At 34.4% G+C, this 71,074-nt stretch overlaps 8 protein-coding genes and 1 long non-coding RNA gene across 10 annotated transcripts in view; 4 read left to right on the top strand and 5 right to left on the bottom strand.

Moving 5' to 3' along the window:
• LOC113736425 (pentatricopeptide repeat-containing protein At4g14190, chloroplastic) overlaps positions 1-1,524 on the bottom strand; it is a 3,115-nt gene extending 1,591 nt beyond the window's left edge. The window contains exons 1-2 of the mRNA XM_072084695.1: positions 923-1,524; positions 1-558 (exon numbers count right to left, since the gene is read on the bottom strand). The exon at positions 1-558 is cut by the window's left edge and continues 1,591 nt beyond it. Of these exons, the coding sequence (XP_071940796.1) occupies positions 1-558; positions 923-1,300 (936 nt within the window). The 5' untranslated portion in view covers positions 1,301-1,524. The remainder of the gene's footprint in view (positions 559-922) is intronic.
• Positions 1,525-2,982: 1,458 nt separating this feature from the next.
• LOC113736410 (uncharacterized) lies at positions 2,983-9,844 on the bottom strand. 2 transcript variants are annotated; one of them, XM_027263354.2, is made up of 5 exons: positions 9,564-9,844; positions 8,924-9,124; positions 8,544-8,783; positions 4,316-6,484; positions 2,983-3,931 (listed from the first exon to the last, which is right to left on the bottom strand). In XM_027263354.2, exons 1-5 carry the CDS (start codon positions 9,598-9,600, stop codon positions 3,252-3,254), a joined length of 3,327 nt encoding a protein of 1,108 aa, XP_027119155.1. In that variant the 5' UTR covers positions 9,601-9,844; the 3' UTR covers positions 2,983-3,251. The 2 variants fall into 2 exon arrangements, with proteins under 2 accessions (XP_027119155.1, XP_027119156.1); XM_027263355.2 differs by having other exon boundaries at positions 8,924-9,121.
• A 7,140-nt stretch (positions 9,845-16,984) lies between these two features.
• LOC113736497 (protein TIC 22-like, chloroplastic) lies at positions 16,985-21,233 on the top strand. The gene is made up of 7 exons (XM_027263517.2): positions 16,985-17,746; positions 18,289-18,363; positions 19,486-19,542; positions 20,378-20,437; positions 20,532-20,609; positions 20,803-20,838; positions 20,997-21,233. The coding sequence occupies exons 1-7, from the start codon at positions 17,102-17,104 to the stop codon at positions 21,075-21,077; spliced, it is 1,032 nt and encodes a 343-aa protein (XP_027119318.2). The 5' UTR covers positions 16,985-17,101; the 3' UTR covers positions 21,078-21,233.
• Positions 21,234-29,152: 7,919 nt separating this feature from the next.
• On the top strand, positions 29,153-30,796 carry LOC113736409 (xyloglucan endotransglucosylase protein 1-like). The gene is made up of 3 exons (XM_027263353.2): positions 29,153-29,472; positions 30,003-30,196; positions 30,284-30,796. Exons 1-3 carry the CDS (start codon positions 29,212-29,214, stop codon positions 30,642-30,644), a joined length of 816 nt encoding a protein of 271 aa, XP_027119154.1. The 5' UTR covers positions 29,153-29,211; the 3' UTR covers positions 30,645-30,796.
• Positions 30,797-33,230: 2,434 nt separating this feature from the next.
• Positions 33,231-33,611, bottom strand: LOC140038964 (uncharacterized). The gene is made up of 2 exons (XR_011842477.1): positions 33,429-33,611; positions 33,231-33,319 (listed from the first exon to the last, which is right to left on the bottom strand). It is a non-coding gene; the product is annotated as an uncharacterized lncRNA (long non-coding RNA).
• A 198-nt stretch (positions 33,612-33,809) lies between these two features.
• On the bottom strand, positions 33,810-37,709 carry LOC113737320 (putative late blight resistance protein homolog R1A-3). The gene has a single exon (XM_027264568.2). It carries the CDS (start codon positions 37,707-37,709, stop codon positions 33,810-33,812), a length of 3,900 nt encoding a protein of 1,299 aa, XP_027120369.2.
• A 749-nt stretch (positions 37,710-38,458) lies between these two features.
• Positions 38,459-43,743, bottom strand: LOC113736407 (uncharacterized). The gene is made up of 7 exons (XM_027263352.2): positions 42,983-43,743; positions 42,554-42,656; positions 41,852-42,378; positions 41,609-41,702; positions 40,632-41,497; positions 39,042-39,146; positions 38,459-38,945 (listed from the first exon to the last, which is right to left on the bottom strand). The coding sequence occupies exons 1-7, from the start codon at positions 43,628-43,630 to the stop codon at positions 38,862-38,864; spliced, it is 2,427 nt and encodes an 808-aa protein (XP_027119153.2). The 5' UTR covers positions 43,631-43,743; the 3' UTR covers positions 38,459-38,861.
• An 8,089-nt stretch (positions 43,744-51,832) lies between these two features.
• On the top strand, positions 51,833-53,245 carry LOC113737319 (UDP-glycosyltransferase 75C1-like). Its single transcript, XM_027264567.2, has one exon. The coding sequence runs from the start codon at positions 51,833-51,835 to the stop codon at positions 53,243-53,245; it is 1,413 nt and encodes a 470-aa protein (XP_027120368.2).
• A 12,877-nt stretch (positions 53,246-66,122) lies between these two features.
• Positions 66,123-67,711, top strand: LOC113738145 (UDP-glycosyltransferase 75C1-like). The gene has a single exon (XM_027265341.2). It carries the CDS (start codon positions 66,231-66,233, stop codon positions 67,629-67,631), a length of 1,401 nt encoding a protein of 466 aa, XP_027121142.1. The 5' UTR covers positions 66,123-66,230; the 3' UTR covers positions 67,632-67,711.
• The last annotated feature ends 3,363 nt before the right edge of the window (positions 67,712-71,074 follow it).

The following is a 71,074-nucleotide window of genomic DNA, read 5'->3' as shown; positions in this document are numbered from 1 at the left end:
AGCTTTTGAGTTTAAAACTCTTCTGAAAACCTTTTCCATCTTGTCCAAAATTCCAAAGTTGGCATATGCTTCCAGCATTGCAACTAAAGTAGAGTTCTGCAGATCCATTCTTTTTGCAAGAAGAGCACTATAAGTGCTTTCCATCTTGTTGAGCAATCCAGCTTTTGCAAACTCTCGAATCAGCAAGTTGTAAGTTACATAATCAGGTAAACACCCACCGGATTCCATCTCTCTCAGGCATCTACCCATCTCATCATACATTCCATACTTCCCATAGGATTGAATAAGCCCATCATAGGTTTCTGTATCAGGCTTTAAGCCAGCGTTCATCATCTCCTCGAGATAAAACACAGCATCCTCAAACCGTCCTGCTCTTGCAAACCCATGAATCACTACATTGTACATTTCCAGAGAAGGCCTAATTCCATGGCTCTCCATTTGTTTGAGCGCCAATATCGCTGCATCTGTCAGTCCATCCTCAAACAATAAGCTTATAATCTTCACATAGTTCTCCTCATTAATTCTGGATTTTTCCACGTCCTTCCACAGGTCAAACGCCTACAACATATTTATAATATACAAAGACATAAATGACAACTATACGTCCTTCATATCAACTCTGTCTTCTATTTTCTAACTTCAGAAACCACTTATGCATGATGGACAATGAAAATAAAGACAGCAACAGCACCCCCCCAACCGCCCCAAACCACCCCAAAAAAGGCAAAAAAATCAACCATATTTTTTCACTGGGGAAAAAATAAACCACAATCAAACTGAGCTTTTCACACAACAACCAAAGAACTTATCCCAGCAAATTCCCAAGAGCCAATACCCACAAAGTATCAGCAAACCCAAAGACCATTTAACCAAAGTTTAATAAAGAGATTTGGATGACTCCAACAGATAGGAGAGGTAGTACCTGAAGAATCTCACTGGTCCTTGAACTTTCTCTAAGGAATCTGATGAAATCCCAGAATTGTTCTTTGCTCCAATCTCCATCTTGCTGAAGAATATCAGTTGGGTCAGACTGCTTTTTCTTTTTAACCCATTCAACAAAAGAATCTCCTCTATGCCTCTGGTGTAACCGTTTTGGCTGTAAAGAATGATTCTTTTTGATTTTCTGGAATGACTGTTGTGAACGGGATGGAGAGTGAAAATGGCCCTTATTATCCCGGTTACAAGATTCAGTAGAGGAACAAGAAATTAGGAGGTGCAAGGCTGGGGTTTTGCAGGGGCTCAAGAAAGCTGTGAAGGGCTTATGGAGTTGATGGTAAGTAGTAGGTGGCGCCCAAGTCATTTGGCTGGGAATAATACTCTCAATAGGACTCTGCCATTGTAAGCGGGAAGTGGAGATGGTATGTAAATATGGCAATGAATTTTTTTTTTCTGGGTAGAAATAGGAGAAAGTAATGGTATATTTACAAGTGATTTGTTAACCAAACTTCTAATAAATTTCTAAAAACAAAAGAAAGTGGTCCTGACCCTGCTAAACGTTGATTACAAAAGGGTTAAGGACGAATTAGAACAGTATCACACAAATATTTTTTTGAGCCTTTTCAGTTGAGATTCCGTTCAATTGTATAAATTGATATAATTTCGATATAAACTAAGATATTTTTTGTATAATCGTGAATTTACACCAATTCAATTATAACTCATGTTTATTGTGTCAATTTATATCGAAATTCTATCAATTTATACGATTAGAGAGTAATGGAACTAAAGAGGCCTTATTTCCTTCTATGTATGTCAGGATAAGACCTCAACCTTTTAAATGAAAGTCTTGCAATGATACCTGCAATTATACGCCCATATGAGAAGGTACTTCAAACTGTCTATTCAGTAGATATACTCAGATTCTGCAACCAAACTTGTAGCAGTTCCTATGTTCCCATAAAAATTAGAAAGCCATTATGGCAATGCTCTATATCAAGTGTAGGTAAAGATATGATGATCAAACCAATTAATTTGAAGGCATTATGCGACATCTCCAGAATATATCAGAATTTGGGCACAAGAATTTACAATTGAGAGATTAAATGAAAGGGATCATCTACCATGTGGCATACCATATTTATAGTATCTCAGGATTTTTTTTCTTTTTTTTTTTTTACACTCTTGTTTCTACCGGCATCACAAACGTGGTATACTTTTTTTTCTTTTTTTTTCGGACATGAAAAATTATATTCTACACATACTCCTACTCTACACTAAAGGGAAGAGGTGGACCCAAGGGGATCAATGGAAAAATCGGAGAGAACTGAACCACCATCAAACCAGACAGGTGCAAGTGAAATTTTCAAAAAATCTTGGACGTGAATGCAGGTCAATTCCTTGATCTGCATCAAGAAGAGCTTTAAAACTTTCTCTGGTGACCAACTACTCGAGTAGTTGGTTCCACAAACATGGTATACCACATTGCAGAATTTCCCTTAAATGTAATATTGGGACAGCAGATAACTTGTATATGCCAAATTGGAGAATTATCTGATGTCTCATTAGACACGCAAATGTACTTATGTGGTAGCTTATTCATGCCTTAATCCAATCATTTATGTCACGATTGAGACATTTTCTTGTAGTGATTGCATTTTTGTTTTGTTTCTATAGTGTATAGTAATATAGTAGATTTAAAAACACTAGGATTAATGTGCACTATAAACGGAGGAGGATGCTAAGAAACTGCATCTCTTGCTTGCTTATTTAAGATTTAGGCTTGATTAAGTTCTGTCAAATCATCCCCAATCATCTGCCAGGAGGCTAAGTCACCCCAAGTAACGTCTGCTTATTTATCAGTTAGCACTTTCTTGTACAGCATATGGAGGCAAAGGGGAGGTAAGAATGATTTAATTTGCATCTCAATCTCTCAGCATTCCTAAGATGCTGGCAAAATCCAGATCAGACTAATTAAACTCCACCATAACATTGACAAAATAAGCATCGAATTTAGGGGAATTGAACTTAAAGGAGTCAAAGAGCTTTCAGGAAATTATCGTGTAACTCACCTATGCTTTCAAACACAGGAATGCTATAGCTATATACACACACACAAAAGCAGCTGATAGCAATATATGTTCGTAACAAGAGACACCTTATCTAGATTCTACAAGAGCCAGTTTTATGCTAAAGCAGTAATCCCGTAGTTTAGTCAATAGGTACAAAGGATTTCATGTTCAAAGTGATCGAAAAAAGAAAATGATCGAAGTGCCTCCAAGATGATGTCTTGGGGTCAACGCGAGACCAAAGGTTTACACGTCTTGGTGTATGGAAGTGCAGCACACAAATGGTACCCAATATGGTTTTCCCTTCTTTTTTTCTTTCTTGATCTCAACTGGGTATCTTGCTGGGGAATTCCATTCCTTCTCCATGTCCCTCTTGGCAGCATTGTCAACTGGCGTTTCTGATCCCATAATTGAGCCAACAGTAGTCACTGCAGCACCATTGTTCTTCGAGACAGTCTCGTTGCCCTGATTCACAGAAGGAACTTGTTTCTGGTCAGCTGATTTTACCTTTGTTTCAGCTTGAGCTTCGTTCAGAAGATTTTTCAACGGACTGTGCTGCTTCCCTGCATTCCAGTTTGTTACCTTGGCAATAATCTCTTCATTTTTCTTTCTGCCTTCTGATTCATTAACGACATTGGTTAGAGATGGAAACCAGCCAGCCTGTAAAGCTTCAGAATTTGGCTGTTCAGTCTTCTGGATATTATGTGTTTCTGTGGCCACAACTTTCTTGTCATCCTCGACCCGAGATTCAACCAATGTCATGAAAGATGGAGGCTCAAAAGCATCTGACTTGTCAGGATGGCTATCCTGAGACGGAGTTTGCAGCTTTAATGACGTGACCCCAGATTTCTCTGGTCCCTGATTACCAGCTGAAGATAGTGTTTCAGCATCCGCAAGAGCTGCCCCATCTGACTGGGTAGAAAGTACTGTTTCATCCACCAAGAAGTAAGCTTTTGTTTAATCAGCAAAAACAAAACATGAAAAACGTATGCAATCTTGCTAAGCATCATAATGAGGGTCAACATTCCAAACAGCATGAGAGGAAGAGCCAGGCACATATACCATGAACTACACACTTCCGACTTCAGGAATTGACTACCAAGCCTCTGCATGCTCGACACATATACATGGATGCCATTCTGATACTTGCACTCATGTTAACATATTTACTCAATATCGATGCACTTTGCAAGTGAAATAAACGGAAACTTAACAATTAAGCTAAAAATCAAAAACAAAAAGCCATGTGGCACCAACTAGAACAGAGATTGCAATTAAATGATTATTTTGTTATCGCAAGGGAATTGCACCTGATACTGATCCCCAGTTCCCATCCAAACTCTCAGTTCGGCTGCTTGAAACAACGGAGTCATCAACCGCAGAAACGTGTACACTTTCTTTTGTGAGCTTGCCATTGTCTCCATCTAGCAAGGGCTGAGAAATGACTGCATCATTGGTAATTTTGTCTTCAACAGTAGCAGAACTTTGGCTTGATATTGTGGAAGCTACAGGTAAAGCCGCCGCCTCCTTATAATCTTCTAATTTTTTGTCATATGCTCCACCATGATCTTCAGGTTTTAATTGAGAAACTGAACTGGAACTTTGTGTTTCCATCTCCTCAGGATTTTCTGATTGTTCACCTGATGCTACACTGTGGCCGTCAGGACTTAAATCAGGATCCACGACAAATACATCTTCAGACCTTTGTACTTCAGTGCTCTTACCTATTTCAGAAGTGACTGCATCATTGGTAATTTTGTCTTCAACAGTAGCAGAACTTTGGCTTGAGACCGTAGAAGCTACAGGCAAACCTGCTGCCTCCTTATAATCTTCTGATTTTTTGTCAGATGCTCCACCATGATCTTCAGGTTTTAATTGAGAATCTGAACTGGAAATTTGTGTTTCCATCTCCTTAGGATTTTCTGATTGTTCACCTGATGCTACACTATGGCCTTCAGGAATTAAATCAGGATCCACAACAAATACACCTTCAGACCTTTGTACTTCAGTGCTCCTACCTGTTTCAGTTCCTTGTGAGGTTTCCACATCAACTTCAATTGTGCATTTTTTAGAACTCGAAATATTATCTTCGTCCAACAGGTGATCTGTTCCATTTTCTGACCTCACATGATCACTTTTCAAGTTTACATTATCATCAGCAGTTTCAAAGTTACTTAATTTGGTTGTTTGACTGCTGAATTCTTCATCAATGGACGACACAGCACGCATCACATCAGAATGTTCAATTGAGCTTGGTGCTGGAACTCCATCTTGCGATGATTCTTTATCAGTCGGTTTAGGTTGACATCCTTCAATAACCTGTTTTTCAAAACCAGAATTCACTGAAGAACCTTCCAGGCCATTACTTCCAGAGCCTTCTTCACTGATCCCCCTTAACCCAGAAGTATCAACTTCCCCTTGAACAGGTGTTAAAAGGCCTTCTTTCTCAAGACTAGCTTCTGAACAACTAGAATTTAAATTAGAGGTGTGCAACCTTCCAACAGGGACGCTTGAACTGGGACTCGGGACAGACTCAGGCAGGTTGACTTTGTTATCATCTTCCCCAGACCTAGTAACTTCAGCATCCCCTAGATCCACAGGAAAACTGGATCTTAAAACTTTGTAGTCTTTAAAATCTCCAATCATGATCTCAGGATTTTCTACCGCAGGTAAAGTTTCAGCAACTGATACTACATGCACCTCTTTATCCCCTCCTTCCTTCAAATCACAAACCTTAGCCAACTCATCATGACCAACTCGTATTGTATCAGAATCAGCTTCAGCTTGAGTAGTAACTGAAGTATCAGCGCATTTATGAGGCTCAGTTTGAGAGGGGAGATCAACTTTGGTCATCTCAGCCTGTAACACATTAGACAACCCTTTCTCCTGTTCAATAATTTCATTTACGGTGGAAACACTTGTCATCCTAGCTTCCGACTTGTTACTCGGCTCTTTCTCCTGTTCAACAATTTCTTTGACTGCTGCAGCATGTGATATACTTCCATTGGCCTCATGCAACTTAGGTTCCATGGTCACAGTATCTGAAACTTTTCTGTCTGCTTCGTGTTCCTTTGATTCCACTACCACACAACCAGAACTTCCTTCTGCAACATCTAACTTAGATTTACTTAGAGATGCTTCATCTGGAGACTTACTAAGAAGGACTACAGATTCTGTGGAGGATTCAACCTCATTAACACTTTCTTTCACTTGTATATTGGTTTCCGATTTAGAAGAACCGATCTCTTTCTGTTTGCCACTCTCAGCATTTGCAACTAAGTCCTCTGAAATAGTCTCAAATACACTAGGAGAAGAATTGATCTGAAGACCATCTGTTTGTTCAACTCCAAAAGAAACTTCTTCAGCTCTGTTATCACTTGCAGGCTTAGTATTCTCTGACTGGTTAATTACACTTTCAACAACCTCAGCATTGGAGATTTCCCTACCTGTTGTCAAATCATCCAGTTGTTTGGTTGTATCTACAGTGCAAAAACATATTAATGTAGAAAGTTCTGCAGCCAGAGAATATGCCACATAGTAATTTTAAATTGATAAGGGGATCTAGGAGGCAATGAAGTCAAGAGCACAAGATAATACCCACAAAATTGACCTCATCTGTACCAAGAATTAAAAGTTAGCTTAAGGCTGTATTTGATAGCAACAGGAGATGACATGTATTCAAACTAACATACAAATACAACAGGAGAACAACAGGAGAGAACATGTATTTCCAGAAGAATTCAAGCAAGAGAACAACAGAACATACGAATGCAAACATCTCTGGTTTCCAAGAGTTTCAGAGAGGTCAATAAAGAAATAAGATGTTACATGTTTACAACTACACATTCTATATGTACTGACAAATATAAGACGCAGATTTCTGTTTAAAAATCTCGAACCTTACAATAAAGGTGAAATTTCAGTCAGGGACATGATAACTGAAGACGACCAAGAATAACACTAGTTGGATCAGGTTCAGACCAGATATGTGAAACCCAGTAAGGCACAACCATAACATGCTACATCAACAAATGGGTTCGCACATGGATTGACCTTTGTGACATGATTACTTAGATACCTGGATTAAAAGAAACACTGAATAATCGTTGTGTTTAAGAACGTTCCAACTTTTTCAGTCTTATGTTGAAGAGAAATTCTGTATTGGACTACTTAGACATGTTTGATATCTTGCATTCCATTGTTTTAAAATATATGTCAAAACACAAAAAGATGACTAGACATTTGAAATGTTAAAATGTCAAAGCTATGGAACCTATTTACGAGAAATATGGAACCTATTTAGAAAAGCAGAGTAAGTAATAGATAAAAGATGAAATTTGCTTGTCCGGGAACTCAATCACTGCAATATTCTGTTTTCTGTTTTCCTCATAGGTACCATATAGATATTATATTGATTTGAGAAAACAAATTCTATTTCTATACTTGAATAGAGCCTTGCACAGACAAGTCAAAATGGCATTCTTTTATGCACCCTATGCAGATTGCTCCATCATGCCAACATTTAATGCTAAATTTCCAGTGATAAGTCTGAACACTCAAAAAAAATTAATAAAATGCTCTGGCATGCTTTCTTATTATTTATGTTCATACAAAAACCACAATTCGGGGAAAAAAGGGAAAAAAAAAAAAAAGACCAATTTTGCTCATTAATTTCAGTTTATTAATTCTCTGAATCAACAGAAGCATATAAAGCGAGAAATTAACCATGTCCACCAAATATATGGAACAGAGTAACGGGAGCACTATGATACAACTTCCAAAACCAAATTCAAGGAATTTTTAATTGGCTTTTCATGTCTAATGGACCATCTCCTTTTCCACTTATGGTTCCCAGAAATATAACTAAGGCAGGCAAACGTCAAAAGGAAAGGCATATATCAATTTTACCACTAATTCTAGACCTACATCTCCATGAAAAAACAGATTTCAGTTTCAATCAGTAAAAAATCTCAAGTGCCTGATCTGCAACTGCATTAACTCCTCTGTAGCACAAGATACATTTTACATTGGACTCTTTGTTAGCATTACAATGACAAGTACATGATGTGTTCAGAAAGTGACTTTAAAGCCTGTAACATCCTTCCTGACGCCATGCAACACCCCTTCAGCAGCTGGGGGAAAAGAGGGTTCTTCATTTAAAAGAAAGCACACCATTAAGGAGTCGGAGAAAGGCCTTCATTTTCACTCCTATAGTAAACTTTATTAACTTGCAACAATATGAAATTGGAATGCAATAAAACAGAACAATGAAATTACCATAGATGTATTTACATGTTTAATGCTTGAACAATCATAAGAGCGATGTTTGAGACATTACCAAATTAATCAGTGAACTGTAGCAGCTATCCAACTATTTTCTAGTAGATTTGAAGCACAAGTTTAATTACTAACTGTTTATATCGAAACAGTCATTAAATGCATCAGGTACTCATGCAAGAAAGCAGATACAGTTCAAACAAGAGAAACAAAAAAAGAGAAAAAAAGGAAAACAAGGTACCAGTCTAATTAACTGCTTACCATCAGCTCGACAATCCTCAGATTTTTGGCTATCATTTAGCTCATGCACCAGTTCTGCTCCCACAGTGTTATCAACTTCTCTAACACTCTCCAGGCGCTCTTCTATGCTTGGACTAATCCCACTATCCGAAAATTCCGTGACTGCATCTGAAAACACATCATCTTCTGATTTACTTGACTTCAGACCAATACCTGCACCACTCCCAACCTCCTTCACACTTCGTTTCTCCATCTTGGGACCTTAAAAAGTATTATTCTCAAAACACTAAAATAGCGCTAAGCCAAAAATAACAATAATACCAAAAAAAAAAAAGAAATAATACATTTACTAGAATATCAAACTAAATTCTGTGTAAAGAATATATCAATATAATTCTTACTTGGGGTTTTCACAATATCGTCATCAGAAAGATGGTCATCATCAGATACATGGTCAATTTCTGAGTCAACTAGTTTATAACCTTCAACCTTTCCACAAACCCTTTTGTGGGCTCTTCTATGTTTGGCACTGGGATGTGGATTTGGGAAAGGCCAACCACACTTGTGGCACAAATGAACCCCATGCCCCTCGTGCCCTCCTGCTGCAATAATTAATCATCAAGAAATGTAGAAAACTTTAATATTATCATATGATAAAACCCTTTTTTCACACTAACCAGAACATAATTATACTACTAGTGAAAACAAGCAAGGAAAAACATGTTTCAGCATTTCAAGAAAAGAACAAAATCATCACTCAGACAGCAAGAAAAGTAAAATACACAAGTAAAGGCAGCAAAATTACACAAATTTGTGTGTGTTGTGCGTGTAAATAAATATATTATACTTCACCAAGTAAACTAAAAGAGCAGGATCAAGAAAACCCAACTGAAGAAAGTAAAACCAAAAAGAAGAAAGAAAGAAATTCTTGAAATACACGGCAAGACTTTAGCAAGAAACAGAGCAACCGATGTATCAAAAAAAGCAAGGACTTTTAGACAAGTATGACAAAAACCCATGTCGGAAAAGAGAGTAACAAACCTGATGAAGGGGTTTTTTTGTGATCTTGAACATCCATAATGGTAGAAAAATTCAGAGGAGAGAGAGACACACACAGAAAGACTGAGACTTTGTGTCCTGTGTGAAAGGCAGTTGATAGAATGAAGAATGGGAAATGTATTGAGAGAGAGAGAGAGAGAGACTGTGTGTGTGCGTGTGAGTGTGTGTGTGTGTTCTGTGGAAGACTGGTGGAATGTATCAGGACCTTGAGAGAGAGAGACGGGGAGAGAGTGAGAGTGTAAGAAAGACAGGTGATGAAAGAAAGAAGGGATAGCATGTGAGTATTATCAATCAGTTACCACTCACTATTTCCATTTCTTTATTTATCTTTTTTTTTTGTTTTATATTAGGTAATAAAATTCTTTTGAGAAAATATCCAGAAGGAAAATAGAGGGAAAAAAAGATAAAAAGAAGAAGGAAAAAATAAAATAGAAACAAATTCAACAAAGGTGGACTGCGGAATAGTCCATGATAAAATGCCAATAGGAAATTTGCACGTGGCAACTGTATGTTTCTAGACACTCTTGCCCCTATCCTGTACCTTGAGTTGTTCATACCATAGAAATTAACGGATTTAAGATGGAAAGATATGAATTTAGCTCTAATTTAGGATAGAACGATGTATATTTATTCTGTTTTATCTTCTAGTATTTTGTTTTTCTCGCAAACGATTCATTTGTTGTTATATATTTTTTTTTAATAATGAAGAGAAGCAAACGTGTTTTGATGTTTTCTATGAAAATTGTGGGTTTGTTTGGATAGAGTATTATTTGAAATATTTTTGAAATAATTACTGTAACACTTTTTTGTAATTTGATGTATGTGAGATAAAAAAGTGACTGGGAATGTAAAAAGATGGGTTGAAAAATGTGTTTATAATGCAAGTGAAATATTTTTTGGAATAATTTGCTATCCAAAAAACCTGTAGTTATTTTTACGAACCAAAGTTAATCTCATTATTGTGGTTATTTTTAGGGGTCAAACCTAATCAAATAATTATTACGTTCCAAAAATACTTCTAGTACTAATTCTGATAGATATATTGCTATAATTAAGTTGAATAAGCGATAGTCACTTTATACAATTTTTTCATGAAGAATTTTATTAAGCTTTTAAATATTCATAATAAGACAATGGAACAAAAAAATCTTTGAATGTTTAACAACTTTAAGACAAAACAAATGGATCCATTTGATATTATCACACTCTTTATATAGCTGTCTTTTTGACATGGCATATGCATGTGCAAATTACTAGTATAATTTTTTGCTTAACTAATTCTAATAATTTAATTTAAACAAAATCAAGAATTTAGATCAGCTACTTAACAGAATTTGGGACTAACACATGATTAATTAACTTATAATTTTGCTTATTTCCTCTTAACAAAGTGTATAACCAAAACCAATTCCCTTGTTATCTTTTTCTTTTTTCCTTTGGCCCTCTTTCTTATTTCTTTTCTTCAATAAAAGAACAAATTTAAATACCATAGGGCCACAAGATTTTTTTTTTTGTCAAAAAGGGCCACAAGATATTGAGAATTTTTTATTTTTGGATCTTTTGGTCAAGAATACAAGAAGTCATTAACATACCTGTCAATTATCAAATACTCCCTCCATCCCACTTTGATTGTCCTGTTTTCCTTTTTCGTCTGTCCTAATTTGTAGTTCACTTTCCAATTGAAGAATGTAGTTGTATTTTAATTTTTCTAAAATACCCTTATTCAATGTAAGTTGTTGTTACTATAAACCTACCCCATTTAATGAGAGTTGATTCTTTTTTTACCATCAATTCAAGTTCCCATAAAGTTATACTCCAATTAATGTGAGGGTATTTTAGGAAAATAGCTATCTAAATTGATTGTTCCAATAAAGTTAACTATTTTTTCTTAAATTGTGTGAAAAAAAAATCAAGACTATCAAAGTGGGACAAGGGAGCAACATTTACCACATCTGTTGCTGGTGCATTAATTCTTAAATTCCAGGGAATGATAACCTTACCTGACCGTGACAATCGTTAGGCCTTGTTTGGATAGTATTTTTCTCCAAAAAACTTCTACATTTTTCTTAAATATATTTCTTAATCATCTTTTTATCTGATATAAATCAAATCATTATCGTATATTTTTTTTATAAAAATTCCAAAAATAGCAATTCAAACAAGGTTAGACTACCAATTCCAATACAGACACACACAGATATTAAACTAATTCACACTAAGGACAAAAAAAGTTTCTTGAAGTGTCCTCTTTCACAAATTTTGTGCACTGTGACAAAATTACGTCACTGCTGAAGCCATTTAGCAACCCTTTAATGCCCTATATTTTGAGGTCTTGGTCAACCAGGTCCATCACAGGCTTAGCATCTAAGGGACAGAGATATGATGCAGAATAAAAAAGACTACTAATTTTATAAAAAAGACAAAAAGTACTTGCATTACACTAACATAAAGTTATGAAGAATTGTATATAAAAGTAGGTATAAACTAATCCATTTCTTTAACACAAGAAGACATGTAGTGAATGTGACACTAGGAATTGTTTTAACTTCTTGTTGGTGGCACTTTTTTGCATGTTTATGGATAATGACAATACTTTACCATCAAAAATAAAATGCTGATTTAAATGAAGATTCATGAACAAAAGAAAAATTCTTGTATACCATTATGCTTACATGTGTAAAGTTAATGAATCATTAAATGAATAAATTAGTTGTACTAGACAATGTTTAAGGGTTGGTAAATGTGAAGCTATGATTTTTTTCAAGCTTCTTGATGATGACATTCTTGTTGTTTTCAGAACAGCTAGCATGAAATAGTAAAGAATAATCTTTATGGTGATGATAATTATGAACTGATAATCCTTGTATTTTCCACACCATTTGGTAATGATGGAAGCAGACATTTTTGAAGGAAAACTTAACATAAGAGATACATTAAATATATTGCCAATAATTCTGGGAATATAAGTGTGTGAGTAGAGAAATGCACTTTTTATTTTTATTTTCTATAAGTGAGAGCTTTGAACACAAGCTTTCGTATTTTACAATTTTTCCTATCTTGTCATCCCATCTAACCCTTCCTCGATAGAGAAATGCACCTGCACTAAATATAAACTATCTTTAATATAAAAAAATATATACTCAATGAATTTTAGATTTATTGAAGATTTGCATTTATACTGCTATAATATGGAAACACCTATATATAGACTAAATATTTATACTGCACTAAATATAGACTATCTTTAATATAAAAATATATATACTCAATGAATTTTAGATTAATTGAAGATTTACATTTATACTGCTATAATATGGAAACATCTATTCTAAATGCTATTGTTTAGACAATTTTTATCTTCTACATCACTTCAAATTTTGCTAAGTACAACATTATGAAGGGAACATAAGGTGATCAAGCAATTACTTGAATAAAATCTAGTTGATAGCTAGATGGAAAGTAATTAAACTTTACAAGCATAATGAAAAAGATTAAAAAAAAACGGTAATCTAAGTTGATCTAACCATTTTTAGCAGCATGCAAGTAATCATTTTCATCACCTTGAAAATTTCACATTAAATTTCACAATTCAATATTCAAATGTATAGCCCCTGGCTCCTCCGCGCTTCTTAAATCTCATCATTCCTCTACTGGAAAATTTATTTTGAAAAGACTTTTTAAAAAGTCTTTTCAAAATCTTATGAAATAGAAAAACAAATTAATTTTCTATACACTGATAAGGTATATACTTTCACCGTTAAATATATGATATATAATCTTAATTTAAATTTCAATTTCAATTTTTCATATGCATCATACATTTAATCATAATAATATATATATACTCTCAGTATATATAATATTAACTCAAAGAATGGACAAACAATTAGTGGGAATTTCTTTTTCCTTTTTCACCATTTGGCTATTGCAAAAGCGTAGGGCCAAAATCGAAAGAAACAAAAGCTTAAGGATGGCCCAAGGAATGACTTTACACAGGCCCACTCAACGACTTTTGTCCGACCGTATATAGCTATCACGTGTTTGAAAAGCTTCATTTTATTGCTTCCTTTTGGTGTCACCAACCGCTAAGGCCCTCACAAATGTATAATTTGGAATTCGGATGTCTGATCGTGCACCGGACAAATTAATAATGCTACTAGAATTGCAAGTCCGAGATAGTTTAACTTGCTATTAGAATGATGATGTGTTGGACGATTTTTAACCATCCCGTAATGAAATTTGTTTTTTATATATATGAAAAAAATTGATAGGACTACATGATTTGATATGATTATCACCTCAAGAAAAATAAATAGGTTCTCGAGAATTGTAATGAATAATTGTAGGAGATAATTCGAGGCTAAGATCTCCCTATCTAAATTTGGTAAGGTGAAGATTGAAATTTGGAGAAATTCTAAAGATTTGATAAGATTGTTGGGTGAACAATATCCATTATAGGATTTCCAATTTTAGTAGTTGTGACTACCATTTTAATGTTGTTTACATTATTATTATGCATGTATAATTGGTACTAATAATTATTGAAATCTCCAAACCAAAGTTGCTCTCTGGTCAGCCATTTGTCGTTTTCAACTGCCTGAAGTATTATGGTACTAACATGCGGTAACAAAAATGTACCAACAAACCAAATGCAAAGCCCCTTGTGCATTCTAGTTTCGTGTTTGGCAACTCTTGTTGAGGGCCTATTTGGGGTTGCTGTAATTTATTGAAAAGTATTTCGCCAATAAAATATCTAATAAATTTATTTATTAACTACTTAAGTGCTTTTATGTATATTATTTGGATATATAGTTTAATAAGTACTTGTTATATTGGATAATCTGTAATTTAAATTTTTTAAATTTAATGTTTTATTTTCTAAAATACAAAATATATTCTAAAAGCATTAAATTTGAGTTTTTGTTATAAGTATTTTTAACACAAAAAACTCTACTCCTGATTTCATGGGATGATATTTATCAAACGTTTCAAAAGTACTTTTAGCACTTAATAGTGTTTTTTTTACTAAAAGTACAAAAGTACCGTAACCCTAAACGGGATCTAAAATATGTTCATAAGCTTTTCAGAGTAAACTTTTTTCAGCCATGATTGCTAAAGGTTAATATTGCAGCATTCTCTTTGACAAATGTATTGCAGACTAACTTATTTCATACTTGCAACGAAGTGGGATTTCTGCTTTAGCTATAAGAACATATAGGAGTAATAAATTTGTTATATATATATATATATATATATATATATAAAAGAAGTAATAAATTTATCTTAGGAAATGTTAAAGGCATTCCCCTTATGACTTGTACTCTTTTTGACCTGCTGAGTGTGTAAATTGGCTAAAAATATTGCAACTCATTAAATATTTCTTTTATTCCACACATAGTGGAAAAAGGTATAAGAGAAGTGTCATTAACAAATAAGAGATTCTATTAACATTTTTCATTATCTTCTAAAAGCTCTTTGATTTTGTTCTATTATTCTATCATGTACTTCACAGCAATAACTTACCAAATTTTTGTTCTCTCAATTATATTTTGGATAAACTAACTAGAATATTTTTTTAGAAATCATATTGCAAACATAATAAACATTACCGTTGGTTATCTAAGATATTGATTTCCTATTTGAGGGTTTGTGTTTTTCCACTTAGCATTCTGGACGACATTGTTATGTTAAACACAAAGCTTGTACAAAATAAAAAAGACTAAATTTGGCCAGTAATGCTATTTTATTCTAAAGATATAGAGCCGTTTAGATTACTATTTTCTGAAGTTTTTGTAGAAAAATGTACTATAGCAATTTAATGTATGTATGGTGAAAAGCTGATTGAGAAATGGATTCACAGAAAACGTATAAATATTTTGGGGAAAAATGCAATTTACAATCGGATTTTAAGACCGATGCTCAACATTGTTTGTTGCCATCATGCATTCTCTCAGTACTGATTTATGAAACTAGAGATCAAGAATGAAATGGAAAAGTCCCACTAGAGAAAGCAATAATTGGATCCATAGTTTGTGATCATATGACCATGACCAAAATCTGTATCTTAATATTCAGAATGAGCCCAAATGAGAAAAATAGACCGAGTAGAAGATTACAGATCTTGTTGTGGTCCAGCTTACATGGGTAAAACAGTCCAACTTCTTGATAGGCTGCAAAACTGTAATTGCCAGTATGGAGCTAGAGCAAATTTGCTTAACTGACAGCATTACCCTCCAGAGTTCACCTCAATTACTCAAAGTCAAATACAGAATTCAGATGGACTTCACAGTTGCTAGTTGTTCCTAGAAAATTTTATGGTTTTTTTTTTGTTCCATTCCCTCAACTTGTATTTCTCACTAAAGATAATAATTTAAAATTTAAATATTTAACCATGTTTAATCTAAGGATTAATAATGTTTCATTCAACATCCGACGGTGAATTTCGTTTATGAGTATGATATTCAAAATGAACTGTAAAACCTTCTGTTATTCTTAATTTAAATAAAATAAACTCTCTAAAAACTTCAACTGGTTTGTCCTAACTTTAACAAGGATAATCTAGGTATTAGGTGAAAATCGCTCCAATGGGAAACCTTTTACTTTGATAATATCGTTAGCCATCGTTAATGCATTCTTCAACATCCTTGGTACTAAATACTAAAATTTCAAAATTCATGTTAATTATATTATTGTAGATTTGGATCCTAACTTCCAATCTTATGCTGATAGCACTTATCATGTAAATGCGCACATTACAACTAGGCACTTCCTCAAAATTACCATCACTTTTGCAAAAAGTTAAACTACAAGGTCCTTCTTAACAAGTTGCCCCATTAGCCAAAGTATATACTTTTCAAAGAAACACAAGTATCTTAAAAAAAAAAAGAAAAAAAAGAAACACCAATATTTTGTTTTTAAAGGAAAAGATGCAGATACGAGTATTTTTTTTCCAAAGGAACATGAGCTCGATATGGACAGAATTATATAGAAGCAGTAGAATTTGATTTTAGGAAAAAAGAAAGTTGAAAACATAAATTTCATACAAACAAATTTGATCAAATAATATCCCTAAAATATGTAGGTTTGTCTTGATTGCCAATTTTTTGGAAAAATTTTGTCTTATTACATGATAAATGTGTTCTTGAATTACTTTTTTATTTTAAATTTTTATTACTTATTTTTTTATTTCACATATATTACACATTACCGTACATACTATTTTCATTATTATTAAAAAAAATTCTAACGAATCTTCCAATTTCTATCCAAATATATTTCTTATCATTAATAAACACATGCTAACACTTTCCTTCCAATATTTTCTGAACAATCCATGTGTAAATTTTGGGGAAAAAAACAAAAGGAAAAAATAAACTTCTCTCAGTTTGCAAAAGCTTAAAATTCTTCTCTTCCAACAGACTCCTCAGCACTCTACACCAAAACCCTTCCAAACCCCTCAAAATTCATCAAACCCCTCAAAATTCCATATCCCCAGTTCCGATATACCCAGGAAAAAACCAATGAATTTCTTCAAAACCAAAGCCCCACCACCAGCACCACCTCCAGCACCGCCGCTGCCACCATCACCATCACCACCATCTCTCCACCTCCTCAACCAAGCCTTCACCTCTCTGCAAACCCATGTCTCCAACTTCGTCCACCATTCTCCCCTCCCCTTCCCTCTCCCCACCGTCACCAATTCCCCAGCACCACCAGCGCCTCTTCACCACCTCAACCAAGTGTTCAATTCCTTCCAATCCCATTTCTCCAACTTCCTGCACCACTCTCCCTTCCCTTTCCCCCTCCCCACCACCGCAGGCTCTTCTCCTAAGAATCCCTCTTGGGCCAGAGTTTCTGATAGTACAACCCCATCTCCTTCTCCTCCTTCTTCTTCCTCTGATACTGGAATTACTAATTCTGATGCTAAAAGTAGGAATCTTGCTATAAGTACAGAGGTTATTGAGGAGCGTTTAACCGGGGTCCCTGTCTATGCTCTCAGCAATTCTTCTGAGGAATTTGTGTTGGTTTCTGGTGAAAATACGGGGAGAAATCTTGGCTTGTTCTGCTTCAATGAAGCTGATGCTAAAGCCCTTCTTCACCAGATGCAGTCCATGGATCCCTCTATGCGTGATGGCTCCAAAGTTGTTGCTGTAGCTCTCAATAAGGTCCGAAGAAAATCCGTAAATTAAGTAAAAATAGGTCTTTTTGGATACTTACTTGGTTAATTTGATGAATGCTTATTCTCAGTTGTGTGTATTATATGCCTGCTTTAGTCATTATGAGGAAATTGCTAATGATACATGTATATCTGGATAAGAACTAGCTTCATGATGTTTGATGTTTGTGGTAAACAGGGTGATCATCAACGTTTTGGTGTTGGATGTTGTTTATCATGTGCCTACTTAGTGAATAATGGAGGACAAGTGTAATTGGTTACATGTAATTAAGGCGATAGCATACGAACTAGCTTTTCTGCTTCGTAGGATTCTTGATAGAATATGCAATGATCAAAGTCTTGGTGTTTGACACTGTTGAAATGGTATGTTATGTGGTCTTGGAGAAAGTTTGATGGATGTTTGATTTAAAGATGACTAGGCGGGTTTCTTTATATGGATATTTATTGAAGCACGAAAGTGCATTTCTTTTATTCGTAACCAAGTGGTGAAATGCTAGAGACTGGAGCCTGATGGAGTGAATTGCGTTGCAGGTATTTCAGCTTAAAGTTGATGGGGTAGCTTTTAGGTTGATACCAGAGGCGTCTCAAGTGCAGAATGCAATAAAGGTAAAGAATTTTGCAGTATGAACGAATTTAATAAAAATAAAGTTATTCTTCTGTTTTTTATTTTATTTTATTTTATTTTGCAGTAAATTCACTGTATATATGAGTCAAACTTGATTGTTGAGTTATGATTTGTATTCTGAGTTCTTTTTTTCAGAATGGCAATGTTGTCTAATTTCCAAGTGGTTTGTGTTGTATGTTATCATTGGAAAATGAAGGGTTCAGAAACATCACATTTTGGTTGAAAGCTGAAACTCCAAATCGTGCATTTTTTTTTTTTTTATTAAATGTACATATGAAATGGTTGGGGGGAGGGGGAGGGTTGGGTTGGGTTGGGTTGGGTGATAAGGTGGGGGGAATTGTAAGTAGGAGGTCCTGGGTTCAAGACCTCCCATGAAAAAAAATATGAAATGGTTTTCTTTTTCTTTTTACAAGCAATGGTGGCATATCTGGAGATAAGCTCTTCTGGTCAATTTGGCTTTCTCACAATAAATGGGTGCCTTGCATCTTTTTTGATCTTCTATGATGTTAATTAACAATCAGCAATAGAATTTTGTGGGAGACAACAGTAAAATTCTATGCATGCGTGGTTTGCCAAGAGTGGCTCTATGCTGATCTTGTCTCTCTTCTAGTTTATGTTGTTGTCCTGTAGCAATGGTGAAATATTTCGAGTTTGTTTATGCGTAATACATCCAGGAGACTTGAAAAAATTTAATAAACTGAAAATAAAATTGAGAAACATGAGTGATATCTATGTTAATTTTGAATATGAGAAAGCAAGTTGGAAAATTGTTGTCCTTCTTCCTTTAGTGCTATATAAATATTAACTCTGAATATAAGAAGTATTGTCAGTAAATTGTTGGCCTTCTTCCTTTGCTGCTGTATAAGATATTGAGGAACGGCTTATGTCTAGAGTTTAAAAAGTCCATGAACAAAAGTGCACCCTAATTTTATGCACCTCCAAGTAAAATTGAACCACACACTTGGATGTAGGCCATTAGTTTTGGCCTAAATTAAGTTTAGTGCAAATACTACGTCCAGCACATCAATTAATTACGTACGAATTCTGTTGCTAACTGGAGGTATGGAATGTTTAATCTAATTTCACTTATGCTTTATCTGTAGGAAAGGAAGAAGTCTGGTGCATATGATGAGAGCTTTTTCGGGGTTCCAGTTTTCCAGGTTTAACCCTTTGTAGTAATAGATAATTTTCTTTCCCACTTTTCTGGCTCTTACTTGCACCCAAACTCACTGACACTTTTTTTCTTTTTCTCCCCACAACAGCAGTACCTCTCTCTCTTAATTCATTTATTTTTATTTTTATTTATTTAAAAGCCGGAAAGTTTGGGTGGCAGCATCTATTGGTTCGAGTTAATTTTTGTCTCAACTGATTTTCCTTCTTAGTGCTACAATCATAGTGTTAGCATGTGAATTGGAGTTTTTGATGTGTTCTCAAGGAGAAAATATTAATTGGTTGATAAGTTGTTAAATTAGAAGAATTTGTCCATTTAGCAAGAAACCTGAAAACAAAGGGTTCTGGATTGGGCAGTAATGATGATTCATGATGGAAATTCAATTTAAGATGGTTTTGCGTATTGTCAAGTTTAATGATTGTTCATATTTCTTGGTTGATATGTTTTTTTCTTCTGGAATGCTGTTGGCATTGTCTTTTTTTTTGGTTAAACTCTCCAATTAGGAAATTCTCAAACCTTGAAAACAAGGATGAACGATGAGATATTGTTTCTGGACTCACCGTTAAGCACTTTGCTTTGGTTAGGATCTGTTGAACTCGTGCATATATGTTCTTTACTAATGTATGATGACAGCAATATAGATGACAGACGTGTGCTTGAAAGATTTGCTCCGGTGGTATTAACAAGACTTGTTCGACTGATCCCATGCTGCTCGTAAACTACTAATGGTTAAAATATGGTCTATAATTGTAGGCAATTCTCAGTCTGCTCATCAATATGTGGTGTGAATGATTTTAACTTCTCTAAAATGTGGTGGTTTACAGTCAAAAAGCTTGATTCTGAGGACCCAAGACAAGAGATATCGCCCTGTCTTTTTTAGGAAGGTTAGCTGTTAGTTAAATTTATCATTTGGATGCCCAGTGTCATTCTTCCATTCTGTATGACTGTGGCTTTTTCCCCTTCTTTGCTATTGTGTAGGAGGACTTGATAAAATCCCTGAATTGTGCAACTCGTTATGAGAGATTGAATCCTGCTTTTAGAGAGGGAGAAATTCAGGTAAAGTTTTTGGATGCATCAACTATTATCAGCAAGTATAAGAGTACTTGAGCGTCTCTAAGTTTGGTGTCTGTATATGTAAACAATCACCTAAAATATTACCAATTTTGCATTAGATAGTAGTGTCCATTCTATGTCAAAACTTTAGACATGTCCATGCTTCAAGATACCAACTTTTGACTTGATCTTGTAGGTTGCTGTTTTTGAAGATATAATACGAGGGATGAAGGTAAGAAAATCTTGTCGGTATACTCCGAAGTTGAATGTTTCACCCTCAAGGGTTTGCTAATATATTCTGACTTCTGCTTATTGTTACCTGTATTTCAGCATTTTTTCTTTGGATTTCATGAACAGAAATTTGAGTTAACACATAAATCAATAATGCAGGATGACTCATCTTCGAAGTGGGATGATGTTGTTTTCATACCTCCTGGTTTTGATGTTGCTACTGGTCAATCCCGTCGATAGGCAAGCTGCAAATGGTACCTGTGGAGGTCATCAGTACCTGTTTCAACTCTCAATGGATCACCCAAGTGGCAACAGGGTTGGTATGCCATAGTTTCAGTTAGTTATGCTTTATCAGCCTCTGTGGTGTTCCCGTAGTTATGTTCCAGTGCAACTCCCTTGTCCTTGCCTTGGTATCTCTTTTGACATCCTTGAGGCCTTGATGATCTGTATTTGGGTGGTAATTTGATTCTTAGAGATGTGATTGTCAGAAGAGAAGATGATGTTGTAATTTGACACTGTTAACAGTTCAACGTGGGTAGATGTAAATTAGCTCATGGTATAATATCACATATGAAGTTTAATGGAATAATAGTGATTTTCCCTTTCCTGGTTACTAATTTTGAACTCATGGAGCTATACATAAATTTGCTTCCTCTTAGAGGGTTGGGAGGTGAGACTGCAATAGAAAAAACACTGTGACATATGAAGGGGCAGAAGAAAAATGTACTAATGGCCAGAGGGATCACTTAACAGATACCCTAATCGGAAGGACCAATTGGAAAGTTGAATTACATGCATGGCCGTTGTGTCTTGTGATGATGATGATACCTTGTTCTCAGTTTTTTTGATTACAAGTAAGGGTGCAAACGAGTCGAGTTGAGATTCGGCCTAATTAAGCCGAGCCTTAACATAATTTTACGAAACTCAAACTCGAGCTCGATTTCAACGAGCTCAAAATGTCAAGCTCAAGCTTGAGCTTAAAAAAATAAAAAATTAAAATTTTATTTTTAAAAAATGAATAAAATAATAATTTTTTAATAAAAAATAAAATATTAGGAATATATATGTAATTTTATTATTAAAATAAAAAATAAAAAATATATATTTGAGTTCGAGTTGGTTCGCGAGTTAACGAATTTAGTATTTTTAAATTCGAGTTCGATTCGTTTGTAGCCTTAGTTACAAGAAAATCAAAGCATTTGTCATAGGAATCAAAATAAGAGTGAAACAAACTAAAACTAAAACACATAGCAATAAGAATCTCAATAGATTTTTTGTTTGGAAAATGAAATGGAAGAATTCATAACATCATGGGCAGTATATGGAAAAACTTGTTTGGATTGCGGCTTTTCGTCGAAAAATTACATTGTTTTCCGTGATCACATTTCCCTGTTACATTTTTTCCTCACATACATCAAATCGCTACAGTAATTTTTCCATGAAAAATCATGGAAAATGCAATCCAAACACGAATGGACAAAAGAACTTGTACTTGGAACCTCTCAGGAGGGACAATAAAATTGTGCTTCATAGGGTCAAAGATTGCAAGTTTACTAAGTCATCGAACACTCAATCAACAAAGATAAAGTACCAATGGAACCTAAGAGGTACTAAGCGATATTATGAAAAACGTTCAGAGAGATTTCTGAAATTATCCCTTAAAGAAAACAAAAAAAAAAATTTTCTCGTCAAATTTTATAAACGTCAAGGCAAGCAAGAACACGCCCGTTTAGAGATGAAAATCGACAAAATGAAGACTAGAAAAATATCCTTATTCTTCTGCCTTCTTGCTTTTTATTTTCCCTCCCACAAAAAATAAAAAAAGAAAATAGTCAGTATACATGCGGGTACAAATGATTCGAAGTTCTTTTGTTAAAATTCTTCAGGAATATTCTTATTACATGATTTAAGATTTGACTTTTTCCTAGATTCTTGTTAAAAAAAACACTGAACCTGACTCAACTTTCTAAAAGAAGAACTACCCACATCCTAATTTTTCAATTTTCATTTGCTCCCTTAGGTACCCACAAGAAAATTTATTTACTAGAAAATGGTTTGAAGCTTTTCTCATTGGGTGAAGGCCGGTTTGTCATTAACCTACACCTAATTGTATGGCTTTGAGATTCACTAATTTTATGCTAGTTAGTATATTTTACAATTATGAGATTCTTGGGATAAGCAATGATTGTGAACATATATAATCACCAAATTATTTAGCTAAGAAAATCACTTAAAAAACTCATCTACCAAAAGGGCTCATAATTTAGAACTCGAATTAGATGGAAATAGAACCCAAAAGTTATTCTTTTCTTGTGCAGTGACAAATTTTGAAGAAAATAGGTATTATTTTATCTTCTTCTTTTAATTTTTTTTTTTAATAATAGGGAATGGATGTGATTTAAGAAGTAGGGAGAAAGACATCCAAGACCTTTGATTCCTAGGGCTATTATTTTATCTCAAGTTCGACAGGTAAAAAATAATTTAGGACCCAAAATTTGTTTCAATTTCATTTTCAACGTGGAGAAATTTTAAGAAGATATTTCTGTAGCACTTTTTAAAGTAGATATCATAAATGTGAGATAAAAGATTGTTAGTAAATACGGTTGTAAAATTTTTCAAAAATAATTTATTGAAAACTGCAGATGTCAACCAATTTTTGGATTCAAGTGAAGAGCACTTTTGCCAACTGAAATCATCTTCATTTTTATAGTCTCTTTCTGTTGTAAATTGCCCATTTTGGGAAAAATATAATAGTCTTGGGTCGAATCAAATATTTTCTTGAAGATATTATTCTCTCATCAATATGATTGGGACCCTCTAAAATTTTTCAAGCTAAGGTTGCTATCAACTTTGATCAATCTCTCGTGAGGAAAAATTCTTTTCACCAAACTCTGGCCATACTAATTAGATATAAATTAATGCTCCTGTGACCATGCCGATGTACTACACAGATTCTCTTTAGCCATAGGCACATAGCTCTTCTCATACAACCATTATCGTTTTAGGTAATAATGCACGCACTATATTAATGAATTATCTTATACATGTAGTAACGATGAACTTGGAATACTTGTCCGTCTTTTTCTTTCCTTGTTTTATTTTTAGGAGAAGAATGGTGAAATTTAATAAGTACCGAGGAGATAAGATAAGAGGAATTTAAATCCAAAACTTCTAAATTCTGAACTTTCAACCATAACCATTAAATCATATTAGGCCAAGGGTCTAACAATCGTCTAGCATTTCTTGGAACATAAATGGCATCCAGGCATTTTCTTTCTTTCCTAGAGGAAACAATTTACTAAGTTTTAATTTTGAATGAATTTTTAGTTTTATTACCATCTTGTTTTTCGACATGTTTATCCATTCTATGTAGTCTATGTAATGAAGTTCTCAATTACTTGCAAACATCAGAAGCAAAACAGATAGTTGGAGCCTATGTACAATATCCCTACCTCATTACTTGTTTGTAGGATTGATGACCAGAGGACTTGTGGCTTCCCAAGTTAGGAAACTAATTTTGATGTATATCAGCATTCCAAAAAGAGATTAAGTCCCTTTTTGAGTTATAGATCGGGTATTCGAACCTCACCTACAATGAAAAAAAAATTCAAAAGATATGTCCGAGCACCCGTTTGATCTAGTCAGATCTGTATACTTGCTAATTTCTTTCACATCCTCTTTAGATTCCCCTAGGATATATTAGATTATACAAATATTATCGTTGTTGGAAAAAAAAAAAAAAAAAAAAGCGTTCTAAAGTGCGCAAAAGTCCGGTGTCCATTTCTTGCACAAAGTATATCTACTTGTGATGTGCACCAAATTGTTTCACAATAAAATTTTCTCGTCAACATCTAATAATGTAGTACCACTACTTATGTCTATATCTACCTTCAACTTCGTTAGTTTGTAGGTCTATTCTCATGATTGAATGTAGACCCCGTGAATAGGTTAGAAATAATTCAAAATTGAAGGTTCACAAAAAAAAAAAAAAAATAAAGAACTTGAAAATTAAAGTTCATTATTTCTGCTCATCTTATCGTTAACGAATACCTCCGGCCCTCCCCCGCCTCCTCCCTTATTTTTCTTTTTTGTTATTAAGATCAGATAACAAGTAACATATAATGGTGGGATCAATATCAGTGTACTGCAACTCAACAACATTACAATCAATCGTGTAATTCTTTCTTTTTCTATTTAAAATCAGAGAACAAGTTACGTTTGATGGTGAATCAAAATCAACAATCAATATACTACAACTCGACATAATTACAACCAACCAAGAAATGATAAATAAATATCAACATAAAATTAAAATAGATTCAAATTTGTAAGATTAGAATTCAAGAACTCTCACTTCTTTATCATTTCTATCACGGGTTGCTCATGCATTAACTATGTAGATGATCATAATTCAAACAAATGAATCAAAGTGGACCCTTTCACGCTGACGGCGGTGGGTTTTGAGCCTCACACTAGTTAGGTCTTCGGTGATGAACATACTACTATCTTGGTCCACTTTCCTACTATTGGTCTAATTTTTTTTTTTTTTTGGGGGGTCTAGGTTCACTTTTCTTACTTCAGATGCCCCTAGCCTCGAATTGAAAATTGAAATATTTTTAATTATTTCAATTGGGGAGCCCTTAAGTCAATGAATTGTTTGTTGGATTTTACTTCTAACGTTTGTATATAGCTAGAAACCTATGCAGATGAGATGAATTATTGGAGGGGTTAGCTTTTGCAACAACTAATATACAAAGATATTAATTGGTTGGTCAAGATGATAATTGATACCAAAATTGATAAAACATTCTCCTTCTTGTACTAAATGAAGAAAACAAAGGAAGCCATATAGCTAGAAACCTATGCAGATGAGATGAATTATTGGAGGGATTAGCTTTTGTAACCACTAATAGACAAAGGTATTGGTTGGTTAAGTTGATAAATGATGACATAAATGATTAAACATTCCCCTTCTTGTACAAAAGAAAGAAAATGAAAAATTGAGAACTCAAAAGCATAACACTCACATATTAACCTCAAATTTGATGGCTTTTGTATATATATATAGTCAAATTAAACTACAATTATGTATTTCTTTTTTCATGATAAGTGAATAACCTGATGCTCCAAAAGCTATAAGAAGTTGAATACACATGAATTTTGAGTTAGATGATTCTAAACAATAGCCTTGGTATAGCTTATTTGTGTGCATGTGTTAATTTGGATAACTTCTTGTCACGAGGTGTACAAATGAAAAGCATATATTCTTGGGACAAGGTGTTTCAAAAGAAGAAGGAAAAGAACTCAAGAAAAGATTATTGAACTTGGTAAAATTTGTTCTCAACATATTTAATTTCATGCAAAAAAAAATTAAACTACTAAAAAAAATTAAACCTACAAATTAGTATATCATGAGATGAACTATTGAGTTGGTAATATGCTTCTTTCACCATATTTTTATCACAAATCCCTCTGCATATAATCAAATTTGAAATTTTTATTTGGAAAACTCCATTTAATTGTTTGTGGATGATAAGTGAATGTACTAATTCTGGAAAAGTAAAAGTACTTGATTAAGCTTTAGTTTATTATCAGTTAGATACTGTATCCAACTATGGGATCATTTAACTACACATTTTTTTTTTTGTGTGTTAGTGGATGGAACACTTTCGTTTGTAAAACAAAAATGTCATGAAAGTTGTCAGCCTGTAAAGTATGCTATATTGAATGACAGGTAGAATCTGCAGAATTTATTACGTTTTTTTTTCTTTGAGGGTGAAAATTAGTTAAACTTGATTGAAACTTTTGTGAAATGTCTTCTTTCAATAGATCCATTAGCAAATTATGTTTTTATTCTAATTGTTAGTTAGATCCCTCTTCTTTTTCTAAAATAATGATATCACCGACAATTGATTACTAACTTATTAAGGAAATCGTGATTGTATACTAACTAAGAAAATTTTTATTAATTTTTCAAATATGTAAAACCTGTATATGTCTGGGGTATTCTGGCCATTAGTGAAGATTTCATTAATGAAATTCTAATGTGTTCTACAAAAAGAAATTAAGGAAATCATAATTGAATCCTTTATAAGATTGGTGTGTTTGTAGTGTCACATATAAGTTGATACAATCTTTTCTATATGGTCAGGGTAAAGATTTTTTTGGGGTATACTAGTAGGTCTAGATGATGATACATAATTTTAAGTTCAACATTTGATAAAATTGAAGTTTAAAAACTGAAAACTGAAATCTAAATCGATTGAGTTATTGAATTGTTAATTACTAAGTCAGATACGTTTGAGTGCATATCAAATTAAGGAACAAGTGAATAGCCCACCACTTATTTTTGGGAGCAAGTTTTATTCAGAAAATTCAGTGACACATAATTAATTCAGATTATTAAACGTGTCTGAACATATTAAGATCTGAATTCATTAAATGTTGAATTAGGTTATCAAACACGACCTTATGGTACATGATACTTATAGGCTTTAAAAAGTACACCAAGAACTCAACATCATTCCGTTAAAAACTATTGAAAATTCACACAATTTTGCTTTTGAAACATCTAAAGTTCTAAACCACTTGCCAACTTGATTAAAAATGTAATCTCTACGCAACCAATGCAATCACAGGGAGAATAAATTACAAGTGGGGAATATCAGGATCCATGAACTCAAGATGCAAGAATTCTCATGACTGAAGAGTGACCCGTGATGATGACCGGCCGGGCAGCTGTAAATTTCAAAGCAACATCCTTTTCTTGAGCATTTTATTCCTGTAGATTCAACTTGTGAAATTATTTATGTGGTTCCGCGGCTTATCACCAGCTGGATATTCACTTTCTTTGGGAGAAAATGTCCTGGGTTTCCCAGCTTTACCACTTTTGAACCATGAAATTCTAGCACCGCTAAGAGAGCATCTTTATAGTACTTAATTCAAATATCCCCATAAGCAAAATCATTTCATTGGGAGGGCGTCTCTATTTTAGGTAGAAAGACCATCAAGCTAAAAGGAGGAAGAAACACAATACTATTAGATAGATAGAATATTTAACTGTTTAGGTAAGGATGCCTATTTTTCTGCTTGTCGCACAAGAAGGTTTGCCTAATATGTCTTACCATTTCGTGTAACTGGTGGATTATTATATGGAATGAGATTTATTCAGTGCACACTCTCAGATAATAATTACAGTTCCCTTCAATATAAAAAAGGATGCTTCATTTCCCTATTTTGCATGATGCGTTCTATAATTGTTCATTGAACAACAAATTTTGCAAGCATGAAATTGCTAGAAATAGTACAAACTGTTACAAACAAAACAACAAGACTTCCCATCCCATAGTTTTAGGGTTTTGAGATTTGAATGGATTATGGCCTCATACCCAAGCCTCCTTTTCAGGAAAGTGAACTTTATTGAAAAGAGTCAAATTGAGTGTTAGCTCTTAGCTGGCTGGCCTTGTTGAAGTGACCTTGGCCATAAAAGCTTGTACATCACGTAAAAATTTTGAACTAAACAATGACAGAAGACCAATAATGTAACACATCCTAAGGATAAGTTTGAGACTTGAGAGGGATTGGTACTTCATTCATGGACATGCACAGTTCACAAATAGTTCTTTTTGACAGATTTCATTGACATTGAACCTACTATAGTTGCAAGTTAGGCATTATCTAAGTGTTAATCAACTTTCAGCGTGCAAGTAATTTACTGGTGGAGGATACCAATTTCATCCTATTTTGAGCACTTTCATTTCTTGATGGTACTATTGAATTCAATTTTTCGTCAAACTTTTCTTGATGGTATTTACAGTTACTTTGAAACATCTCCAGCGTTCCATTGATTCAAAATTTCTCAGTTGAAAATGGTTCAATCTTGGCAAATAGAAAAAAAGAAAAAATTGAAGTGGATAAAGAACACATTTTGTTCATTGCACCAATCTCTTTTGGCTCATTATACTTGTCAGCAAGTACACAATCTGGTTGGCATCCACTGAATGGTCCAATAATCAATACCTAAAGGAGGGCCATACCCATGCATTGCATCTCTCATAGGACAGAATCATTCTTGGAAGCTCCATCTCAAGCCTTCTTAACTAAACACCAAAACTCCTGAACCCACCACCAATCCCCCAAACAAAACAAAACCTTCCAGCTTTCATGCTGCTCAGCTGGCACCAGCCTTTAGCTAGGCCACCCCTCCTTCAGTGCCCCCATCTCTAGCTCCCTCATTGATCACAAGCATTTTGCTACCCTATTTAATAATAGCTATATAGAACCCTCCTAAACCCCTATATATACACCCCAAGTTCAAAGGTTTTAGTCACAAAAAGTAGTAGTCTCATATTTGTGACAAAGTCCCATTAACAAAATGGCTTTTTCTCATATTGGAGTCCTAGTGTTTTTAAGCTCATGCATGGTTGCATATGGTGGCAATTTCTACCAAGATTTTGATCTTACATGGGGTGGTAATAAAGCAAAGATTTTCAATAGAGGGCAGCTGCTTTCCTTGTCTTTGGACAGGGAATCTGGCTCTGGTTTCCAATCCAAGAGAGAGTATCTGTTTGGAAGAATTGATATGCAGCTTAAACTTGTTGCTGGCAACTCTGCTGGCACTGTTACTGCATACTACGTACGTATTAACTTAACTGTTATTAAGTTAGTACTGCATCATTTTCTTCAACCACTCTGCTAAACAGTGTTTTTCTTGAAATGATATTCTTATTTTACTCAAAAAAAGGAAAAAAAAAATGCTACCACATATTACTAAAAAGCCTTTTCTATCACCCTTTTTTCGTTCTCCATTCTCCAATAAGGGTTACTAGGCCAGTCCCTCAGCAGAATGGCCAAGATAGTTAAATTTTGAATCCTTCTCCAGTTCTTTGGTATTATTTCATCACAGAAGTAACAGACTTAAAGACTGGGATTTTCAACTAACATCTTTCTTTAATCATAGTTCCATTAGATAGTTACACAGAGTATACAGTACTCTGCTATAAATCATGTTTTCTCAGTAAGTCAGTAACAAATTGGCATTAAGTTGCCTCTGAAGCCACGCTCATATTTCTTCACAGTTATCCATGAAGTTCATTATGCAATAATATGCGATTAATCCTTATTTCTTTTCCACTTATGCACAACAATCATTTGGTTCTTGTGCAGTTATCTTCTCAAGGACCAACACATGACGAAATTGACTTTGAATTCCTGGGGAATGTCACTGGTCAGCCTTACATCCTCCATACTAACGTCTACGCTCAAGGAAAGGGAGGCAGGGAACAACAATTTTATCTCTGGTTTGATCCGACAAAGAACTTCCACACTTACTCAATGGCCTGGACTCGTGACCACATTATGTAAGCAAAAGGCTCAATTTATGTTTCCCAATCCATGATTCGATAAGAAAAATTTTAGTTAATAATATTCTAAACTTTCTCCTGCAGATTCTTGGTAGATAACACTCCTATCAGACAGTTCAAGAATGCTGAATCACTTGGCGTTCCATACCCAAAAAACCAACCTATGAGGATTTACTCTAGCCTCTGGAATGCTGATGATTGGGCTACAAGAGGTGGACTAGTGAAAACTGACTGGACACAGGCACCTTTTACTGCATACTACAGGAATTTCAATGCTCAGACCGCTACTGTTGGTAAGCTGTCCAATGGGGCATGGCAGAAACAGGAACTTGATGCCTACAGCAGAAGAAGATTGAGATGGGTTCAGAAGAATTTTATGATATACAATTATTGCACTGATTATAAGCGGTTCCCTCAAGGATTTCCTCCTGAATGCAGACTATGAAGATTTCACTAGTTGATCATGTCTTGAAACTGAAACTTTGGAGATGGTTTTGAACAATTGTTACTGATATGAATTTCATTTGTTTATTCCTGTTTTCCTTCATTTTGTTGTACCATGTTGAATAAATAAAATTTTCTATGCTTCTTTGAAAATTTATAGCTTCTTTAATCATACAAATACAATGAAATTTGAAGCCACTTTATTGGTATTGTTTATCCAACTAGTCATGCGTACTTTGAACTCCAATATCACTTCAATCCAGAACATGACATGTATCAGTTCTGGAGAACTGGCCATGCATGACTCAGCACTGTATTGAGAAAATTCCAGATTGTGCTCAACTATCTATCAGACTTGAATTGGGGTGGAATTGGAATTGTGACTTAATTTGAACAGGATACAATTCGAATTCGAATTTTGCTGTAGATCCAAACACAATTCTCATGACGTTTGATATCCAAGATTTTTCCTCGCACCGACAGCCCATAGACAATTTCTTGCATGCTTGGACCATTTTGATGGATAGAAAGTACCATTTCACACTTCCTGTCGCTAGTCCTTTACCTTGTTTATACAGAAATGTTTGTGGTCTGTGCAATTGTCTGTCTCAATTGAGATGTATGCATGAAAACAAAAGATTGTACACACGAAGACAACAAATATAGACACTAAAGTAAAGATGTAGGCACGAATACAACAAATATAGACACTAAAGTAACAAAATGTACAAAAACTACTTTTTCCATTCATTGAAACTTGTGCATAACAATGAACCTCATCCATCAATTCCCAGATCAACCCCATCTGGATCACTAATTGTATGGTGCAATTGCTCTAGCAATTCAAATAGTCGAGTCCCCACTGAATAGTGTGAGCTGGATTAGCCAGGAGCACTGGTTTGCAGGGTGTTGTGCTCCTGGATGTATAGTACCCAATCAATTCATGCCTTACACCAAAATATATATACATATATATACTGGGGCGTGTGCATTTGTACAGGAGGATCTGTATTAGTAGTAGTAGTTTGTCCATTTGGCAACAGTGATGCGTCTTCAATTATGCTTCAGTGTGGTCAATTTCAGTTACATGCATTGCCTGCTGTATCCTAGATCATCTGACAGTGACTTGAACCCCTCAGTGATCCTGACTGAATCTCAATAACATGCCATCCAAAAGTACAATTTATTAGTGTCTTCTGAAGAATAAATATGATCAACAACAGATACAGGGCATGTGTGTAAAACAAATACACTATATTAAGGAACTTCTGCTAATTTTATTTGGGACAATTTCAGAAACCTCCCTTGAGGTTTTTTACTAACGTTTTAAAAATTACATTTACCTCCCTTAATTTGATACTTTGGTAACCAAACTTTAAAATAGAGTAAAAAATTTAATGAATACCCTAAAATGCTCTTATCTTACAAAGTTCAATTTGTTCTTCTGAACAAGAAGTGTGTCAATTTTGCCAATATTTGTTGTTTGATAATCAATTATAACAATAAATCTTTTTCTATAATAGGGTATTTTTCATAGTGCTTTATTGGAAATATAAATTCATTTTAAAATAGAGAAAAAAGTGCTAATTTGTTTCTTTTAAAGTTTATGGACTTCTTTTTAATAAAAGTTTATGGACTAGTTTGTTGATGGAACTATCATAATTTAATGGTGATTTTGGGCTATTTGTTTTTAATTATTGTTGACTTATCCTTGATTTTGATACAAAAAAAAAGAGTTACAAAAAAATTGGCTGATATTAAAAGTTATCAAAATATATTACTAGTTTAATGTTTAATTTGGATAGATATTCGGAACAACATTGATAGCTCTTCTATACTTCTAATGAAATATAAGAGAAATGAATAAGAATGAAAAATGTAAAAAAATTATAAAATCCATCCTTTGCATAGACATAGTAACAAGAGAGTTTTATTAAAAATACTAAGGTTAGTATTGTCATTTTAAATGGGCAAGGGATGTAGGTGTAATTTTTAAAATCTTAGGGGAGCCAAGTGCAATTATTAGAAACCTCAGGAGAGGTTTCTGCAATTATCCCATTTTATTTCTGAAGCAGAGGAGAAAATTCTCACTTGCAAGTTGCAACCATCCTAGTTCTGTTTCCTTACTTGCCTAGCTTCTAATCCTGAACAGGTAATTCATATTGACTTTCTTGTACGCAGTCATTCAGTAAAAACCTGTCAAAGGAAAGAGTAGCTCTAGTGACAAGTAATCAGTGTTTATAAGGTATGTTAGGATTGAGAATTTATAGGCTTATGTGTGTGTGTGTGTGTGTGTAAATCCTACTGTGAATTTTTTTTTTTCATCATTCATCAAGGAAGGAATCAAAGGAAGTGTTCACTAATGCTAGCAACTCAAACTTGTTCATAAAAGAAACATGAAACTAGAAAGAAAAGCAAAATACTACAGGGGCATCACAGCCACTATCCTGAATTAAATGCATGTTTATACTGACTGAAGCAGAATGTTAATCAGCTGGAAAATTCGAACTTTCAATCTCAGAAAAGTTTTATATTTCAACTATCATAGTCTCCAAGACATAAGTGGCATAGTTTATTAAGACAGGCAGGCATAAATAGAATCTGACCATTATAGTCACAAATGAGAGTTTTGTCAAATTTCCAGCAACATTTCTCAACAGGTCACAGGTGCTCTGCCTGAAACCAAAGTTGCGACTAAAAGTCATATATTGCCACAAGATGCATCAAACTATGATGCTTTTGCAACCACAAGGCAGCTTACAAGATACAAGTTTACAGAACTAACTTTTGGAAGCACTTTGTACTTTGTTCTCCCTCTAGTGCTTAGGGTATTATTGGAAGCTCTTAGCATGGAGCAACAGATTTTTCTTCCATTTTCAGTGAAGAAGGTCAATGCTCTTGGTTGGCTGCACGCAAATGCTGGTTGATTGTAACATGTAAATAAGTCAGTTGCAAACAAGATATATAACCAAAAAAAAAAAGATTAGAGAAGCATTTTGAAACATTTGTATTTCTCCTGTTGTTCTGTTTTTCAGAGCTTTTTTCTAATCATCATGTACATTCTCCTAATGGAAAAGCAATAAATTTGCTGAAATAAATACACAAGGAACTAGGAAAACATACAACTGTTTATCCACTTCTAGCTAGTAAAAAAATCTTCTGATGGCTACCCCAAGGTGACATCTAGCTCCTCGTTTCCCATTTCTATCTGCTTTTCCCTAATTACTCCGAGTGAGCTCCTAGAAGAGTGACTGCAACCTCGCAATTCAACCCTCTGCAATGTTGGTATATCTCCTAAACAAGGGGGAATCTCCACAAGTTTTTTGCAATTTACCAGCACTAATGTCTTGAGGCTGGGAAGATGATCTTCAAAAGCATTCCAATGTAATAATTGCAACCGCTCTAATTTCAAGAAACTGAGATTAAGAAATTCTCCTTCATTCATGTCCCATGTTGTCCCCTCGAATGCATCATCCAACAATTTGAGTACTTGAAGATTGGGTAGGTTCCCAATGCTTGAAATTTCAGTCCAGGGCAAGCAAAAACCTGACAATGTCAATTTTTTAACATTCGCAGGAAAGCTGAACTTACAAGATTGAACCTTATGAAGTGCCTTTCCCCTGTAGGCCACCTTCAATGATTCAAGTTGGGTGAGGAAGTCCAAATTTGGGAACTGGATGCAGTTGGAAGTGTAATCCCAAGAATACAAAAACCTGCAACTTAGCTTTCGAAGATTGCACAGGCCTCTCAGGATCTGTTCAGTATCTTCTCCAAATGCTAAATCTGGCGTGGAAAGGCTTTGTAAGCTATGCAACTTGAAGGGCTTCTCCAGAAATTCTTGACTGCAAGGAGGCAAGGTATAAGAGCCCCTTATCAGCAAATGCTTCAGTTTCACCAGGTTCCAAACAGTCGTTGGTACATCGATATTGTGATTTTTCCCCAACATAAGAGTTTCCAGGTTCCGGAGGTTGCCAATTTCTGGTGGGATGCTCTTTCTTCTGTAGTGGTTGAGTGACAAGAACCTTAGATTAACCAACTCAAATATGTTAGGACAATAGTCGATATCGATGGCCCAAATATCTAACACTCTAAGGAGCTTGAAATTGTCAAAGCTGAATGAAACCTTGCGTAATATACTCCCACGATATACCATAGAGCGGGTACGTGGACAAGGATTTACTCCCATGGCCACATGCTTTTGGTACACATGACAGGCAGGGAGAGGGAGTCCAAAATATAACTGGATTTGAGTTATTCCTGCCAAATGTGCTGGATTCAAAGAACTTCTGGGAAAATAGTCCGATCCAGAATTGATGGACAGACGATATGGCTCATAAAATGAATCACCAACCGAAGATAATTGTTCAAATCCGTTGGTTGTTAGCAAAAAGGACTCTTCTTTAGCTTTTGCCAAGGCAAAATCACGCAAGAGATCATGAACACGGCTTGCTTTAACTCCACCTCGAGATCCTTTTTTGGAGATTATTACTAAGCTCCTAGCAATTAGATCATTCAAATACTTCTGAGCTGCACCCTCTAAGCTTCCTTTATCATCCTTTTGCAGTTCAACAAATCCTTCTGCAATCCATAACCGTATCAACTTACTTGTCGGGACTTCTATATCCTCACAAAATGTTCCAAAATAAAGAAAGCATGGCTTCAAATGATTTGGTAAGTTGTCATAACTGAGTTCTAGCATGCCCATGCACTGACCATTTTGGTCTTCTAGAAGGTGAGCATTCAAACCATTTGCAATTTGTTTCCAGGATTCCTTCTTTCTGTCCTTTGTCCCAAGTAGTCCAGCTATCAAATCCACAGCAATTGGTAGGCCTTTGCAATTTGCTGCAATTTGCTGTCCAATTCCAAAAAGTTCTTGGGGGCAACTTTCTTGTTTAAATAGCTTGACTTGCAAGAGCTCCCAACTACTAAGATCTGATATTGGATTCAGAAAAATGGTGATACTATTGGTTGTGATTTGTGAAGTAATGTTATGAAATCGACTTGTGAATACAATTCTACTCCCATTGTTATCATCTGGGAAAGAAGCCTTCATATCATTCCACGGCCAAATATCCCACAAATCATCAACAAATATAAGATAACGTTTGCCTTTTAGACTTTGATATAATTTCAGAGCCAGCCTGTCGTCAGTCATTCCAAGTACCTTGTAACTTACTTTACTAACTTGCTGCAGAACTTCAAGCAACAATCTTCTCTTCTGATAGACCTGAGTTACACAACACCTTGCACGGACATGAAAGTGCAGAAGAACGGAAGGATTTTCAAATATTGAATGAACTAGTGTTGTCTTACCTATTCCAGGCATCCCCATAACTGAGAGAATCTGCAATGGCATTATACCATTGGTGAGTTGCTCCATTATCTTTTTTGCTTCATCCTCAAAAAGTTCCACGAAATCACCAGGCTTGTTTGCTTCATTTCCGGCCCCATAAATGGAACGTGACAATACTTGAAACTCTCCTGAATTAGCTTGTGAAGAAATACCGGCAACATTGGAGGAAAATTTCAGGGCTGCAACGTGATTCATTGTTCTGTCTTTGATATCACTGACCTCTCTGCTTATAATCTTAATATCTTCAATGGCATAAAATAGCCCCAACTTATGATACCAAAGAGGTTGATCTTTGATGAGGAACGAATCGACAACATAATCTATATGGTACACAACATCTTTGAAACGTGTCCAGGGATCTTTCAGATCTTGATGTTCTCTTGGATGCTTAGCAATTTCAATAAAATCTCCCCTCATAGACAATATGTGATCATGAACCATCTCAATTTGATGCCACAATAGAGCAATGAAGTCATCTTTAGAGTGTAGCAGCTGCTTCGCATTCTGAATCACAAAATCCACAAAGCCTAATTCGTTTGTTGTGGGGAACTTGGTCCTCTGGGATTTTGGCAATATGCTGTCATAGATATCTCTAGCTTCTTGCTTGATAACCTTGAACTCTTCAAGCAAAACACGAGCATCAAGGTCCAGTTGTCTAACAGTGTCCTCAGTAACATCATTGTCAATGAACGAGGGAATAACACATGCTGCCCTGCCCATAACATGTTTGATTTGCAGAAATAGATGCTTCAATTTTGGATGAGTATCAGTGTACTCTTGAGCTGAAGTATCCATAAGATAATCCCTTAGAATTTTAAACTCATCCTCGAGAGCATTGATCCGCTGCATCACACAAGTTTCTACACTGACACTAACCTGCAATATCTCCTTAATTTTGCCTAGAGATTCAAGATAAAGAATTTCATTCAATGAAAAATCACTCTTTTGTAGAGAACTCGAAGCTTTCCAGGCTCTGAGATACACCTTTCTAACATCTGGCAGAATAACTTCAATCCTATGCTGTAGATAAGAAAGTTGAAGCTTCACCTCATTCAGCATGCGTTCATCCATCTTATTGTTGTCCAAGCACAGGTACATAAGACATGCCGTGCTATCAGCTGCAGCTTCAGAATGAATCAGAACATCCCTTAACCTGTCATCATGCTCCCTTGGCAAGTATTTTTTAGTTACTCTTAGTAAATATCCCAGATACCTCAGATTCTCTTCAAGGGCTTCAGTTTCCTTCTTCAGATTGGCAATTGATTGAGCTTTATATTTCAGCAGATCCTTCAGATAGCCTAAAGTAGTGTCAATAAGTCCCACAACAGCATCAGTTGTTGAGCTAATGGATCTTGTTGACTGCGCAACCAAAGCATAAACTTCTTGAATGAGTGGCTTTATTGGATCAAGCTTTTCTAGTGCACTTGAGATTGAACAAACCAAGTTATCTGGTATCAAATTCAACGAGAGAGGTTGAAGTTCTTGATCTGCACTGAGGACCACATCTTCAACTTGCCTTAGGATGGCTTTCAAGCCATTGTTGTTGATGTACCACTTTCCTGTGCAGGTGAAAAAAGCTTTGAGAAATCTTGCTTTCAATTTGAGGGTATGGACTTGAACCTTGACTGGAGCTTCCAAATCCCAGTTAATCTCAACGGACTCCAGAAACCTTAAGGTGTTGTCAAAGCTACAAGGATCTATAGCAATCTCCATAAGTTTCTATCCCTCTTTTGAGTAGGAAAACAGCCTAAAATGCTTTGCTTCACAGCTTAAACTATGAACCTTTAGCTTTCACACACTGTTTTCCTCTGAAATTCTAAGTCAACGGAAAGGGTTCAAGAAGGAAAAAGTGAAAGAAGCTTTTTCTTTTCGCTTTTGTTCAAGTAGCGAAAAGCCAAAGAAGCCTCGCTCCCTCAGTATGAACTATGTATTCCACTAAATAATTATTTCGCAGTTCGCTTATATTGAGTCTCACATATGGTTCTTGTTTCCAACAAAAGCTTTTGAGTGTTTGCCCTTTCAAAGATTATTCATTTTCTACAAAATTCGAAATTTCTCTACTAACCCCCTCGTGAGTTCTCTCTTCATTTCCTTTAACAAGTGACAACTTTCTTCCATGTGTTTTGGCCTTTGTGATTCACTTTCTCTTAAACTTCTTAATATCGTTTAATTGAACTATGCATGAACAGTTGCATAAATTTAATTTGCAACTAAAAGTGGGACAGGTTAGGTTGGTTTTAGTTCAATCATTGATGACAAATTTTACTAAAAGACCAATTCTTTGCTTGTTTGATCAATTTAACTGATCAGTAAAATGAGGAAGGAAGCAGGGGAGAGTTAGCCAGGCAGGGCAAGTGCGATTTGTTAATCACAGAAATGAAACTAGAAGACAAATCTACAACGCATCTCCGTAGAAATTGCATGTTTACACGAACTGAAGCATAGATGTTAATTAACAGAAAGAAGCCGAAAGAAATCTTGACATGTTTATGAAGTTTTTTGTCCTTAAGAATGTCAAAATTCTTAAATGAAAGCCAGGTGTAATCTTTCCTAAATAGATAGGCAAAAAAAAAAAAAAAAATTTACCCTGTACATACAAATGTATAAAAAGTATGCTGCACTTCGCCTTACCATCATTTAACACTAAAAATCCTGTGTCCAACGCATAATTACTGAAACAAGTTAAGGTGTGTAACTACAATAAGACCTGTCTCTGCAGCCAAAGCTGCCACTGAGTGCTAAGATACTAACAGTCTGCCAGAAGATGCACCACTCTATCTTGCTTCAGCATTCTGCAGGCAGCTAGCATGTATATGAACTTTTGAGCTTCTAAAATCACTCTCTTTTTGCTCTCCATTTGGGTGATTAGGGTCTTGCTGAAAGGTCCCTGCTTGGAATAGACTTTTCTTCAATACATCTGGAAAATGTCACCCCCGGGGGCTGCAGGGGCTGGGACATCACAGCACGTAAGAAAGTATTCAGTAATAAATGATTATACAAGTTGAGTAAATAAAGAAGCATTAGCAAACAGTAATTGCCACTTACTGTGATTCTGCAATGCACATTCAGATCATCAATCATTTGGCCAAGGCGTTGTTTGGCCTGTTGCTCTGTTTTCAATGCTTTTTGACACGCTTCTCTCACCAGAAGCTGAAACCATGAATTATAAAAACGATCAGATGCTTGGACATCTACAGCTTTTCCCAATATAAAATGGGGACAAGTTCATTTTGTCATATTAGAGAGAAAAGAGTCAAGACAGTGCATAACATAATAGTTAGGCTTACACAACCATATCAGCATTGGAGCTCATCAATGCATAAAACATAGACTGATACTGATTGAAACTCTTTTCCCGATTTTCTTGAAAAGTCAAAGTAGCTCAAGTATTGATACTAATTTAAAGCATAAAAGCAACATGCATGATTTATGTTTCAGATTTAGTGTCAGATGGCTGGTAAGTAGTCACACTGGTGGTGAACCCAACAAAGAGAAGATCATACTGAATGCATGTTTAAAGTACAGATCCAGTGTTAAACATCTTCACTGGAAGTCAAGTAAATCCACCAGATTGTAACTTGAGAAGTACAAGAATTCATGTTTTTAGCTATATAAACCCTATGTCAGGAAATATTAGATGTATGTTCCAACAGTGAATACCAGGTAAGTTTACATGATCCGTATAGCATGAAGTCTCAACTTTCTTTATGGATCTCATATGATTAAGTATGATCAGGACATATTTTTTAGAGCATATTTTAACACAGGACTCCCCACTGTTAGATTGAGGAGCATCTGAAATAAATATTCACGGATCCACCTGAGCAAACATTGTCTTCTAAGGGTGCTTACTGCATGGGACAATCACTGAATTTTACATGAAGATGAAAAAGAGTTACGAGCAAAAGACAAGCATCTGAGCATAGAACTAGGTTTAATTTTAGAAGATGGGAAAAGATGCCCTTGTTGGATAGAGTTCAGCAACCATGCACCCTAATAACTAAAAAAGCAGGACGATGCAGTAGAAGATGCATCAATATGCTCCTTTATGCAAAATGGTCCTGATGACAACCTTGTCAGGTCTACTAGGTTTGTGTATCAGTAATTCAAAGTGAGTTCCTTGGGCAAATTCAACTAGTAGGGCATCAAACTGGCAAAGATAAAAAGTTAAAATAATCTAGTGAGAAATCTAGCTGCAGACTTGCAGATTATTTAAAAACTAGTGTGTTGAGAAATTATGAAAAGAATCACTACACTTCAGCCCCAAATTTTCTCAGATTAAGTTAAAGCTATGAGTACAGAATTGCTTTCAATCTAAACACCAAGACAGCATATAGACAAGGTTCTGAGCAATCTGCATGTTCCTCACCCGTCATGAAAGATAAGACAAAGGACTTTGAAATGAAAGAGCATTGGATTTCAGCTGGACACAGTGTTATGCATTTCACTCGAATGAGAATGCGAAAGAGAACAAGATTGAGTCGGGCAACTCTTTCAGTACAGAAAGCCAGAGATCCAAAAGAATGCACCAAAGATGATGCAAACAGTTAGGAGATCGACTCTGACTAGCACAAAGACTAAACAAGAAGGGCAAAACTTGCATGAGAGGTATATTATTAATATGTGCGGTTATACCTTATTGAAGGGGAAGGCACCAAGTTTGCTGCCATCAACTGCAGATGTTTCCAACAAATTTCGAAGCTCAGCTAATTCGTCAATCAAACCCAGAGCTACTTCTTCAGCATCAAGCATTTGATTTCTTGAGAATTCAAAAGCTCTTTTGGCATGCAGGCGAAAGGCAGCACAGTTCAGACAATTGCACAGCCCTCTGCATCCTCTTGGATTTCTCTTTAATATTCCTTTTATAGAACTATCAGTTCCTTGAAAGGAAAAAACTCCAACTCCTGATGAGTATTGGTCCAAAGAGAGAGATCTGATATTGGCAGCTTTGCTGTTGTTATTATCCAGGCCCTCAACCAGGCTGTTTTTTCCAATATCAACTTGTTCATGCTGCGAGAACTCCAGTAGGGATCCTTTAGGCAAAGAGTCATCCTTAATGGCGGAGCATGATGTCTCTGTTAAACAGTTAGTTTCACCATCACAAACTCTGAAATCAGCTGTAGGGAGTACTACTTCCAAATCTCTGGGATTATTCAATTGACCATGTGTACAAGTTGAAGAACTTTCCACCTGCAAACAATTCAGCATATCACGTTGAGAGATATTCTCAGAAGATGCAGGGTTAGACTTCCCATTAGAACTGCGGGAACTGGAGAAGGGAGTTGACAAATCTAGGCAGACGTCATCAGATGAACCATCAATGGAATGGACCTTGACAGCAATTGGACAACATGGTTCATCATTTTTAGCTTCTTTCTCCTGGAATATGTCAACTTCATTCTTATTCAAGAAGGCATCCTTATTTGAAGAAGCCAATAGTGGTGAACGCTGATCATTCTCCATCTTCCGTATATTAGGAGATTGATCAATGTTGGTAGAACCTACAAGAAGAAATTGGTATAATAAAGATTAGTTTGTGAAAGACTCTGCATGCTGATTTGAGATTTAGTTGCTCTGAACAAGAGAAAAGAAAAGAGATATCATTGATTTACTGTTGGCAACATCCATCAGAAAGGGCAATAATCTTCTGTAGCTGAAGGAGCTTGAAGTTTTGAATATTTTCGACCGAGAACATGGATTAAGAATCTGTGCAGTGTCAAGACATCTTAATTAGCAAATTCAACCACTTCGAGAATCTCAGATCATATATCTGGAACATTGCAAGGTGCTAAAATATTGATCTTCAACTTCCAATTACATTAAGCATATGAACCAAGAACGGAGAAACTGCTTACCATTTTAGTCATTGAAATGGTGTTATTTCTTCTAGGACTCCCATGCAAATTCTCATGCAAGAATGTTTGATTGCTGCACATACTTCCATTTGCTGGATGCCCAAGGATGTGATTCCCAGTCTTCAAATTGTTAATTTCTCCATTTGCCCTATCATCATGATCATGAATCTCGCTCAAAATGGTGGCATCAGGTGGTGTTGTCTGTACACAATCTTCGATCGATTTATCACCTCTAGCTAAACCATTTTCATTAGCAATCCCCTCCACAAATGAGCTGACATTTTCTTCAGTTTGAAGCAACTTCTTGTTGGGATCATTCGGATCCTGCTCCCTTACATGAAGGTTGTTTTTGACATTCTCAATATCTCTTTTCTCCAACAATTTATTATCATCAATATGTTGACCAACATCCTTGGTTTTAGCATTCTCAGTATCCATCAGAGCTGATGACACAGTATAATCTACATTACTCAGGTTTTGAACTTGGCAAGAAAAATCTTTGTCAACAATTTCAATTCTTGAAGTACCTATAAACAAAATACAGAGAATGTTAACAATGATGTCTATCAATTCTTTTTTTTTTTTTTCCACTAATTCTACATTCGATCCATATCATCTACTACATAACCAAGAAAAAGAAACCTCTCTTCTGATACATTTGCAACTACTTGTAAGGACTGCTCAAAGGGGGAAGAACTTAACCAGAATCATCCTTCGCCATGTCCATTAGAAATGGTAGCAATCTTCTATAGCTGAAAGAGCTTGGAGACTTGAAAACCTTCCTTCGAGACAAGGAATTGAGTATCTATACAAGAAATTCCACATCAAATTCTACCATTAGCCCAGAAAACACAAAAAAGGACAACAAAAAGAAAGCAAAATAATACCAAAATTAAGACTAATAGTAATTGGGCATCATCTACTAAAGGATCTATGGCTAGAAATAGAATTGCAGTAAAAAATTAACAAATAATCTCATTCTCTCTTCCATTTAGTCCATCTAATTCCAAGGCACAAAAATTGCAAAATTTAAGCTCCCATTGAGTGTTCATATACACCATTTTCCTTACAAAGATCAATTAAAACAATCATACAAAAACAGAATATAGAAAAACTAAACAAATTTATTACCATTCCAGAGTTAGAAACTTTGTTGAACCCATTTTTTTCCTTGACAGGTGAGGTTATCTTGCTCAAATCCACCTCATCCTCCTTACTGGCAGGCCCATGACTTTCCGTTCCCGGTTCAGGATCCCTTGAACCCGGATCAACACTTTCTTTTTTCTCATTCCTCCCTTCCTTTTGGTTAGCCACACCAAAGCCCGCCCAGGAGCCCAAATCTGGATCCAAACCCTTTACCCCCAACTCAAGATCTCCAAAATTCTCCAACACTTTAGAGGACCCATTACAATTCTCTTCCCCAAAATCAAATCCCACCCGACAAGTACCGTTCTCCTCTTCAACAACTGCAGTAGTGGGTGAGAACACTCTTCGGGCCCGGGCCCGAAGATCCTTAATGGACAAGTCCAATGCAGCTTCATTTTCTACTATCTCGTAGTGGACCCTTTTGGGTTTCTTGAGAGGAGAAATTTGCAGCAATTTCTGGTGATAAATTGACTTATCAGAGGTAGTATCCGTCCAGGTCCGGCCGGAGCGGTTTTGGTGGAAATGAACTTGAGATTTGCTGCGAGTGAATCTGCCCATGAAGGGGTTTGAAGATGTTTTCAATGAGTAGTATTGCTTCCGTTTTCGGGGACGAATCTGCAATGATTTCTCCATGGCTGCTCAAAGAACGATTGATCGAAGTTGAGGGAGGAGAGGGCTGAAAGAATAGTGGTTTTTGTTTGGCGGGAAGATGCCAGGGATGGGGATAGGATTTGGCGGGAAGTTTAGTAGTGGATGAAGCTATTGGCGGGAGATTTTCTTGGTGGCTGTTATATATATATAAAAAAAAAATAATAATAAAATGCTTATTGGTATGATGATTTGTTATTAATAAATGCAAGTGAAGATTGCAAGATTTTTTTTTTGATATAGATGCATATGATTTATTAGATGTAATGCAGAAATAAAAAAAAAAGTCGGGCTATTATAATTATTTTTCTTGTTTTAATACATGGTGAGTGAGATGTAATTTCAACTAGTAGGAGTAATAGGCAATGTTTTGAAACTTGGACCGGTGGGTGAATTGGTAAAGTGTCCGGGTCAAGATTCAACTGGTTTAACCCTAGTTCATTGATTTTTTTTATTTTAAAAAATAAGAAATAACAAATAAGTAGAAAATATGTAAAATCAACACAAAAACCATAAATTTTGTTATATCTTCTAGAGAAGATTTACTAATCTAGTACCTTCTAATTCATCCCCAAATAAAAGAAAAAGTATTTCATAAAAAAAATTAAGGAATCAAAAAAATTATGAACAAATTTATCCAATATCTTAAATTAAACAAAGAAGAGTTTAACTTTCTTAACTCAATAACAAATCTAATAGGATTTGTAATATCAGATTTGTATATTAGATTTGTAAAATTAATGAAAAAAATCATGAATATGAAAAGAAATGATGGATGAGGAAAAGGAAAACAAGTGTGTTTCGTTATCTATTGAACTCAACTTCATCATTATCTTCACCACCAATAATGTAAAAGAAATGAAAAAATAGAAGGGGGCCAAAAAAAAAAGGGAGATGAGTGAGATTGGAGTATGGCTCTCAGATGTGAGATTTTTGGAAGAGTAAGAATTAAGGTTTTTTAAGTTTTTAGTTGGATTTAAGGCTGCATACAACTAGACCGAGCTCCAGTTAAACATCAGTGGATTGTTATCATATGTGAGTCGAGTTCGAAATTGATATTTTCGCAAGCTCGATAGCTTGACGAGCCGCTTGATTAGCTCGAGTGCATATGAAATTACATAATTGCCTCTCTATCAATTACAATTTACAATAATTCCGATTTCCTAAATACAATTTCGAGTTGACTTTGACCTGCTTGTGATCTAGAAAATCGAACACAACTCAAGTTGACAATTCGAATTGCTCACAAGCCAAAAATTGAGTTTCAGCTCGCAAGTCTTGTTGACTCGAGTTTGAACCTGCTTTTTCCTTAGTCGAGTTCAGATTGAACTCCAATTTCTTGACTTGTCGAACTCGGGTTCGAACTTGAGCCCACACATAAACAAGTTGATTTAGACTCTATAAATTCAAAATTCGACTTAATTCGATTCGTTTGCAACTCTCGTGTTTTTAAATTGGGCTAACTAAGATTTTTTTTTTATTGAGAGAAATATTGGCCCATCAAGTTAACTAATCAACTTAGTTGTACTAGATGACTATTAGCTATAGTTGTTTGGCTTTGACAAAGCCCAAAAGCTTACAAAAATTGAGCAACCCACAAAAAAGTCCAAGTCAAAATTCAAAAAACGAGACTTGACCAATTTTAACTGATTCATTTCGATTTAGCGGTTTCGACCGGCTCTAATTGGTTTTTTTAACTTCCTAGGTTTCTCTTAGAATCGGACCGGCACCACGGCCAGTTTGGGGTCCAATTGATTTAATCGACTGGTTTGATTCGATTCTAAAAACACTGGTTGTTGGTTGTAGGGTTGTAAATGAATTGAATTAAAATGATTAACTTTTTGAACTTAGGTGTTTGCCTCGATTTAACATTTGAATGGCTCAAGTTCGATTTGAGAGCTCAAAAATTTATTTAATTTTACAAATTTTTAATATAATTTTATCAATAATGCATATATAATATCTACACTATAAAATAATAAATGTATAAATTATTGTAAAATATTAAGCAAAAATATAAAAATATAGTCAAACCTTGTGAGCCTTAACAAACTAAATATATACAAATTCATATTTGATTGATATTTTAATCAAATATCAACTCTTGTTTGAAGCAAGGTCTTGAAACCTAGACCGTTTAGTGAACCGAAAATCTTATTGGATCAAGGGTTATTGGTTCAATTGTTAGGCCAACTGTAATCGAGCCGTTATTGACCCATGATGTTATAAATATGTCATAAATAATTAATATGTTATTTTTATTATTATATGGATCATTACAAACTAAAAAAGGACTAACTCTCATAAAACATGATATTTTATAATATTAAAAATAAAAAAGCTTACGAATTTATGAATAAAAATTGAAAAGTTTATACAAAAATTAAGCTACAATATATATAGTAGAATTGCAATAATGTTTTTTAGATAGAAATATAAAATTTAGTAAAAAAATTTGAAGTTTTAAATAATTTAGAACTAAACTATAATTTTTAGAAGGTGAAATACCACAATAATATATATTGCAAAAATTTAGGGTGGCTTTGTAATCTAAATAAAACAAAAGGATTAGATGAAAAATATAAGAAAAGTAGATAGGAGCTGCACAACGTGTATCAAGAGTGGGCCTTGCTTCTTGAATTGAAATCAAGATCCAGACGATTTAGTGAAAATTGTCCCGATTTGTTGGTTCACTGATTGAACTGGACGGTGCAGCTAGTTCTTTCAAAATAAAGTAGTTTTTTGACTAATTGGTTTCAGCCTAAACTTAGCCCAAAAAACTATCCGGTCGACGGTTCGATTGAGCGATCCGGGCTAGATTTTCAAAATATCGGTTCGAAGTCGAACTCGAGTTCATTAAAAATTGAAGTCAAACAAACCTTTAATAAATCGAGTTCAAACTATTCATTAAGGATTTGATTAGTTTACAACCCTACTTAGTTGTATTTTAGTAGTTTGATAAGATAGTTTTTAGTGGGTAACCTATTCACTAGCATCTTGCTTATAAAAAGCGACTCGCAAGTACTTAATTCAGTTAATTGGCTTTATATAGATGCATCGGTTATTCTTTTTTATTTTTTTGAAAAACATATGCATCGATTATTCTAAAACAAGTTAGATCTCAACTATTCTTTGTTAATTTAGTTTCAATACTTTTGTTGTGAATAAATTTCTATATGTATAAAATGAATTAATCTTTCCTATACACTGTCAGTATTGGATGAATAACAAGTATGTAACGTTTAAATTTGAAATTCAACCTTTGCACATATGTCATGAATCCAACGTTGATAGTATATAAACCGTCAATATATATATAAGATTTACTCCTATAAAATTACCTTTTTGTTGCAAATATGCTTGTAAAACTATACATAATATGTCTTACAAGGTTAGTTTTAAACACATTCATGATGCTTGCAAAAATGTAGTCGAACTAGTTTAGGATTTCAAGTTGCCTAGATCCTAACTCCTTCGAACTAGCGTACTACGAGTTTGTTCTAGTTTGTTCCAAGTTTGCAAAAACTAATTATAGAGAAAAATTATGGTTTGAAATAATCAAACTAGCACACACTCTGCATGAAGGTCCTAGTATAATACACTCGTTACGTCTCGCAAACGTACACTTCAGATTTTTACTTTCGTCATCTACCTCTCTTCCTCTTTTGTTTGTCTTTCAAGTAAAAGCATAGCAAGAAAAGAAAAAGATTTGGAAAACTTGCATGTATTATAACTCAGGATTTCTATTTTATGTTGAGTCGTCATTGTAGATATAAGATGTTAGCCAGATACTAGTGCAAATCAACAAGAGACTCATCATAATTTTCTCAATAAATTTACGGTGGACTGTGATGTAATACCACCTAAAAATTGGATAGATAAATATTAAAATCTTAAATTTGGGGAAAAAGTATTGGGGCAGGTTGAAATCTGATGCCAAATTGTTCCTCCAACAAGTCCAAATTAAGAAAATTTGCTGGACTATTAGGGAAGCTACCAAATAGTCCATTGCTTGGGGCTTTATGTGCAATTAGTATCTTACCGTATAGAGTGGGAGTTGGAGCTTCCAAATTTTGTACAAGCATTACTGTGTATAAAAAAAAAAAAAATCCAAAAGAGGTTCCAAAGCACCCCTTTGATTTAGTCAGATTCTTATACATACTAGTCCTTTATACACAGTCTCTTTAGACTCCCCTCTGTAAATTAGGAGTGGATTAGATTATAAAAATATTATCATTGCTGTAAACAAAAATTACTGTGTAAAGATTCTTAAGTTTGCTATAATGAAATCTCGGTTACTTTGTGGTAAAAACAAAATTACAAAGCTTTTCAATCCCTCTTTTAGGTGTACGTTTGACTCGACATGATAGGTATGACCCATGTAAAACAAGTTGTGCACAGTGCTATCCAAATTGAAATGCCTCTACATATAATTTTCTTTTTGTGTTTTTGGCTTTTCGTTGCACTATTTTCTCTTTCAAGTAGGTAGTTGTCTAACTACGTCTTGTCACAAGTGCATCAAACGATGAGAGGTGGCTCCAAAGAGTATAATATTGTTGCTTTGCTTAACTTTAATTTTCCTCCGTTAATAATAACTCATGCCCAAACATGCTCCAAAGCATGTTTAACATATTTGTCTTAGTTTATGGAGCAAGAGAAAAAAAGACCATTAGAACGGTATCTATGAACGTTTTTCATGCCTCTTCCACGACTTTCATAAACGTGCAATGTAGGATCCAAACCATAGCCTCGCCTACCATTACTTTCCGAGGCTATCATTTGATGCCCATGGTAACTTTCCAACAAACGTTAAATGGAAGAAATCTAAACCTGATCCTCAATCCAATCCAAAATGTAATTACTGACTTTTGGGTTCGACTAAAGGACTTAAATCTCACTCACTCAACCCTCACTGGACCGATGTGAGAGAAAGGGGAAAGGGAAATACTCGCACTCTTGGTTATGCCCATGGTAACTTGGCATAGCTGAGATGTGCCTCTTTGTCAGACTAGAGCTGGCTGATGTAATGCTCTGCTACTTACTGTGACAGTAATTTTGAATTGTGATTTTTATAAAAAAGTTTTAAATTTTTTATAAATATATTTTTTAATTATTATTTTATTTTTTATACATCAAATCATTATAATATATTTTTATTTACAAAATCTCTTAAATATAAAAATCCAAACGCGACTTACTTAGGGGCTGATTAAAGATTTCTCTTATAGCCATAAATGCTCCTCGATTTTCCATAATCCGTACTAATCCCATGGACTATAATAAATGCCAGTCCGTTCTCTTTTTTTTTTTTTTTTTTTTTTTGTCGACGGAGTGGGGTGTCCGGGTCAAGTCCGTAAAGGCGGCCCGACTAATCCCCACTTCGGCCCGGCCCAGCGCCCCAACCGGACCTAGTACGTTAAATGCACGGCGAACTGATGTTGCTGCGGAGGTTCGACCCCAGGACCTAACGGTCCCGAGGAAGAGGCGCCAACCACCAGCTCATTCACGTGGGGGCCGTTCTCATACAGTCATACTTGAAGGTAACTAACTGACTGCTTCTCCCTCCCATAACTCCCCAGCTCTATTATTACTTTGATCACCAACTTAGGCATCAAAATTATTTCAAGGGATATTTTCTATCTCACTGTGTTCAGAAGGCAAGAAGTTCAGCTTAGATAGCTCGACTCTATCAATTTCCTGCTCGCACATATGCATAATTTACTATCAGTCACCGATAGTTGTAGATCTCAACTCTGAAAATTCTCTAACAAAATAAAAAACGCCCATTCAAGCTCGTCAAAGTTTCATCTGAATTAAGACGAATGCATTATAAGAATACCCCACTGGTGTCTCTACATCTTTTTTGTTTGCAGACGTAGGCAATAATGGACCAAAGATTCTTAGCTAAGGCAAGACTCTTGGTAGGAATCAATATACTACCCCTAAAGCCTTCTCAGTCTACACTCCTTGGAAGTATTCGTATACTACCCCATAATCGATCTTGTTCCCGACAGCCGTCAAACTAGTAGTTTCATCAGCATCATATGTAGTTGACTTGTTAAAAAATGCATCACAAGTACTTTTGTGTCTTTAGCTTCCGAGCAGCCAACATGTTCTGCACCTAAATACTTTTACAGCGGATGGAGTCACAAAAGCAACAGAACATTTCCTAGCCACGCTTTTCCATTGGCCTATTATGGGCAAAACCATAAATAGTGCTGGTGGATTGGGTCTGTTTTATTTTTTTTAGTGTGAATCAGAGGTTTCGATTACTCGAGTTCCAGATCTTTTACTTATATTTACTCCTCGTATCAGCTAATTCATCGCTCCCCGCTTTCTCTCCATTAGGAGTTGTATAAGATTGAGCCTTAAAGACGGAAGATATCTATTTATCTCCTATATTTAATTATCTACAATATTATAGTTTTTTTTTATAGGAATTTGATTGGAAATATGGAGAAGGACCACTTAAAACCAAATTTCCATGTTTGAGGCAAAGAAGACAATCTCGAATCCTCTCGCCAGGCAATGAAGATGAAGACTACTTAAAAATAAATAAATTTGAAAGGCGAAAAGAGCTGTTGAAATACTAAGAAATGATGCAAACATGACAAAATTTCAAGTCAAATTTTGCAACGCATTTGCTTTCTTCATTTCATTGTGATGTGTTTCATGTAGATTATAAAGTAAGTTTTTATATTCTTTCCATCATATACTATTACGACTTAATAAACACACTATCTAACCAAAAAGAAAAAAGTGTCCAAGTTTAATTAGTAACTTAGCCCTTTTTGAAATCAAGGGACTGAATAGAATATTGAGTGAAAGTGAAAGCCTTAAAGGACGTTTAAAGTCGTTTATTCTAAGCAACATAAAAAACGACCTACATGTGTGACTTCGTTAGCATAGTTCCTCTTCCGGATACCAAAACCATGATCTAGCACTCACTTCTGGAGAAGCATCATCTCTATTTACGTACTTTATAGGTGATCCTTGGCATGCCAGATAATGTCGATGACTCTGCATCTCTTGACACAATTAAAGATGAAATTATTAGACAATTTTAATACTAAAAACTGCTTAGTTTTGATTCCTTCCCGTTGGCTATCTTATTAATGTAAAAGCTCCTTATCCGTTTGGAGATTTGTAATAAGTTAGATTACTTACATTCTTATTGTTTAACTAATTCAAAACACACAAAATTAAGTTTTCAAAATCTAACAAAAATTTCGCAGGTGATTAATTAAATTTCATGGTTCATGTATAGGTAAAAGGAATTAGGATTTCTTAGAACACTTACTAATCGTTAGTACACCTAAATTACACTAAATTTACTATATGAATACATGCACTTATAACTAATGCACCATCATTTCGACACTTTTGAGTGTTAGTCAAGTTTAGTAGTGATCATGGCATAATAAGGGTCATTCATCTAATAAATGCAGAGATTATCAGCACAATTAAAATTGAGATCAATTCATCGAACCCTCAATTTCTCCCATCGGTGGAAAAATTTGGCTGTAATATTTCCTACGTCGGATTCAGTTTTCTTTCTGCACTCAGTTGCCGGTTGTCTTCACAGGAAAAATTCGGATTCAATGTATGAAAGAGTGATCTATTCAATTCAACCACAAACTTAAATAGTCAAATGCTTTACGTGATACTGCCATTTATGATCTAATGCTAATCATACCCTACCATCAATGAGTTGTGTCGTCCACTTTCGTGATCTAATTATCTGGAGTTGAATACGGTCAAATTTCTTTTCAGAATAGCTTTATTTAAGGGGTATCAAGTTTCTTGCCATTTGATTTTTTTCGAGGATAGTTTTACTTTATTTAAAAGGTATCAAATTTCTTACCACTTGATCCAACCACTGTTAACTAGACACTAATTAGTAGTCAAAGATAACTTACACACAAATTTTCATTCAAATGTAAATACTCACGTTTTATACCTCATTTCAAGCACTTGTTCTGATTTGAATTCATTTTTTTTCTTTTTACCTAAAGACAGCCACTAGAGTCCTTTTAACAAGTGGCCATCCACCATTGGGCCCGCAGTTGTTAGACGAGTTTAGACAAATCCTAGCTTCTATATAGCTGACTACTAGAACAATCAACCTTTCACAAGAATCCCCTGAAAAATTTCAATTACAATAACTTGTAGCTGGCCAACAAAAACATGGCCTATTGCCATACTCTCCTGGTAACCTTTCCAGGGCAAGGACAAATCAATCCAGCCCTTCAATTAGCCAAATCCCTACTCAAAATGGGAGTCAAGAAAGTCACCTTTTCAACTAGTATTTCAGCAACTCGAAGCATGGTCAAACTAGCCGGTTCATTGCCAGAAGATTTAAGCATTGTTCCTTTCTCTGATGGCTATGACAGTGGCTTTGCCTGGGGTTATGATGATATTGGAGATTTTATCTCTTCTCTGATTTCTAATGGTTCTCATGCCATTAAGGAACTTATCATGGCCAAAGCCAATGAGTGCCATCCGATCACTCATGTGGTCTACACTCCATTCATGTCTTGGGTACTTAAAATTTGTTATGAATATGGAATTTCAGCCACCTTTTTCTGGATTCAACCTGCTGCTGTTTTGGATATATACTTCTATTATTTCAATGGATACAGGGAGAAAATTGAAAACTTTATGAGAGGCGATATCATTGAATTAACATGGCTGCCATTGCTCAGTGATTGTGATTTACCCTCCTTCTTGCTGGATCCCTCCCCTGAAGTGAACAGGATTGCTGTAAGAGAGCTGAAGGACCATCTACAGCTGCTTGAAAAGGAAGAAAATGCTACAATTCTTGTAAACAGTTTTGATGGTCTAGAGTATGAGGCTTTAAGGGCTATGAAGAAGTTTAAAATGATGGCTATAGGGCCTTTAGTCCCTTCAGAATTTTTGGATGGTAAATATCCTTTGGGTGTTTCTTTTGGAGGTGATATGCTGCCTACATTGAAAGATTATGTCAAATGGATGAATTCGAAGCATGAGGGATCTTTGGTTTATGTAGCATTTGGGAGCTACTCAGAATTGTCTATGAAACAGATGGAGCAGATTGCACATGGTTTGTTGGAAAGCCAGAAGACATTTTTGTGGGTGATTAGAACATCATATAGTGGTGAGAAATTGGAGGAGAAGTTAAGCTGTAAAGATGAATTGGAAAAGCAAGGAATGATAGTTCCATGGTGTTCACAAATGGAGGTTCTATCACACCCTTGTGTGGGATGTTTTGTGACTCATTGTGGATGGAATTCATCTTTGGAGAGTATGGTTGCTGGGGTACCCGTTGTGGCAGTTCCACTTTGGAATGATCAAGCTACAAATGCAAAGTTTATTCAAGATGTTTGGAAGATTGGTGTAAGAGCTATTGCAAATGATGGAGGAGTTTTTGAGGCTAATGAAATTAAGAGATGCATAGAGCTTGTCATGGATGGTGGAAAGATAGGTGAAGAAATGAGAATCAATGCTAAAAAATGGCAGGGCTTGGCTAGAGAAGCTGCCAAAGATGGAGGTCCATCTAACATGAATCTTAGGACATTCGTGAATGAGCTTGGAGATGGTGTTACTAAAACTACTATCTGAAGAATCTTCATGAGTTTGTCCTCTTTAGTATTCCATTTCATGTGATTTTGATATTTTTAATGGATTATATGTTTGATGAATGGGAATCACTCCTTTCATTTCTTATAAATCTAAGTATATTACAAGGGATTAATTTTTTATGTATTGACAGTGTAGTGAATTTTTTTTATACTAATAGCTTTGAATGCATGACACATGCGCATGATTTGAATTCATTTGATGTGGCATGATCCACACCTGTTAATGTAAAAAAACAAAAAAATTGTACACTTTTGTATCATGGTCCATGTCTAGATAGACAATTTGCAATCTCACTTTTGTATCAATTTTTCAAGTATTAGTGTGGAATCACACTCACATACTTTGAGAAGTAATAGGCTCAAAAATACATAAACTTGTGGGTGTCTTTTCAGTAGATTTTTGGATTTTATGGCTCTTGCTTGACTTTATCCAAGAGTTTGGGGGTTGAATTATGAACGTTCTGAACTTAGAGGTATAAATATATATCTCTTAAATCTATTCAAGCTATGATACAGTCAATTCTATGAAGCTGAAAGGTGATTCAATAGATTTTCTACATTTTCATCGGTTTTGATGGATAGTTTATGGATGTCAAATTGCAGTTGTTGGATATGTTAAGGGCCTAATTGCAAATTATAGAAAAGTTTTCCAGATTTTCTTTTATTGTTATGATTATGATTATTATTTTGTTTTTATTCAATGGAAGCCTCTAAATCTTACCAGAGAAAGGGTAAGGTTTGATAATTGAATCATAGGGCTCTCTACCACCTGGCTAATATCCCTACTAATTAAATTGGTTATTGAGGACTTATGGTATCAGTTTCTAGATTTATGCTCAAGGGATTTTATTTCCAAATGTTTCTTTTTCAATTAATTTCATTTTTTCAAGATTTTTCACTGGTTGGTACCATCTCCTTCCTATTATCCAGACCTAAAAATAAAAAAGAAAGGAAAACTTTGGTTATCCAAGATTCATTTTTTTGTAAGATCAAGAAGCCTAGTTATCCGTTTGTAGCAACAAAAATTGACTATTGAGGAATTACTGATCACCATGTACCATAAGTCGCGAATCATACTTGATCGGATGCATTTGAAGACAAGTATTTGTACATAAGCGAATCCATGGAAAAGGACACAAATACACAACAACTGTAGGATCTATCTCTCTGTCACAATATGGAAGTTAATAGGACAAATTTCACTTGGAAAGTCAATCACTTCAAGTAATAACTTGGAAACTTTTGAAGGCTGATTGGGACGATATGCAGCATATGCTATTTAAATATGACATTTTCTTTTAAGAAGAAAAGCTATTCTTCTAGGAATAAACTAAACGGCCCATGGTTGATGTCCCGATGTGTCCTGAATAAGGTTCATTGTGGACCATGTTTTAATATAGTTGCCACCAATTGTGAGATAGTTGTCCACTCTTATGTGGGTGGTTGTGCTTTTGATGGTGTATATTTCATTATTGTACTTCTAATAATTTCCTATTTCAAATTATGAAATGAAACATTAACTAAGTCTAATAGTCATTTGAAAACTAATTGTGACAATATCAAGAGATCTTGAACTAATTAAACATGGCATGATAAAGTTGTTTGTTCAACGAGCAAATTACCTGGTAGTCATTGAATTTTTTGAATAGTCAATATGTGACCACTCAATTATTAATAGTATGTTTTATCCACTGAATTATCAAATGTGTAAATTTTGGGCCATCCAGTCTAATTCCACCGTTAACTCTACCAAATTTAGGGTTCATAGGATTCACAAGATATACTATAAATAGTTAAATTTGATAAAGTTAACCGTTAAATCAGATGAAATGGACCAAAATTTACACTTTTGATAGTTCAATAGATAAAAACATACTATTAATAATCAAGTGGCCAAAACTTGATTATTCGAAAAGTTTAGTGGTTACTTGGGTAATTTGCTCTAGTTCAACCTATAGGCTCTCCACCTCCTTATTTTGTCTAAGTGCCGATGAAGTCCATTTTGTACCTTTATTTATATAAGATAAAATCAATGTAGTACTTTTTTTTTTTTTAAAAGGTTAATTACTAATAAAGAAATTGGGCTTACAAATGGGGTAACTAAAAAACCCAAGACCCAACTCTTGGTATCATGATAAAGAATTTAGGCACCCATTTCAAAATTAATTGACAGTGAGTGGAGTGGCACAAAATCTTATTAATATAATTGAAAATCCTTGGAACATGTATATGGGACATTTAGGGCACGTTTAGGGTTGCAGTAACTTATTGAAAAGTATTTTTCCAATAGAGGTTTTAATAAAAGTACTTATTAAGTGCTTAAGTGCTTTTAAGTATGTTGCTTGGAGAAATTAGTTCAATAAATACTTCTTGTATTGAATAATGCATAAATTTGAAAATTTTAAATGTATTTATCTCTTTATTTAGTTCAGAATATAACATAAAATGATTAAATATACTGTTTTATTTTTTAAATCACAAAAGCTACTCTAAAAGTACCAATTTTGAGTTTTTGCTAAATGTGCTTTTAACACCAAAAACTCTACTTTTAATTTTATGGGATAATGTTCACCAAATATCTTAAAAGTACTTTTAGCACCTAAAAGTGTTTTTTTTTTTTTATTAAAAGTATCGCAACCCTAAATGAGGCCTTAGTCTCTTAAAAATCTCATTTACAAGTGGTTGTTTCTGCACATTATATGCCTAATTACATTGTTATTTTAAGAATGGTTTGGCTAGCGAGTGTCGATTGGGCACTCTATAAGAGGGAATTCAGATATTAATTTTTTTTAGAAAATGTAGTTAATTCGGAAAAGTGTCACAGTTCAGGAGGTATAATAAATGTAAGTGTATATTTAGATAATAATTTAAATGTAATTTATATACGTTAATGAGTGCCCATTAGTCATCCATTAGAAAAATAAAAGGCATTCTCCAAGTTAGACATTTTATGGTTTTAAAGAATCATATGATTGTTTTATCATTATTGGATGATCAAATTAAGTCATAACATATGCGTGCGTAATATACATATACACACACACATACATACATACATATATACATATATATATACACACACACATACATATGTATACATATATATATATGTGTGTGTGTGGAGTTTTGGGTTTCAAGTTTTTAGGATTTTCTTACCAAATTCTATCAAATTATTCTTCAATTACTTCTCATCAATATCAAACCCTAACATATTACCCATTGGTAATCCACCCACATTTGTTTTTATCCTCCCAAAAGTAAAGAAATACTAATCCGATAACGATCAGGTTCATTCCTATTAAACTTTAGTAAAGAACGAGACTTGGTACGGATGGCCATACCTTATTCACACTCAAATCGAATAGAATCATAATATCATTAACCTGTTATAAATTAAATTGATAACAACATTAATCGATGAAAAAACAAAAAATCGTATTGCAACTAAAGCAAATCAGGAAATAAAAAAAGTATCTATACTACATATAAAGTGAGAGGAGGGGCATCATATAAACATATTTTGCCACTTTATAAACTTCTATTTTTGTTATCACAATATAACCAACATAATTTTTACCATAACTACTTCAGAACATGTTGCCAACATAGTTGCCCCTAGACATATCTACCAAGAAAACTATCAATTCAATAAAGAAAATTTTCGATATGAAATAAAATTTAATATATTTGTAAACTGCACGCAAATAAGTGTGCCCTTAGCACTGGTACTTCATTTTTTTCTTGCATGACCTACACCACTCCTCAATACTGGGGCCACCTTTGAAAAATTTTTCATCAAGACTTACATTCCATAGAGTATAATCAACATCAGGGATAGCCCCAGGAACTTCAAATTCTGAGAGCGGTTGAGAGCACAGACAAGGGACTTCAGCAATTTCATTCCCCTTAGAAGATCCTGAATGACCAGATTGATCCTGCGAACTTGAAGCAACGTATTTTCTATTGGGTTTCCTTGAAAATTCAGTTCTAGGCCTCTTGATAGCTGGTTGAGGTACAAGGCCAGAAGCAGGAATGTTGCGATCATTAGGCTGCCTTCGAGCTCTTTCAGGGCCTCGACCAAAAAGGCCAAAACAGGATGCCATCCTACTGTTTTCACGGATTTCAGGTCTTTGAAGTCAATTTCTTAGAGTGTATGAGAAATAGATATTTGATACTTGGACATAGACATTTATAGTCCTGATATATATAGGTTTTTTCTCTAGTGTGCCCTAAGGATTATAGAAGTTTTGCTTGGTGTACAAAATGGAAGGTTTGCAAGGAAGGGTGGGTGGTGAAATTGGGAAATGGTAGGGTTTTAGGTATTGCCAAATAAATCTAGGCAGTCTTGTCTTTATGATGCTAACTATTAAGATTGTTAGACATTATTGGGAACTTGGTACTATTTTGAGAGAGGGATTCATTAGAAAGGCTCCAATATGTTTTTAGTAGTAGTAAAAGACTTTCTCATTACTTAATTTTTTGAACGTATAAAAGAGGTGCATTTCCATAAGTAAAGTTTAATGTTAGGTTGTGCACAGATCTTGTGTAAATATTGCACTATATAGGTAGCTAGATACTTGGAAAAAGAAAGAAAGAAAAGGTTTATGCATGAGGAAATTAAGTTTATAGCAAATGCTTACGTAGTTGAAATTTTTAAGATAATCAAACGTGTATAAGTGTATATCCATGCATCTCTTAAATCTACTAACGAGAAAATTTTAAATATGCATATCATAAATCTTTTTGGTTAAAATATTCTCATATGAAGTACTTAATTATTAATAGGTAACTCTTTGCAAAGGTTTTGACGCAAGGCCACAGGAAATAGTACGGAAAGATTTATTTCCTTCATGGTTTTAGCCTTTCAAGTATATTAAATCGTATTCTACGGCGTAGCTGCAAAACAAATTGAATCATTGTATATTCAACACGCATATTGCAAGTTAGAGAGCATTAGGGACAAAATAGCACAAAACTGAACAATGTCAAATAGCATATTGAATTTTGTTAATAAGAATAAGAATTCATACATTAAAAAAAAAAGAAAAAAAACCCAAAGAATATACATGCATGCTAAGTCGACAGCTCAATTTTTGTTGGGTGGTTCAGAAATTCAGCTATTAGAGACCTTAAGAAGCTTGCTTGCTTCATGTACTTGGTTACGAAAGTCATGAGACTTTCAGCGACGTAGTGTTGGAACCAAATTATTTTTGATATTGGTTATAGACTATGAAATGTGTTACAAAGCAATCAAACATTGCTTAATGCTTCACTTGAATTGATAGCACAAACGAAGGTCGATCATATATGATAACAAAATATACTTGCTTGAGTTGGGGACAAAATAATGGTAATAAAGACATCAAGTGATAAATGGACGTGACAAATTAAACAAGTGCTTAAGAAATAACCTATAAATGAGATGATAATGTAATAAATGAAAATTTGCAATTTTGGTCTTTAGGAAGGATTTAGAGTTTCGACCAAAAATATTATAGTTCCTAATATTCTGAATTTTGATAGAAGTAGATAATTGACAAATTTCTATAAATTGCTAATAGAATAAGTCATGTGCAAGTCGCGTGGCTATTAAAATCTAAAAGAAATAGAAAAATGCATTACGATTTGTTTGAAGGGAAAAAAAGATAGCAAACGTCCCTCACATCTCGCTTGTTGATTTTTTCAACCCTTACATTTAAAATAATTCACAATATCTTCACATATTGAAATGTATTCATTTGGACCAAATTTCAATTCTGAACAAATTTTCACATGAAATTGTAACAGGGCCACCGCGTGATATTTTTTAAAAGGGCAAAAACATCAAATGAGGCAACCCTTGATCCAAACTCATTATCCAACCCAAGAAATTCAATCCAATAAACGAAAAGTTTCCAGAAACAATCTCACAAACGTTTTTAGTTGATGGTTTCGGCTTTTCATTTGTCACGGTCTCATAGCCTTGCATGAGCTTTCTTTGTTGATCCATAAAAGCAAATGTTTGCGCAAAAAAGGAAAAAAGAATTTGAACAGGGGATTCTTTGAAATAATTTTTTGAAAATACACTGCAACATTTTTTGTAATGTAATATAACGTGTTTGAGATAAAAAAATGGTTGAGAAAATACAAAAAACAATTGAAAAACATGTTAATGATCCCTTGTTTTCCCTTGCTTCTCAGATGAACATTTATATAAACTTGTGTAGCATACACCCTATTTGAGAGTTGCTTCAAGGGTCTATGAAGCATACTTGAGTCCGGCAAGATAATTAACTGAGGGGAAGAAGAACATTTCCGTCAGATATAGCTTGAGAGAACTCTATACGTAGTAGGGAGAAAATTCTTCAAAAAAAAAAAAAAAATCTGCAATAACACATATAAAAAAAAATAGAGAAAAATCTGCTAAGACTGGAAAAGTGGCTTGCAACTTGCAAGCGGTCAAATGGGAAGATCGTTTGCAGGACTCAACTTCATCATTGATCTGCAAAGTTGTGAGAGGGTCCTTAGCACAACGGGTTTAAAATGTTTAATCAACTTATTGGTAGTCTGTCAACTTATTCGTATTATTCATCAATATAAACTTCTATATTTTTTTAGATCTATCTAACATATGCTTATTGGACATTCATTAAGATGTATTTCAGGTTTTAAATTTTTAAAAATGTAAAATTAATTAGAGAAAGTATATAAATAAAAAGGAAGATAATAATTATTAATATATGTACATATATGATGAGTTAAGTGAAATTTAGACGTATTAATGAGTGCCCATAAAACATCTGTTAGAAAATTTTTTTTCTGTTTAATGTGGGATATTAGGCGTGACAGATTAGATCCCGATGCATTCTAAGCATTGATGGTCCATCATGATAAGTAGCTATTATGTTATTCTACAAATAGTTACGGTATTCAAGGAAGTATTGATCTCATCAGTTACGAGATGTTGTAGTCTAAAACAAGCTAGACCTGCGTATTTGCATAGTACTCACCAAGGTTTTGAAACTCAGCGTAAACCGTCCGATCAGACTAGTTGAATTGTCAATCGAGTTTTTTTTTTTTTTTTTTTTTCCGAAACGATGATTGATTGTATTACTTGTCAATCGAGTTGTTAGGTGAGCCGAATTATGCCTCAAAACTCAGAGAAATCTAAAATCGCCCTCTTTTCTGAAAACTAGCTAACTTGGTCGATTGATCATTGGACTGTTGAACCAAAACGATTTTCATTAAACTGATCCGATTCTTGCCATTCATCAAAATTTAGATTTTAACTCAAAATTGAAAATAATTGAAGAACGAAACCGTGAGTTCGGGACCTAATTCTTCAAAGGCTCACTTGCGGCTGCTGCTATCTCTATTCTTTCAAGTTCAATTCCCAATTTTGTGACCTAATTTCTTCATACCAATTCTCCCCCTTTCATCATCTCACAATTTCCTCCAACATCAATCTAATCCCATACCTGAAACTCTCTCCGAAGGTTTGATTTTTCCCTTTACCAGTAAATCTCTTCAATTTTTTTTGTCCTTTTTTTTTCACTTTGCATCTTACTAAATTATTAAAGCAAAATTTATCATGTAACTTTTTATTTGCTTTAATTTTGCGGTGATTATACTTCGAGAAATTTGGCTACTAAAAAACTTACATTTCACAGGCGAGTATTCATCTTTCTTTATCTTTTTTTTTCAACCTTATTTTCATGCTAAAACGTGGTTGCTTTTTGGTCGTTATTCTCTAGACATTTTGGAATTTGAAGCAAAATTCAAGAGATAGCATATATTACAAATTTTGTTTAAAAAAATTTTAGTACTACAAATGAGCTAGGCCTTTTTTGAGATTCTAACGCTTTTTATGGTGATGGAAATAGTAGCATGAGTGGTTTTGGCTATGGCAGTAATGAGTTGGATTAGAAAGTTTGTTTTTAATTATTAATCCAGTTGAGATTGCTATTAGGTTGCCTATGATTTATGTTTGTGGTTTAACTTTATTATTTGGATTTGTTGTTACTTGTGATGGAATCAATGGTTTTGTTAAATTTATGTTTGTGGTTTCACTATTTTTTTTGAGTTTTTCTTACGGGTGTTCGATAGCCATTCGTTAATACACATAAAATTCACCTAACTTACCGCATATATATATATATATATGTACACACACATACTAATAACTATTACTCTCCATTGCATTTATATACTTTTTCTATTAAATGTTTCCTACCCTCCTTGTATTTATTTACTTTCTCTAATTAATTTTACATTTCTAAAATTATGTCACCGAAATATATCAGCTTCATGAGTACTCAATGAGTGCCGTTAGTTAGAGATAAACCCTTTTTTTAATGGAGTTACATTTCCGGTTAGTATATTATATGATATTCGATTAGATTATTAGTAATTATATATTAATTATTTTTTTATATATTTATGACATTACAAATCAATTATGGCTCAATAACGATTAGTCCAATGGCTCGACCACTGACTCTTGACTCGGTAATTTTTCCACCTCATAGCTAGATTTCAAAACCTTGGTGCTCGGAAAAAAAAAAAAAAAAAATTGTCTCACCATATAGCATTTGTTAGGACTCAACTTCTCTCTGTGCATTGTGTCCCTTTCCCTGTATTTCCCCATCTAGAGTTGAATTAAGGACTGAGTTATTACTCACTAATGAAGATCAAGTTTGAAAAGGTAAAACCTCATTTGAATTTGACTCTCTAGTCTGATTAAACCAAACATGAACGTCATTTCTCATTTATTAAATTTTCAAAGTCAACTCGAATTTGGTTCTGTTAGCATAAATTTTTGAAAATTTATTATGTAAAAATCCAAACTACTAGAACTTCATGAGAGATCAGTTTAATACTGAAAATAAATATATTGAATTTAAACATAATTGAAACTTATTATACTATAGAAACAAACTCGGAAGCTAAGTTTCGGATCAATTAAGCTTATCTACAGCCCGTAATCAATTCTATGTATTGGGCCAAATGTTTGACCTATCCGTCTTAGACTGCAATTCGGGTCCAATATAGAATACTAGGAGTACCTGATTTATTAGTGACCCGTTTTAGAATTGGAGGAGTCCAAAGGTCATATGTCATATTGCTTTGAAAGGATTTGGAATAGCCACGGTTGAGGTTTATGAATAATTTCAGAAACCTCCCTAAGGTTTCTAACAATTTCATTGCCCTAAATTAAGGTTTCCAAAATTTAGACACTTCCTCTGTCAGGTTGTTGGAGCCCAATTCTTACACTTTACATAATAAAACGACTTAATTATGTTGACAGAATTAATTAAATCATTAATAAGTATGCTTAACTACCATTTGGACATTAAATTAATTTCTAATATGCCATCATAAAAGGGGTGCCAATGGACTTAGTTTAATTAATTTTCCTTTGCAATGTTGAATGTCTTTCTTCTCTTTGCCTGATTACCTCTTGATCTGTAAGACATTCATACCATTGAAAGTATTTGCAATTTGAACAGCAAAAATACGGTTTATGTGGATTCTTTTCACTCTTAGAAACTTTGATTGTCTCCTTGGGATTATAGTTGCAATATCTGTTTCTAATTGCAAATAACGTTGGTGAATTCCAACTTTCTCCTCCATTGCTTGAACGAGCCATCTCTACGTGTTTCTATCTGTTGCTGCTGCTTATTTCATTCATAGAAATGTGTCGCTTTAGCTCATCTAACACCAAACCGTTAAATTGTCCTCTCTTGCTGGTTGATTTTGTTGTTATACAGAGTCTCAAATAGATGTTAGAAATGGTTGTAGAAAGAGCCGTTAGTTTGCAGTTCCAAACTTAAGTTGAAACCTTGCCTTTGCCATAAGTTACACTTACACCCCTTGAACTTTATTTGTTGTTCAAATAGCTATGTACTATTCATATCAAATTAACTCTCTAGTGCAACACTTGAGGGCAGCTGTGAAATCCTTCTGTATTCTCTCCGTTGATATTAATTTTATTTTATTTTTGTTTTTGAATTGGACTGATTTTATTGCCACCTACTTTGTTTTGGGAGAGGTATCTAATATTTCAGAAACCTCGGGAGAGGGCAGTGAGACTATTATAAACCTCGGGAGGTTTCTAAAATTTTTTTGGATAAAAATAAATTTCATTAATGGATTGCTGATAATCATCCAATATTATTTGAATTACATTATTGTCATAATGGTAGGTTAAACATGTATTAGAAATTACAGATATGTAATTTAATAGATTCAATAAATCTAAAAAATTATGAACATATTTGAAAAATATAAGAAATTTCAAAATTGTCTTCCAAAAGATAAATTGCTGCAATTTCTTTTCGTGTATGTTGCATTCACCAGATCTACAAATTAACAGTTTTAAGTTTCAATAGTGATGATAAGATTTGTCGAAATAGATCCAAAATAAAAAAAATAAATAAATTCAGATCTAACAATCAAATCTAAAAGAAATTTAGATCTAACAACAAAATAAACTTTCATGTACATCGATTCGATATATGAATATAATCATGTCCACATATGTATATATATATATATATATATATATATATATATATATATATCAATTTTTGAAAGAAATAAAATAATAATACCAATTATATCAGAAGTTAAACCGTACTTGCCATAAACCCGCTCTGAAATACCTTCTAGTGACAAGTTTAAGTACTGTTCAATTTTCATACACCATTTACTTGGTTTCCCCCATTCTTTATTTTTGACATCTTATGGTCCTAAGCATAATTTCATACTTATCAGTGTCTAATGTCAATCATGTTTCCTCTTTAATCCTTAAATTAAAGGAATATTCAAGAGATAAAGTGAGATAATCCATTTCTATGTTGACACTCAGACCTAAGCTCTTAAGTTGCGTACAAGCTTCATCCTCTTCTCAAATTATATTTTCTTTTCAATTCCTTGGTTGAAGATTCTACTTGCAAAAGCGGGAATTAGTCTCTGCCACGAGAAGATTGACCCAGTCATATCAGATACTGTACCAGCAGATGAGTAATTAGAATTTGCTAAATGGTATGAAAAAGTAAATTAATTCACGTTTGCATACTTAGAAGAACTCCGTCTTTTCTTTTTTTTTTTTTTTGGGCTTTAAAGGTGCTAGCTAAATTTTAATCAACGAAGTAAAAGATGAAAGAATTGACAAACTCATTAAATAAAACTAGGTAAGAACAGAATTCATTTACCCGCATAATATTTACATTGCTAGAAATTCAGAGGTTAACCACGGGAGAATTCTCTCAAGTGTCGAATTGACACATGCCTATAATTAGTATTCATTTTTGATACTATAGAAGTTAGATGAATACTATAACTAGTAAAAATGAATTTGATTTGGCATATGTCGAATTTGACACTTAATAAGGACTCCAAAACTAAAATATTATATTTGACCTTAAGTCTATTTAAAGCTTCATAGTGAAAATTTTTATTACTTTTTACATATGTTTAGTCATTGTTAGTAAAGTCAATAGCTACTTTTTTAAAGCAATCTATTTTCTTTATCTCTCATAATATAATATAATCATAGTTAATTACTTGAATCACATTGGAAAAAGCTCGAGGATTAGTAATTTGCATGATTAATGTTTGTATTTGAATAGAACATCACTGAATAAAATTCAAATTGTAGTCAAATCATCTTAAGGGTATATCACGTAAATAAAAAAAAGTAAGAAACATCCAATGGTAAATCATTTTAGGCACATATATATATAGTGTCACAACCAAAAAGAAATAATTCTTTTGAGTTCATGTATTAAAAAAAACAAACATATCAAATTTCGATAGGAAAATTTGATCTTTATTGAATCATCATCATCAAGTAACATAACACAATTAACCAAAACAAAAACAAAAAAAGAGAAAAACCCAGAACAGAATATGAAAAAAAAGGTCAAAAATACAACAAATCAATAAAAAAATTAAAAATAAATGCTAATTAAGGTGAAAAGTGTAGATATACCCAAAGGTGTTTGGCAGCCAAACGTAGATATAGATGAAGATATCAGCTACTGGATCTTGATTTCCCAATTACGATACTTTCTTAGGACAAAAGATACAAAGAAAACATATTTACAACACCAGTCTCTCAGAGTCTTTTGAGTCTTGATTGTATGGGTGTTACCACACCAAGATTAGTAACTATGTAACAGGGTTTTTGACCCTCTAACCAACCAAAAAAAGTCTTTACAATTCCAACTATAAAGGTTTCCTGCACTCACTGTTCACAATCCTCAATGATTAACTTGAGACATCAAACTAATGAGGTGCGTTATTCTGGCACGAACAAAAGTAACTGTCAATGCTTGAGAGAACCTTGAGTTTTCCAACCCGTCAAATTAATCATTTTTTCAAGAGGTGCTTTTTCTGCAGTTGGTTATTTCCACCTTTTCAAGTAATTGGAAGAAGCCCGACGATTTGTAATTTGCATGATGAGTGTTTTTATTTGAACAGAACATCATTGAATAAAGTTCAAATTGTAGTCAAATTGTAAACACCAATATGTTGACAAATTATCTTAAGGGCATATCAGGCAAATAAAAAAAGTGAGAAACATCCAACTATAAACTATTCAAGACACTTTTATAGATAATAATAATAATAATAATATGATATTATATTATTATATAGATATATAGATTAGCCCTTGTTAGTAACGGATAATGATCAAATCGTAAAGGTTTATCGTGTCCGCTGTCAAGATTGAAAAGTGGGTAGAGAAGTAAAGAAGTTGTGAAACTTTGTCAAAGCTAAATTTGTGCTGAAGTAAGTAATGAAGTATGCAAGACGCCCCTTCGTCATGACAAACATCACCTTTCAATGCCTTGGCCCTATATAAATAAACATGCTCATAACTCTGTAGTCTGTAGACAAATAATCCACATTAAACATACAAGCAATCTTTCTTTTTCAATACACTATATACTACATACCTTACAAGCTTCCTCACTCCAATGGAGAATTGCCATTTTCTGGTTGTGACATTTCCAGGCCAAGGCCATATCAACCCTACCCTCCAATTCGCGAAACGCCTAGCAAAACTAGGCGTTAGAACGACATTTTCAACCAGTCTTGGTGCAATCAACCGCATGAACAGAGCCTCAGATTCGTTACCAGAAAAATTAAGCATTGTTGCTTTTTCTGATGGTTATGATCATGGCTGGACTACTGACGATGATGTTCAAGAATATATGACTTCTCTGATTACTCGTGGCTCCCAAACCCTGAAAGAACTCATCATGGCTCAGAGCAATGAGGGCCGTCCAATCACTCATGTGGTCTACACCACACTTATGCCTTGGGTTGGTCAAGTTGCTCGTCAACTTCAGATTCCATCAACTCTTCTTTGGATACAGCCAGCAGCTCTTTTCCAACTCTACTATTGTTTCTTCAATGGCTGTGGGGAAGTTACTGGAGATATATCTAGCAGTAAAACAATTAAATTACCCGGATTACCAACACTAGCTAGCCGAGATCTCCCCACATTTTTTCTGGCTTCAAATCCTGATGTCTACAGTTTTGCTTTGCCCACGATCAATAAACATTTTGAACTACTCCAAGAGGAAGAAACGCCAAAAGTTCTCGTAAATACGTTTGATGCTTTGGAATCTGAGACTCTCATGGCTGCTGTGAAGTTGAAGCTGGTAGCTGTTGGACCTTTGATTCCTTCAGCTTTCTTAGATGGAAGGGATTCTTCGGATTCTTCGTTTGGTGGTGACTTGCTTCAGGAAACGAAAGATTGTGTCGAGTGGCTGAATTCCAAGAATGATGCATCTGTTGTTTATGTAGCATTTGGGAGTTTCGCAGATGTACCATTAAAACAGCTAGAGGAAATTGCTCAAGGGTTGCTGCAAAGCAAGAAGCCATTTTTGTGGGTGCTTAGGAAGTCTCCCAAGGGTGAGAAACTGGAGGAAAAGTTAAGCTGTAAAGATGAATTGGAAAAGCAAGGACTGATAGTTTCTTGGTGTTCACAAGTGGAGGTTTTGTCACACCCTTCTGTGGGATGCTTTGTGAGTCATTGTGGATGGAATTCTTCTCTAGAGAGTTTAGCTTCTGGGGTGCCAGTTGTGGCAATTCCTCTCTGGACAGATCAAACTACCAATGCAAAATTTATTCAAGATGTTTGGAAGACTGGGATAAGGCCTACGGCCAATGAAGAAGGAACTGTTGAGGCTGATGAGATCAGAAGAAGCTTAGAAATTATTATGGATGGTGGGGTGAGAGGTGAAGAGATGAGAAAGACTGCTAAAAAATGGAAGGAGTTGGCTGTAGAAGCTGCCAAAGATGGAGGATCCTCCAGCAGTAATGTCAAGGCTTTTGTGGACGAGGTTGCAGCTGGTGTTATTAGAGGATAAACATATTAGCTCACAACTTTATACTGTACTTTTCTACTACTTAATATTGATTTTAATTGATTTAGTGTTGGATGATATAATTTTGATGGCGTTTGTTCTTCTACAGTATTAGTGAACCTTTTTATGGTGAATAATACTAGACTAAACTTTTCTAGAAAGTAACTTTGTGGGTTCTATCTTGATAGGTTTTTTATTTAGTCCTTGAGGTATAAGATTATAATTTAAGAACTAAACTAGTGAAGAACATCAATTTCAAAATTTGGAGTTTTAATATACACTTCTTGGGAAGGAGGTTAGAGCCGTTGGCTATCACATTAATTCCTTCACTCCACTTCCTAGCGCACGCTCTAGCATTCCATTATTTCCCATTGCTTCCTTTTTTTCCTTTTTTTTCAAAAAACATTTTCCACATGTTGCTCCTTGTTTCTTTCTTTTTCTTCTCTTCAAATTCTTATGTTCTTTTTTTTAATCCTTTTGCAAACTCTTAAAACAAACAAGATGGACAAAAATTAAACATCATGTTAAGAAGACGCTAATTTTAGACTAATAATAGACTTTTTTTTGTATACTTTTTGACTTACGTTGATTTTAATCAAAATTTTTTATTTTTATCTTTTTGTATATTTTCGAGTACTACTTACTCAGATTTTGGAATAAAAATAAGATGTGGGTAAGTAATTATGCAAAATATGCAAAAAGATGAAAAAAAGAAATGTAATTAAGCATAAATCAACAAAAGTTAAAAGTGTAAGAGGCAGTTTATTATTAGTGTAAGCTAAAAAAATTATTTCAATTAGTTGACAGTTGTCAATCAAAATTATACATTTGAGTGTATGAATGAGAAAAAAAGAAAGTGACAAGAAATTGAACTTTCAATAATCATGCTTGACTTGCTTCACAATGACAAGAGGTCCACTAACATAGTAAGGTCTGTTTAATGGGTGGTCATTGGAGACTTGTTAAGACATATATCAAATGTTAGATTTTGGGAAAGATAAAACCAATTATAGAAAGTGTATAAATATAAGAGAATAATAATTATTAATATGTGTATATACATAATAGATTAAGTGGAGTTTAGGCATGTAAACCAATGCTTAGTTACAATCCAATTATGTTGACCTTGTCCAAACCCATGCATCAATAACCTGTCCAAATCCGTGTATTAATTTTGAATGGATCTAAATGATTGTCTAATTAAATACATTTAATTGGTGGGTAATGGGTTGATTCGACTTATCTATTTATAATTATTTAAAAATAATTATACATTTAAACTCGACTCTTAGTGAGCATTAAGCAAATAAATTTGAATTTTTTTTTATCAATCTAACAATAATAAAATATAGTTATTTCTTATTAAACAATATGCAAAAAATAAAAAAATTAAAATTTTAATTGACTCATAAATAGGTTATTGGATATACCCATACTCATTTATTTAATGAATACAAATGGGTTAACCTAATTATACTCATTACCAAATTACGATTGATTCAAACCCATTTGAGTCGCCCATTTTGACACCTTTAATGTTAAGGAAGGTTAGCTCCTACATCATACCGCTTATAAAATGAAGGACAGGTCGACTAATCAGAAGGTGGTTTGAAACGGAAAAATCCTGAACTAATTCACTGTTCTTGGCCTAATTACACTACCTTAATTGGAAAGCAAATGTAAATGCTAGAATGCAAAATGCGGGTAGAAATTGACATCTCCCGCGGCAAAGGACTTTCTTGGCCAGGTCCTTTCCTTATCTTTTTTTTTGTTTTGTATTTCATTGATGTTGTGTCGCATCTATTGTCGTTTTCCTTTGGAAGAAAAGTGTTACACTAATTAGTAATTACCCAAGAAGGTGAAACACGTTGATGTTCTAAATTATTGTGTAAACAATTAGGCATTTGTATATTCACACATGTATATCAAAGAGAAATCACACGGCGTGATCAAGTTTTGAATTAATTGCAACATGCACTGCAAACTACTATCGATTTGCACTTTAGTTTTGAAACTATTAATTCTAATAGTTTAACATTAGGAGTACTGGTTTAAAAATTTGGAGGAATCCATGCAGGTTTTCATCAAAAAGTCGATTGTTATATTGCTCTGAAAAACCCTCCAATAACAGTTACTTATCAATTTTCATTCACCATTTACCCTTTTTTGCTTTAAACCATTCGTTATTTTTGATAATTTACTATTCTAAACTTAATATCATACTCGTCACTCTCTAATTTAATCATATTTCCTGTCTAATCCCAATTTCTCGTTTGGATTGCTATTTTTTGAAATTTTTGTAGAAAAATATACTATAGCAATGATGTTTGTGTGATAAAAAAGTGATTGAAAAATATGTTCATGGAAAACATAAAATTTTTTCTGCAAAAAATTCCAATTTAAACAATGTATAAGCAAGAAATGGTAAAACGTGAAAAAGTTTGTTACTAAAAAAGTTTTGAATCTCTACTTGAATGTGGGTCAAAGACGAAGCTTCAAATCTCTTGGCCCGCATTATAAAAAACCCAGGCTTTTCTGGAAAAGTTTTCCGGCAAGTGCGTAGGCACTCGTTTGGACAAGTGATAATTTAGTTCCCTTCGAGTTCTCCTTAGATCTCTTTAGCTCCTCTCTCTTCCTAATATAGAGTAGGAGTATGTCTAAAATAGATTTTATTGTGTCTAAAAAAAATAAAAATTTTCAATATGTAAGCAAGGAGTGGTCCCAACAGCAAGAAAAGCTGCCCATACGAGTACAACGGAACAGAACACCGTAATTAACTCTCTAATCCCAATTGGGTATGCCACAATTAATCTCTTCTTTGAACATGACCGACAGAGCCGTGCATTACTGCCGATAGACTGAATTGAAAACCTTGTATCAGGCCACAGTGCATATGACATTTCAGTACTGACACGAGTACTGAAATGATTGGGCAATGCAACGGCTCTCAAATAGTAATTGTGAAAAGCATCGTGGGACAATTTTGGACTATCGAAATTAAAAATAGGGTTAACAACAAAAAAGTCCCCTGTAGTATAGATATCATACAAAAAAGTCCCCTGTGGTTTCATATCATACGCGTCGGTACTTCATGGTTTGAATTATTCTGAAAAGTCGACGGAAATCGTCAAATTTACGGCGTTTGTCTTAAACGCACCGGAAAGGCGCATGTTTCTTGCGGGATATAGATTTCTACCACAAACTTTCACCTGATATGCCTACTTTACCCTTCACACTTTAATGAAAAGAGAACTTGTTCTGGCCTTTGGCACCTCTGGTCCTAAGCACCCCCGGTCTCCAGGCTTAAGGCAACAGGAAGATAGAAAGCCATACTTGCACACGACACTTGATCGTTTCTTTTCGACTTGGTGCTTTCAGTCCTGTCGAAAGATGTTTTTTTGACTTCTTTGGGCTCCAATTTAAAATGGAGAGCGTTTTTCACTGAT

This window comes from Coffea arabica, chromosome 3e, assembly GCF_036785885.1.
Source record: "Coffea arabica cultivar ET-39 chromosome 3e, Coffea Arabica ET-39 HiFi, whole genome shotgun sequence".
Lineage (NCBI taxonomy): Eukaryota > Viridiplantae > Streptophyta > Magnoliopsida > Gentianales > Rubiaceae > Coffea > Coffea arabica.
The sequence above is the reverse complement of the archived record's forward strand: the minus strand, read 5'-3'. Positions and strand labels throughout refer to the sequence as shown.

What these genes read in the sequence shown, in the direction of transcription:
- LOC113736410 (XM_027263354.2), bottom strand. Translation starts at nt 9,600, where the DNA reads ATGGATGTTCAAGATCACAAAAAAACCCCTTCATCAG. An exon ending in CAAAAAAACCCCTTCATCAG is followed by an intron (nt 9,125 to 9,563) that starts GTTTGTTACTCT and finishes TAATTATTGCAG; the next exon opens with CAGGAGGGCACGAGGGGCAT. An exon ending in GAACTGGGGATCAGTATCAG is followed by an intron (nt 3,932 to 4,315) that starts GTGCAATTCCCT and finishes TGGATGAAACAG; the next exon opens with TACTTTCTACCCAGTCAGAT.
- LOC113736497 (XM_027263517.2), top strand. Translation starts at nt 17,102, where the DNA reads ATGAATTTCTTCAAAACCAAAGCCCCACCACCAGCACCACCTCCAGCA. An exon ending in AAGTGCAGAATGCAATAAAG is followed by an intron (nt 18,364 to 19,485) that starts GTAAAGAATTTT and finishes CTTTATCTGTAG; the next exon opens with GAAAGGAAGAAGTCTGGTGC. An exon ending in TCGGGGTTCCAGTTTTCCAG is followed by an intron (nt 19,543 to 20,377) that starts GTTTAACCCTTT and finishes GGTGGTTTACAG; the next exon opens with TCAAAAAGCTTGATTCTGAG.
- LOC113736409 (XM_027263353.2), top strand. Translation starts at nt 29,212, where the DNA reads ATGGCTTTTTCTCATATTGGAGTCCTAGTGTTTTTAAGCTCATGCATG. An exon ending in GCACTGTTACTGCATACTAC is followed by an intron (nt 29,473 to 30,002) that starts GTACGTATTAAC and finishes GTTCTTGTGCAG; the next exon opens with TTATCTTCTCAAGGACCAAC. An exon ending in TGGACTCGTGACCACATTAT is followed by an intron (nt 30,197 to 30,283) that starts GTAAGCAAAAGG and finishes TTTCTCCTGCAG; the next exon opens with ATTCTTGGTAGATAACACTC.
- LOC113737320 (XM_027264568.2), bottom strand. Translation starts at nt 37,709, where the DNA reads ATGGAGATTGCTATAGATCCTTGTAGCTTTGACAACACCTTAAGGTTT.
- LOC113736407 (XM_027263352.2), bottom strand. Translation starts at nt 43,630, where the DNA reads ATGGAGAAATCATTGCAGATTCGTCCCCGAAAACGGAAGCAATACTAC. An exon ending in CCATTTCAATGACTAAAATG is followed by an intron (nt 41,703 to 41,851) that starts GTAAGCAGTTTC and finishes GACACTGCACAG; the next exon opens with ATTCTTAATCCATGTTCTCG. An exon ending in TCTGATGGATGTTGCCAACA is followed by an intron (nt 41,498 to 41,608) that starts GTAAATCAATGA and finishes TTCTTCTTGTAG; the next exon opens with GTTCTACCAACATTGATCAA.
- LOC113737319 (XM_027264567.2), top strand. Translation starts at nt 51,833, where the DNA reads ATGGCCTATTGCCATACTCTCCTGGTAACCTTTCCAGGGCAAGGACAA.
- LOC113738145 (XM_027265341.2), top strand. Translation starts at nt 66,231, where the DNA reads ATGGAGAATTGCCATTTTCTGGTTGTGACATTTCCAGGCCAAGGCCAT.